The following is a 55,148-nucleotide window of genomic DNA, read 5'->3' as shown; positions in this document are numbered from 1 at the left end:
TAAACTTTTATATTGGCTCCGCGGTGAAGTTGCAGACGCCTTCTCGCCATGGGCTCATACTGAGATAACATCTTCATCCTGCTCTTTGCACTCTACGATTTGCTCACAGCTCCCCATAACTGCCCACAAGGTCTCATCCAATCCAGTTGTTGTTAATGCCATAAAAATTTGGATCCAGTTCAGGAAGCAGTACCGCTTGCAAAGGGCTTCGGTCCCAGTTTTGAATAGCCATGCGTTTCTCCCTTCCTGCACCGACCCTGCATTCCACATATGGTCAGATAAAAACTCTTAAGGACCTGTATGACGAAGGGGTTTTACAGCCTGCCACTTTTTTCGGTACCTTCAAATGAGACATTTTATCCAAAAACAATTCCCACATTTTCCAAACCGCCCCCTGAAGCTGAGATGGACCATTTCCTGTCTCTCAACGTACAACACAAACGACTGATATCTGTCATTTATAATAAGATTGCTCTTCTGAGCCCAGTCCCCACTGCCTCACCTAAAAAATGCATGGGAAAAGGATTTGGGTGTAGACATTACTGATGACCAGTGGAGGGACATTCTAAAACTGGTCCACTCATCCAACGCTAAATTGGCTAAGATATACCCTAGTCACAGTGATGCTTGTAACCGCTGTAAGCAGTCCTTAGCCGACCACGCACACATGTTCTGGACGTGCCCAAAGCTTGCTGAATTTTGGTCTGATATATTTCAAACCCTCAAACAGGCTCCCAACACAAATTTGGAAGATATATAAAAATCTGCCCATTACTACACAACGTGCCGAGGCCTTTACCACCCTGCTCACCAGCCGTAACATTCTCCTTAAATGGAAAGATGTTTCTCCACCGACTTATAATAGTTGGATCCGTGAAATTTTGCAATGTCTCCGGTCAAGAGGTTAAGGTTTTCACAGAGGGGATCTTTGACAGCATTCCACAAAACGTGGGACCCTTTGCTGACTTTTATTAGCAATAGTATTACTGTAATTCCTGACGATGCTGATGACACTTCCTAGTGCTGGAAGGAGAGAGACACCCCTTCATTTATTTATTTATTGCTGTCTTTCTCTTTCTTGAATTATGTTACTGTTACTAGTGTGCTTTTACTTTTATTTTCCTTTTTTTTTCTTTTTTACTTTATCTGACTTTATCTACTTATGTTACATGTTATTTGATTACTTGTTTTTTTTTTTTTATTGTGACCGTGTCTGATGTGGGTTGTGGGTTTTCCTGTTTTTGTCTGTGTTTTTTTCTCTTTTTACCTTAAAACAGAGGTACTGTACATGTGCTATACTTGTTTCTGTGTTCTTGTCTGCAAAAGCCAATAAAAGAAATTGAAAACAAAAAAAAAGCTTGCAGTGGGTCCCAAGCTTTGTGGAATGCTTTTAAATATCCCCTCTGTGAAAACCTTAACTTCTCTAACCGTAGACATTGTAAAATTTGTCGTATCCAACTATAATGAGTCGGTGGAAGAAACAGGTTTCCATTGTGGTAAAGGCCACCTCACGTTGTGTAGTTATGGGCAGATTTTTGGACAGAGGGAGCCCAAAAAAAGCAGTCAAAGGATGGGTTCCAAATTTGTGTTAGGAACCTGTTTGAGGGTTTGAAATATATTGGACCAAAATTGAATCCAAAACATGTATGCGTAGTCGGCTGAGGACTGCTTACAGCGGTTACAAGCAGCACTGTTACTAGGGTATATCTAAGCCAATTTAGCGTTGGGGAAATGGACTCTATGAAGCACCTTTCACTGTAATAGGCCGTTTCTGGCACAAATTGAGGATGAGGGGACCAGATTTAAAATGTCCCTGCACTGAACCTCAGTAATGTCCACCCCCAAATCCTTTTCCCATGCATTTTTAAATGATACAGTGGGGACTGGGCTCAGAAGAGCAATCTTATTATAAATGACAGATGTCAGTCAGAGTGCAAAGAGCAGAAGGAAGATGTTATCTCAGCATGAGCCCAGGGTGGGCAGGCGTCTGTGACTCCATCACAGAGCCGATATAAAAGTTTATTAATGTTGCAGGCCCAGAAGTAGTGGCGGAAATTAGTAAGTAATAGTCCCACTTCAGGTTTAGGGAGTTGAAGAATATGCTTTCGATACGGGGTGGTTTATTCTGCCAAATAAAGGTGTTAAGTTGTTGGTCCAGATAAGTAAAATATGATTAGTTCAGACAAATTGGGAGATGTTGAAAAAGATTCAGAAACTTTGACTTTGAGTGAGTTTTTTTGAAAAAGGTCCCTGAAGCAGCTGGTGATAAACACCCCCAAATACTTGAACCCCTTATAGCTGTTTTAAAGGGGAGTATTAATTATGGGCGTGATCTTGCCAAGTTGTTGATAAAAAATAACTTACTCTTATATCCTGATAGGTGCTCAAACTGATCCAGGATACCCCAAACTGGGGGTATTGAGGATGTGGGGTTTGAAATAAATAGAGAAGGTCATCGGCATATGAGGAAAGTTTGTGGACTAGACCAAAACGAGTGATCCCTTTAAACTCATTCTGGTTTCTAAGCCAGATGGCTAAGGATGGGGGCTAATGACATCGAGTGAGCCTTAAAGAACTCGACTGTAAAACCATCGGGACCAGGAGATTTCCTGTCTTGCATAGACTTGATTGCTTCATGCACCTCGAACAGACAGACGGGTCTACCAAGTTCACTAGAGATATTTATTTCAATCCGAGGTTATGTTAAACAGTCGCTGCAGTAATCGGTCCCAACTATATAATTGGGCAGTAATTATATAGTGCGGTGTAAAGATCAGAAAAAGACTTGTTGATACTCACTGGATCAGAAATGTGGCTGCCGTCCGATAGTTGAGTTTTAGAGATCACTCTGGAAGCACTAGCTGGGCCTGCTTTGCTAGGAAAAAAAGGAGAAATCTTTACCCTGGAGATTTTTAAACCTCCATGGATCTGAAATTCCCAACTTTGATACGTATGTTTTTACTGTGTATGCTGATTTGGATAGTGTAATTTTTGTAGGGGAGGATCTGTCGAGGGTCACATCCTGCACCAGATTGAAGTACCCACGGATGATAATGCGGTGACTGTCAGCGTTTGGGATTCTTGCAAATAGTCTTGTAAAAAACAGTTCATTTTCCCAGGTAGGCGCATAAACCGAAACTAAGACCACTGGTGTGTTCTGATGTGTTTTATGAATGATAATAGCTGCCCCTCTATTTTTGTCTGTTATTTTGGAATTTTGGAATGGAATAAGTGACTCATCCACGCCCTCTTAATACGTGAGGTTCTGTAACTGTGTCAGGACCTTAGCGATTTTGATTGCGTTAATCATTCCCCCTATTCCAGGACATCAGATGCACTCAAGTACCTGTCTTTACAGCATTAGTCATATCAACACTGATAAGTTAGAATGGTACTGCATGAGCCAAAGTATTCCATTGTAGTGGAAGAAGGGAGTGGGGAGGAGGGATAAAACAGAACAAACAAACAAAAAAAGGGGGGGGGGCAGACACATAAGACAGAGCAAAACAACATAAAAGGAAACTGAAACGAAAACAATTGTGACCAATCTGAGAGCTACTTCCGGAGCTTCCGGAGTTAAGGGTCTCCTCCCTTAACTAACAATGTTTGACCCCTTGAGTCACATGAGAATAATAGTAAAAAAAAAATTTAATAATAATATTTCCAGAACAGACAATAAATTAAATAATGCAGCAGAGGGTGCCAATATGCCTTAGGGCAGGCAGGCTTGAGGGTATTTTTTCTACATCAGATAAGAAGATTTAAATGCCTGCCTGTATGAAACCCATAGTACACCCTGTGTTAGAATGCACATGCTGTATCGATACAGGTCACATCTGTCAGTCTATGACAGGTGTCAGGCATCAGTAAAGCCCTTTGACCAAACAGTGAACAAGAATACTTCAGATAAACTATCAGTGATAAACATCAAAAAACGAAATAATAATAATCTTTGACAAATTCTAATTCTGAAAAAAAAATTCTTACATACTATAAAGTGAAATGAAAGAGAAGAGGTGGAGAAAATAAATTAAATACAGTAAAATAGGTGTAAATGTCATCTTGTACAACTACCTACATCCTCTTCAAGCATCTTGCCAGATCTTCCGCAGGCTGTACAACCCTAAATAAAAACAGAATGCAATGATTTGCAAATCATTGAAACCCCATATATTATTGGAAATAGCACAAAGACATGTCAAAACAATTTCAATTGTTCATGTACACTGTATGCATTTGGGAACTGAGGAGACCAACTGATGTCATTTTGAAAGTGGAATGATTTCCCATTCTTGCTTGGTGAAGGATTTCTGCTGCCCAACAGTTCAGGGTCTCCTTTTTTTTAACAATATGTGCGCAGGATCTCACAATTATCTGCCTACCTTTGTTTTTGATGCGTAAGGATCCTTAACGCTTGCCACCGCCTATGTAGCCTGTAAACTATGTATATATTTACAGCTGATTTATGACACAAATTAAATGTAGCGATAATTCAATTCAATTCAATTTTATTTATAGTGTCGAATCATAATAAAAGTTATCTCAGGACACTTTACAGAGTAGGTAAAGACCACATTCAATTACTTATTTATGATTTACATAGTGGCAACGAAAACCTTCCCTTTAACAGGCAGGAACGTCAGACAGACCCAGCTCTGTGGAGGACGGCCATCTGTCTTGACTGGTTGGGGAGGAAGAAAAGGAGAGAGAAAGAGAGAAAAGACACACAGATGGACAGAGACAGACAGACAGACACACTTCCAGAGATGCAAGCAAAGCCTAAAAGTAACTACCGGTATAATAATATTTATAGTAATGTGAATATAAGGTATGTGTTAAGACTGTTAATACAACAGAATAGTAGAAACAAGCACAGCTAAGGTGACAGAATATGAAAATGATAATAATTATGGTGGCAAACATGATCAATGATGAGTAGTGGCAATAGCAGCTACGATACAGCTACAAATTTTATAGTTTATTAAACTAGTGATAGTATATATGAGTAACAGTGATAATAGCAGCAGGAAGCGTCATGTAGGACCACAGCAGCAGGCACCACCACGATCAGCAGAGACCTGCGAGACGGCAAAGCACAAACAGCTCCGGGGAAGAAGCTGAATTAGTGACATGCATTGATGAGACATGAATGGTACAGACAGCGAGGAGAGAAGCTCAGAGTATCAGGAAAAGTATTATCCCCCGGCAGACTAGGCCTATAGCAGCATAATTAAGCAGAATAAAGTCTTATCGTAAGCCCTAGCTGTAAGCTTTATCAAAAAGGAAAGTTTTAAGTTTACTCTTAAACTTAGATAAGGTAAGATAAGGTTACTAGTCTAATGTTCAGCTGATCACTTTAAAAATGTTAATTAGATGCTATAGCTGAAGAAACATAGCCTACATTAAGATTGACACGCTCAAAGACATGCATTTGTTTTGTTCTTTTTGTTTTTTTCCCCCACCACCACAACCATCCCATTGGGGGACTTTCTTTCCTTCTTCTTTTTTCCTCTCTTTGTTTTGTCTTTTTAGTTACCTGTTCAAAGCATGGAACAAGTACAGCATAGCCATTAAATCTTTACAAAGGTAATGAAATGGAAAATAAATAAGTAATTAAAATTAAAAAAATAAATATATTTTTTAATTTAAGTTTGTCTCTTTAATTAGACATTCATTTCTTTTATGTTTTGTTTTTTGTTTGTGTTTCCTATCCTTCCACTAACGTTATTTTACTCCATCTTTCTGCATAGCTTGTTTCCTTTGTTTCATGATGTCATATATTCAATTCATTAACTCTCTCAGGTCTAAGGATATTTTCTCGATCTTGCATACTTTTGTAAATTCCAATTTTAAGGGTACCTGCATATATTCTAGAACGGTGCTTGTGTTTTCCACTGTTGTGATCTGCTGCCAGCGTTAGGATGCATCCTAACACTGGCAGCAGATCACAACATATTATGCTGTACTTGTTCCATGCCCACTACCATCAGCAAGTTGGTCTGATCCTTTTACTGCAGTAAACGGATCAGACCAACTTGCTGATGGTAGTGGGTGGGTCTTTAGTGATTATCTGAGTGTCTATTAGTTTCACAGAAAATGATGACGGACACCACAGTCCACCAACCACACACTGAGAAGCAATTGATTCCAGTCACAAGTGGTCTTTCCTGTCTTCTAATTGGCCGTGTGAGTGACCAATGCCTTCTCCGGCAATATATACTGTCGATCACGTTTGTATGCTGTACAATCGCTAAAATGTTGATATAAACAGTGAAAAAACATCGCTAGGACGCGCGGGCGTGGGTGTCGACCTCAGAGGGTAACACCAGTCGTTTTGAAAATTAAGATTTTCCCTAACAAAATAATGATGTTCTGAAGAGCTTGGGTGACTGACAGATCACCCAAAAGCACTGTGAAAATAACCAATCACATTATTACATCATAGATCAACATCCACCTTTTCACTTCAATCCAAAACCAAGCGACTGGTGAGCAGTACCAAAATAAGTGATCTGTTGTCTCTTCCTCCTTACAAAATCAACAACATGGTCTTTTCTCCTTCCCCCATATCCATAACATTGTTTTGTAGCTAAATACTTACAAATTAATTTGTATTGAAATTATCTTGTTCTTGTATCTATTGTAGATTAATACAAAGTTGTGAAGACTTGAGTCCATAGATTTGGTATGTCAAACATTCTTTCCCAGCTGTCGAAAATTCCATAAGGTATTGTGTGGTATATGTGTTTTTTTAGCCATCTGGTCTGTTTTATAGCTGGTCTACATACTAAGTATGAACCTGCAATCGAGTTAACTTTATTTTTCTGTTGTTGTGGTAGAGATCCAATTAGTTGATTGTATTGTTGAGTACATATGCATTTGTGTTATTTGTGGATATGACATAATTCCCCCTTCTTCATTTATAATATCTTTTACAAACATTATACCTTTTCTGAACATTTGTTCCAAGAAGAGTGTGGCTCCTCCACTCAAATGCTTTGAGAGGCTCATCCTGTACCTCACCAAGAACTGTCTCCCCTCAAACCTGGTCCCACATCAGTTTGCCAACGAGCAAACAGATCAATGGAGGACGCCATCACTGCAGCTCTAAACACACCACACCACGCCACCTCAAGCAGCCAGGGAGCTACGTCAGGATGCTGTTCATAGATTACAGCTAGCCATTATTCCTGACATTCTGGTAGACAAGCTGATCACTGCTCTCCCTCCCTCCAACTGTGCCTGGATCAACAACTTCCTGACTGACCGCTCTCAAACGGTAGGCACAACCTGCTCCTCCACCCTGACCCTCAGCACAGGCTCTCCGAAGGGCTGTGTGCTGAGCCCTCTCCTGTATTCCCTATGCACGCATGACTGCACATTAATACACCCCTCCAATACTATCCTTAAATTTGCGAATGATACGGCGGTCATGGGCCTCATCAGCAGAGGAGAACCAGCCCCACTGAGCATCAACAGGGAATGTATTCAGCGGGTGTCCTCCTTCAAATTCCTTGGGACACATATAGCCGAGGACCTCTCCTGGACTGCCAACACATCATCGGTGGTAAAAAAGGCCTGACAGTGATTCCACCTACTTAGAAGGAACTGTCTGGAGGAGAAACTGTTAGTGGCTTTTTAACGCAGCACCATCGAGAGCGTCCTGACATACTGTATTACGGCTTGGTATGCCAACTGCCCTGTGACAGAAAGAAAGAACCTGCGGAGGGTCATAAAGACACCACAACACATCACTGGCAGTCCCCTACTCTAGCTAGAAGACATTGCCAGCATGCGGTGTCTCAGGACACCTAGGGCAGTCACTGCAGTTCCCCCACACCCAGGACAGCACCTCAACCTTAGAAAGTACAGGTGCCTCAGGGGCAGGACTAAAAGACTCGGAAACAGTTTCTTTCCCTGGGCCATCAGGTCCCTGAACTCATAGTTAGTGTGTGTGCTATGATGTGTAAATGTGAATTCTTTGTAATGTATGCTGGCGTACACAGGTCTGGTCTTAGTTCTCGGTAAGAAGAACTGCAGCTACTCCAGTGTATTGTTATCTATCTTTATTCCACACATGAACATACAGGAAGTGTTGGTTGTGGTTACTCTGCATCCACACACAAAGCGACGATACTGATAATCCTGACTGGGCTCCAAACGACACCGTCACAACTGCCAAAGATGTGTGCAGCACTCGACTGGTGACGTAGCTGCCGCTGCGCCGTTCAGTTGTACCCTTGGAACTGTTCGGGTCCTTTCGGTGACGTACAGTGATATGGCGGTGACATCCCGAACATGACAGAGCAGGGAAGTTTGCACAGCCACCCCAAATTCACCTGGGGCCTCATGTACTGACTGTAAGACTTGCGTGGATTTCTTACTAAAACATGGCGTACGCTAGAATCCAGAAACTGGCGTACGTACAAAAAAATTCAGATGTATCAAAGTGTGCGTACGCATGGATCCAAGCACTTTTCCTTTGTACATCCCAATCAACGTGGAATTGAGCGCACATGTAGAAGTGCTAAACTCCTCCCTGTCCACGCCCCCATTAAAATATTCAAATCAATTCAAATAGGGCCTGCACCTGGGATTCCCTCTCTGCACCATCAGATTTAAACAATGAGTAGAGGTAAGAAGCGCAACTTCAACGAGTCTGAGCTTGAGGTTTTATTAAATGAAGTGGAGACCCGAAGAGCAGTGTTATTTGGTAGCCTCTCTTCGGGGATAAACTCGAAGAAAAAGAAATTTGAGTGGGAGTGTGTGTGTGAGGCAGTGAACGCCATGGGGTCGGAGCAGCGCACAACCACTGAAATTTAAAAAAAAATGGTCCGACTTGAAGGTGGAGGTGAAGCGGAGGATTTCGGCCCAACGCCGAAGTATCACCGCAACAGGCGGGGGGACAGGAGGGGAGGAACTGACCCCCTTTGACGGCTAGAGTGGCGGCTATTGTGGGGGACACAGCTCTACGCGAAGTTGTGGGGGCCCATGAAGGCGACACAGATCATCCTCAAGGTAAAAATGTTAAAATCAGAAATGTCCTTATACTGGTCGTACAATAGGCTGCTCACTCATGTGTTAAGTTGCCAGGATATAAACACATTGACTCATGTTTAATTACTTTTTTTATTATTATTTCTGAAATAGACGATGAACCAGGGGAGGGCTCCTCCCTCTGCACCGTGCGCCCTGGCGTCTCCACTGGCTCCTCCAGCACCACGCGCCCCGGGGACTCCACCGACACCTCCAGCACCACGCGCCCCGGCGACTCCACGGCAGCTGCTGACGTCCGCCCGACTGGCCGTGTCCTTTGGCAAGCTGTGCTGGAATCACAGGAGGAAATAGTGCGAGCAATCCGTGGCGTCAGTGATCGTCTTGATCAAATTGTAAATGCACTGGGGGATATTTGTCAAGCAATAAATGGACTTAAAAAGTAAATTGTGTCCTTGCCTCGCGGGGTGGGTCGAGGTTAACTGGTCCGGCATCCAGTTCTTCTGGTGGGGGGATGTGGTCTGGCAGTGGTATGGCATGGTGTTGTGCCAAGTTGTGCAGGACACCACATGCCAGCACGATGCGGCACACCTTATCAGGTGTGTACAGCAGCACCCCGCCCGACCTGTCTAAACAGCGCCAGCGCCCCTTCAATAGGCCAATTGCCCTCTCCACCACTGCCCGAGTTCGGGAATGGCGGTCGTTGTACCTCCCCTCTTGGTCGGTGCCGGGGTTAGTGAGAGGGGTCAACAGTCACGTTCTCAGGGGGTAACCTCTGTCCCCTGGAGTCAAATGAAGGAAGAATACAACATGTGAAATAGATTTAATTTCCTTTGTTCATGCACCACTTGATTAAGTTACTTTTCTAAAGAGATATTTATATAATATAAATAATCACACTACTGTACGTGGGAAAACAACTTCATTACAAGGATTGACAAGACTGATCACACTAATATTACTGACTGCAGAGGTGCGCCGTGGCTACTGCAGTGACATATACAACGTTACACACGCGTTTGAGACAAATACTGAACACACTAGAACACTTACTAGATAGCGCTGCTACTTTTTTTTCACCATGGAAAAAAAACAACACATATTTGAATGCACGTGCCTAAACGGGCATTGTGCTGGTTTAAATTCGGGGCGCAATTAAAAGGATAAATGATTTACTCACCGAGAAGCCACCCATCGTGCACCGTGCCAGCCTCCAACCTGTTACCAACCATGCTATTGGTAAGAATGAACAAGTCATGCGTTGAACCATGCCACCTTGCCACGATGTTGGTGAGCTACGCACAGCTCCAGTAACACTGGCCTCGGCAACCTGAAACATCTCATGAGCCAGTTGTCATTATTTGCCAACAGATCTTCCCGTTCTCTAAACACCCTCTCACGTCTAATATTACCATTTGCAATGTCTTCTAACAAGGCCAAGGCTGCCATTGTTAATGCCATTTTTTCATCACTTTGCGCATGCTTTTATATCCATCCATATGATTGCAAACGCGTGTGTTAATTGTCCATTAATGTGTTTCTGATGCGCACATTACACTGAGGATGAATTGTTTTCACATGATTAACAGTTTCCCAGCAGCACCTCTAAGTATCGGCAACAAAACAATAGCTGTAGAAACGTGTGTACAACAGCCATGAAGTTTGCGTGGCGCACCGCACATTTCCACGGACATTTCACTTTTGATACATCTGAACGTTGGCGTGGAAAATGGCGTACGCCACGTTTTTGTGCGTACGCAACATTGATACATGAGGCCCTTGGTGAATTTGCAGTACTTCAGAGGTCCCTGCTGGGCAGTAACATTAGTCTCAGTCCTCAGTCCTGTATGTAGACTCTTTAATGTTTACCTCAGCTGTGTGTATCCGACCATCATCGCTGGGGATCACTTTGGTGACTCGTCCAACCGGCCACAGTGCCCTGGGCAGCTGTGGGTTGATGATCATAGTTCTTGGTGAACTGGAGCCAGAAGTGATCTGCCAGCACCTGGCTGTGTTTCCAGCAGAGACGTCCAAGCAGGTCACTGTTGTGGTACACAGCTTGTGGTAGCGATGAATCCCGCCGCCCCCATGAGTAGGAGATAAGGTGTTACAGGGTCGAGATCTGCGATGTCTGATGTAGCATAGCAAAGAGGCTTAGAGTTGAGGATTCCCTCAACTTCTATCAGGACCATCATGAGGACTTCCTCTGGGAGTACTTGGTCTTTCAGCATGACTGCAGGGAAGCTTTGACGGATTTGATCTCTTTCTCCCAAACACCGCCAAAATGAGGTGCATGGGGTGGATTAAATCTGAAGCTGATGCTCTGCTCAGCGAGCTGGTCCTTTAATGCTGGCTCAAGTGCAGCAAAGGCTTCTTGCAGCTCTCTGTCACCTCCCCGGAAAGTAGTGCCTCGGTCACAGAGAATCTCGAACGGCTTCGCTCTTCTTGCCACAAAGCGCTTTAAGGCAAGCAGAAAGGAGTCAGTGTACATGCTGCACAAAAAAAATCCAGATGCACACACCGAGTGGTGAGGCATTTGAAGATATTACCCCAACTTTTCTCGTGTCTACGGCCTATTTTGATGGTGTACGGGCCAAAGCAATCTACTCCAGTAGACCAGTATGTTGATTGGTTGATGCGCAGCCGTGCGGCTGGCAGATTGGCCATCTGAGGAATGGAACAGGCTTGCTGCACCATTTGCTGCCTCTGTGCAGCTATGCTGATGTTTCTTGACAGCTTGACGTCCACGAATGATCCAGTATGTCCTTCTTATTTCTGCAAGTACACGATCAGGACCTGCATGGAGCAACCGGTTGTCATAGTCCTGTATAAGCAACTTGGCGACATGGTGTGCCAGGATAATAGGATGGATGATTTCCTCTTCTAGATGTTCTGCCTTTCTAAGTCGATCTCGGACCTTTATTAGCTCCACATATTCGTCGTAGACAGGGGATAGAGACACTAAACTGCTATTGGAACTGAGAGGTTTACCTGCCTGCAGTGCAGTAAACTCTGCTGGAAACTCTCCTGTTGTGCTCTCTTCAGGATGGCAACTTCTGTCTGGACTTTGTCTGCTGCAGTCATAGGAGGACAGCCGCCCAGTGTAGGGACTGAAATGTGGCGGAAACCAGTTCTGACCATGATTTGACCTAGGTTACATCTGGGACTGAAAGGCTGTTTACTATGAAGACCGGGTGTTGACTCTTGTGAGGCGGTCTTATCTGTGGTCAGCCATGACTCACATCCTGCTGATATGGCTTCGAGAGGTAGATGAGCGATAACCTCAGGCATGTTGCCGGACCACTGTCTCATATCAAAGACTCCGCGGGCAAGGAGAGCTCTCATCTTGTCGATGAGCTATCTGGCTCGTTCCTGAGACTGCAGGGACTGGAGACAGTTGTCTACATAAAATGCTTGAATCACAGATTGAATGACATCTTCATTGCTCTCAAGGTCTTCTTGCACATGGCGCTGTAAAGCATAAGATGCACAGCATGGGCTGATGGTAGTCCCAAATGGCAAAACGAGCCACTCGTAGACCTCTGGGCTGTGGTCTTTCACTCCATCATGCCACAGAAAGCGGATAAGTGGCTGGTCTTAAGCCACATAGCCACCTGATGAAACAAGCCGCGTATATTTCCACTGATGGCCACAGCGTGTTCTCTGAACCTCAGTAGCACACCAAGTATTGGTGCACTTAAAGTAGGACCAGGAAGCAGGTTGTTATTGAGCCAGGCTTGTTGATAGTTGAATGAGCAGTTGAAGATAACTCAGGCTTTACCATTATGGTAAACAAGATGGTGAGGGAGAAACCATGACTCCTCTGACCTGTTCACCTCATCAGCATTGATCTTGACAACATATCTGGCTTTCTCCAATTTGTGTATCTCTGCATTATACACCACAGCCTATTCAGGGTTTCTAGCAAGGGGGCACTTTATTGCTCTGAGGAGAGCCATGACGGCCATGGGTGGAGCATGGAGCGTGGGTGCTTTAGGTTTACGTAACAATGGAGTAGCACAGCGGGACACACCGTCAACTGTGACTCTGGTGGTCTTCTACTCCAGTTGTTCCAGAGCTACTTTATCCCCGCTGGAGCGGATCACCTCCTTACTGTTTCTGAACGATAATGTGTCTAGCTTCCAGAGCCTTTCAACATTTTGATGTAGCTCTTCCGACGGGGAGAGGAATGAAGAATGCAGGCAGCTGTTCTCACCTGATGAATGCTGCAGGAACGTGGCAGGTCCCTGCGCAGCCCATCCCAGAGCCGTGCACACAGCTAAAAGTCCACCAATCAGGACTGGGGATACTGGTGTTATCAGGTGAGCGTGGTCGGAACCAATGAGTAGCATAGGTTGGACTCCACTATAAGAATGCAGGGGAATGTCTCTCAAGTGTTGGTAGCTTCATTTCAGATTTTCAACTGCACATGATTGTTCAGCCAGATTCAGGTCTGCTGCTGTGAAAGCATGTTGAATGTCAGATTTCATCCCTTTCTTCATCATGGGTGATACTTTGAGAGAGACTGGAGCTCCATTTAATTGCACCTTGTCCTGTCTAATCATCCTCAGGGGCAGGATTTCTTCCTTACCCTTGAGACCCAGGAGACACACAGGAGTTGGTAGTATGATTGTTCTTTCAGATCCGTCATCCAGAACAGAATATGTGCTGAGTGTTTTCTTACCATTGTGCAGGCGTACTGGGACAACCTTCAGCATTACTTGACCTGAATGACAACTTTGGTCCATGTAAATCATGCTGGGGGATGTACTCATGGTCAGGACAGTCTCTGTTTGAGCCACATCATGGAGCACAGTGAGGTGTTGTTCTCCACAAGTTGAACATGGCTTCTCTAAAGTGCAGTTGTCAGGTGTGTGTCCTCTCCCACACCTCCAGCATCTTTTCTTTTCCTTTATCCAGTCAGCCTTAGCCTTGTTTGTGAGCTTAGCAAGGTCATCACAGGAGCTGAGGTAGTGTTCTTTGTTATTGCAGTAAGGGCAATATGGCTTAAACCTGTCACACTTCTTAGACTGTAGTGGGATGCTAGATACAGGAGCTGGATTAAGTTGCTGTGCTCCCTGATGGTTACCCGGTAGAATAGTTGCAGACTTCACTCTTGGCTGATTCACTGATCTGCACTCCCGGCTGTCAGCATGTGTGGGTTCTGGTGGACATGTGCTTATCCGACAGGATACCAGCAGAGTCTGGACCTTCCTCTCAAGCCAGTCTGCCAGATCTGGAAGAGTAATGTCCTGTCACTTCCACTATGGATAATACCCCTGGAAAAGCAGTATTCAGCAAAGGCATCTCTGAAGTTATCAGGCAGCTTAGTGAGAAGTGTGTCAACAGGGGAACCACACATCAGCTCTGAAGATGAGGGACCTTGCAGTCTGCTTAACATGCCCACTAGTGTTCCAACTGATGCTGCAAAATCTTCAAAACCTTGATAGTCTCCGGCCTTCACTGATGGAGTATTCAGGATGGCATGGAGCTGTCCTTGCGCAAGCTGTCTCGGCTGACCATATCCTCGCATGAGGACTTGCATGGTAATAATGTGGACCCTCTCTGGTTGGGGATGGCTACCCTATTGTGACATATCTGCAGCATATTGATGTGAGTGATATGTGGGGTGAGTGTAGCCAACCTGAGGGTTAGGAGTCTGTCTAACATTGTCAATTTCGGCTTCCAACTCTCTCATGTGGTGTCTCGCTGTCTGCAAACATGCCTCTAGGCGCTGAAGTCTATCATCAGGGCTCTCATACGCTGGAAATGTGGGCGCTGGATAGGAATGAAATCCTTCTGTTTTGGGTGGTGCTGTATATGTAGATGTCCTCGGTGACACTGACCTTGTTATGATACCTCGTAATCCTCCGGATGTCCGGGAATGCGTTGCACTCTGCTGGGACGGGGAGTCTGTGGCAGCTGCCCATCATAATATCCTCTGCTTGTAGCCATGTGTATATCCGGCTCGAAGGACCACTTGTGAATTCTTTGTTATGTATGCTGGCGTACACAGGTTTGGTTTTAGTTCTCGGTAAAAAGAACTGCAGCTACTCCAGTATATTGTTAGCCATATTTATTCCACACATGAACATACAGGAAGTGTCGGTTGTGGTTGCTCTGCATCCACGCACAAAGCGACGACACTGATAGTCCTGACCTGGCTCCAAACGGCACCGTCACAACTACCAAAGATGTGTGCAGCACTCGACCGGTGACGTAGCTGCCGCTGCGCCGTTCAGTTGTCCCGAACACGGCAGAGCAGGGAAGTTTGCACAGTAAATTATGTATATACAGTGTAGCTATTTTTCTACCTTTATTCTTTGCTATTTAATTAATTAATTTATTCCTGTTTTACTATTTTCTTTTAACATTTATTATGCACTGGCCGAAGGAGCACTGCAGTTCCACTGTATACAGTACCTGATATGCAATGACAATAAAAAAAATCGATTCTATTCTCACTACTAAGGAAGGCTTTGCGTACCTAGGAGCATAATATTTAGCAAATTGTTTCTTTAAAGTATGACACCTAGGAGAGCAGATGGTTGATTTAAGATGTGGTTTAACAAAGATGTTCAGAAAATTTCAGAGTTGTATGTGGAAGGTAACTTAATGTGGGAAGTATGACATTCCAAAAAACCTGTTTTATAAATGCTTACAGCTGAAGCATTTAATTGTTTCTTACCATGAGCAATTGTTTGCTGCTGTCTACCTCCATTGTCTAAGATTGAAGATTTAACTTTATCCCACTTAAATGGTAGATGTCAATTTTCTTTGTTTTATGAGTTATTAACATATTAAAAAAATCCATCTCTCAGGGAACCATCATCTTATCGTGGTGGAGAGGTTTGTGTGTCCCTGTGAACCTAAGGGCTGTGTTGTCTGGAGCCTAGTGCTCCTGGTAGGGTCTCCCATGGCAGACTGTTCTCAGGCGAGGGGCCGGACTAAGAATGGTTCACAAAGACTCTATGCACAAACGAGGAAGAGAGACCCTGCCCGGAGGAAGCCCGGGGCCCACGTCTGGAGCCAGGCCCAGACGGAGGGCTCGCTGGCGAGCAACTGGTGGCCCGAAAAAGTGACGTGGCACCTCCCTCCTCTCCATCCTGTGGGCCCACCACTCGCAGAAGGAACCGCTGGAGTCGGATGCGCTGCTGCACGGGTAGCAGTGAAGGTGAGGGGCCTTGAGGGACCAGACAGGGGCAGCAGAGGCTGGCTCTGGGGACGTGGAATGTCACCTCTCTGTCGGGGAAGGAGCCGGAGCTTGTGCGGGAGGTGGAGCGCTACCAGTTAGATCTGGTGGGGCTTACCTCCACACACAGTCTCGGTTCTGGAACCGTACTCCTGGACAGGGGTTGGACCCTATTCTTCTCCGGAGTTGCCCCGGGTGTGAGGCGCCGGGCGGGTGTGGGGATACTCACAAACCACGGGCTGAGCACCGCGGTGTTGGAGTTTACCCCGGTGGACGAGAGGGTCGCCTCCTTACGCCTGCGGGTGGTAGAGGAGAAAACTCTGACTGTTGTTTGTGCATATGCACCGAACAGCAGTTCAGAGTATTTCGGCCTTCTTGGAGACCCTGCATGGAGTCCTGCATGGGGCTCCAGTAGGGGACTCCATAATTCTGCTGGGAGACTTCAACGCCCACGTGGGCAATGATGGAGACACCCGGAGAGTCGTGTTTGGAAGGAACGGCCTCCCTGATCTAAATCCGAGCGGTCGTCTGTTATTAGACTTCTGTGCTAGTCAAGGATTGTCTATAACTAACATCATGTTCGAAACATAAGGATGCTCATAAGTGTACGTGGTACCAGAGCACCCAAGGCCAAAGGTCAATGATCAATTTTGTGATCGTATCATCTGATCCGAGGCCATATGTTTTGGACACTCGAGTGGAGAGAGGGGCAGAGCTGTCAACTGAATACCATCTGGTGATGAGTTGGGTCAGAGGATGGGGGGAGATTCTGGACAGACCAGGTAAGCCCAAACGAGTAGTGCGGGTGAGCTGGGAACGTCTGGAGGAGGCCCCTGTCCGAGAGATTTTCAACTCACACCTCCAGCGGAGCTTTTCTGGCATCCCTGTGGAGGTTGTTGGCATTGAACTGGAGTGGGCAATGTTCAAAGCTTCCATTGCTAAAGCTGCAGCGGTGAGCTGTGGCCTCAAGGTCTTAGGTGCCTCAAGGGGCCGTAACCCTCAAACGCCTGGGTGGACACCTGTGGTCAGGGAAGCTGTCCAACTGACGAAGGAGGCCTTCCGGGATATGTTATCCCAGAAGACTCCGGAAGCAGTTGCAAGGTACCAACGGACCAGAAGGGCTGCAGCCTCTGCTGTATCAGAGGCAAAGCAGCGGGTGTGGGAGGAGTTTTAGGAAGTCATGGAGAAGGACTTTCGGGGGGCACCAAGGTGCTTCTTGAAAACCATTTGAAATCTGAGGAGGGGGAAACGGGGAACCGTCCAAGCTGTTTACAGTAAGGACGGGACGCTAATAACCTCAGCTGATGAGGTAATCGGGCGGTGGAAGCAGCACTTTGAGGAACTCCTTAATCCGACCAACACACCCTCTTTTGTAGAGGCAGAGCTGGAGGCTGATGGGGAATCATTGTCAATATATCTGGCAGAAGTCACTGAGGTAGTCAAAAAACTCCACAGTGGCAAAGCCCCAGGGATTGATGAGATTCGTCCAGAAATGCTGAAAGCTTTGGGTTTGGAGGGGCTGTCTTGGTTGACACGTCTCTTCAACTTTGCGTGGAAGTCTGGGACAGAGCCAAGGGAGTGGCAGACGGGGTTGGAGGTTCCCCTATTTAAAAAGGGGGACCAGAGGGTGTGTGCCAATTACAGGGGTATCACACTACTCAGTCTCCCTGGTAAAGTCTACTCCAAGGTGCTGTAAAGGAAAGTTCGTCCTATAGTCGAACCTCAGATTGAAGAGGAACAATGCGGATTCCGTCCTGGACGTGGAACAATGGACCAGCTCTTCACTCTCGCAAGGATCCTGGAGGGGGCCTGGGAGTATGCCCATCCAGTCTAAATGTGCTTTGTAGATCTGGAGAAGGCATATGACCGGGTCCCTCGGGAGGTACTGTGGGAGGTGCTACGGGAGTATGGGGTGAGGGGGTCACTTCTGTGGGCCATCCAATCTCTGTACACCCAAAGTGAGAGCTGTGTCCGGATCCTCGGCAGTAAGTCGGATTCGTTCCCAGTTGAGGTTGGCTTCCGCCAGGGGTGGGCTTTTTCACCAATCCTGTTTGTGATTTTCATGGACAGGATATCGAGGCGTAGTCGTGGTGGGGAGGGGTTGCAGATCAGTGGGCTGTGGGCAGATGATGTGGTCCTAATGGCATCGTAGATCAGTGACCTTCAGCACTCACTGGATCGGTTCGCAGCCGAGTGTGAAACGGCTGGGATGAGGATCAGCACCTCTTAATCCGAGGCCATGGCTCTCAGCAGGAAACCGGTGGATTGCTTTCTCCAGGTAGGGAATGAGTCCTTACCCCAAGTGAAGGAGTTCAAGTATCTCAGGATCATGTTCACGAGTGAGGGGACGATGGAGCGTGAGTTTGGCCGGAGAATCGGAGCAGGGGGGGGCAGTATTGCAGTCGCTCTACCGCACCGTTGTGACGAAAAGAGAGCTGAGCCGGATGGCAAAGCTCTCGATCTACTGGTCAATCTTCATTCCTGCCCTCACCTATGGTCATGAAAGCTGGGTCATGACCGAAAGAACGAGGTCGCAGGTACAAGTGGCCGAAATGGGTTTTCTTAGGAGGGTGGCCCGGAGACTCCCTTAGCGATAGGGTGAGAAGTTCAGCCATCCGTGAGGAACTCGGAGTAGAGCCGCTGTTGTGGTGGTTCGGGCATCTAGTAAGGATGCCCCGTGGTGAGGTGTTCCAGGCACGTCCAGCTGGGAGGAGGCCTCGGAGAAGACCCAAGACTGGGAGAGAGATTATATCTCCACACTGGCCCCGGGATCCCCCAGTTAGAGCTGGGTGTGGCCCGGGAAAGGGAATTTTTGGGTCCCTTGCTAAAGCTGCTGCCCCCCGCGACCCGACCCGGGATAAGCGGTTGAAGAAGAGATGAGAGATGAGATGAGATCTCTCAAAAAACTAGAGGCATGGAGAATTGATATAAAGGAGGATATTCTTGAAGCGGAGAGGGAAAAGGAATTACCACACGTGAGAAGAAGAGATGCAGTATACAAACACTAAATCTTTTACATATCTTAAAAATCTATTTCTTCACTTCAACCTCAACTAAAGCCGCGCAGATAGCTTCACTTCTTTGGTTCTTACCTTTCACAATAAAAGCTCTAGAGACACACTACGAAGTTCAGTGTTTAAGAGAGGGAACTCAAATTAATGCAGAGCATTCCATTAGAATGAAAGTTCAGTAAAATATCTTACAGTAGCTCAGCGTTAGTTATTCCTGATCAGAAATCCCTGGAGGAGACACTTTTATTTTGTCTCCTGGCCGGAGTCTCTGAAGCTAACCACCGTCACTTCACTCATCAGCCGAAACAACACACAGGACTCCGGGGGTCTTAATTTGTTCTAAAACTGAAAACTGTAGCTGCTGCACATTCACTTGGTATCTTCACACATCTTGATGAACTTTATTTCTTTTCTGCACTGATCGCTCACTCTCATTCATTCAGAACACATCTCCTTTCCCATTTTAATGTCATTTCTTGACCACACCCCAGAGAAGAAAGCTGCATTGCTTTATCTTTTGATTGGCACACCTACGGATGAACCGGTTAAGATATTTTCAGGTTCCAGTTCGGAACGAACTTTCTAGGCTCTGAACCCAGTTATTCTTGATCGAAATGTTCCTGTCGGTTCAAACTCTGGTGCGAGAAAAGGGAAGGAGCCAGTTGCCTGTCAGTCAAGGCAGTGTCGCTACGTGAGAGGAGATAGATAAGAGAGACGAGACTTAGCGGCCAGCTACCAAGCTCCTCTCTGTGGAACAAACTCCCAAGTGTTGTTGGGAGGCAGACACTGTCCCCATATTTAAAAGTAAACTTAAAACTTATAAAGCTTATAGTTAGGGCTTACTAGCCCTTAATTATGCTGCTATAGGCCTAGTCTGCTGGGAGATAATCCTGTTCCTAATACTCTGAGCTTCTATCCTCTCTGTCTATATCATGTCTCATCAATGCATGTTACTAATTTAACTTCTTCCCCGGAGTTGTTTGTGCTTTGTCGTCTTTGTCGGTGGTGCCTGTTGCCGTGGTCCTGCATGACGTTGCCTGTTGCTATTATTACAATTATTCATAAATACCATATTAGATTTATAAAGTCTATAATTTATAGCCATAAAAACATTATCAGTCATATTTTACCACCATAATTATTATCAGTATCATATTTTATCACCTTAGCTGTAGTTGTTTCTACTACTGATATCACTCTGGTATGTTAACTGCATTAACGTGTAAGTCATATTGACATTACTTTATTATATTTATTTTTTTATTATAGTTACTGTTACTTTTGTTGTAGCCTGCATCTCTGGGACTGTGTCTGTCTCTTTCTCTCTCCCTTTCTTACTCCACAACCGATGATGGCCGTCCTCAGCTGGGTCTGTTCCTCACTCCTCCCTATTAAAGGGAAGGTTTTCGTTGCCACTGTGTGCTGGATTAATACAGTATAATTATAATTCAATTCAATTCAATTCAATTTTATTTATAGTGTCAAATCATAACCAAAGTTATCTCAGGACACTTTACACTTTACACTTTAACAATAATAATAACTATTATTATTATTAAGAAAGTGTGACTTGTTGCTATGGGGTTATTGTTGGGTCTCTTTAAATCATACATGAGTGTGGTCTTTCTATATGTAAGTGTTTTGAGATAACTTTTGTTATGATTTGGCATTGTAAATAAAATTGAATTGAATAGAATTAGAATGAAATAGATATGATGGTCCACCTCCTAAAACGTGTGAGTGTCACGTTTTATTAGTCCAAGTCATTTTAGCCAACATAACAATGATTTTAGCCAACAGTCCTGGGTTTTAGGAGCTAGGGGTTGGGGGTAATATACAATTCAATTCAATTCAATTCAATTCAATTCAATTTTATTTATGGTACCAAATCATAACAGCAGTTATCTCAAGACACTTTAGTAAGTATAGGCCACACTCTGTGACTTGTTTATGATTTACAGAGACCCAACCATTCCCTTATGCGCAGCAACAAGTTGCACTATCTTTCATAAAAGTAGTAGTAATTACACAGTATTTACTAACACACCCTATTAATCCAGTAATCTTGTGCACCCTTCCCTTTAACAGACAGGAACGTCTAACAGACCCAGCTCTATGGAGGTAGGCCATCTGTCTTGACCGGTTCGGGAGGAAGAAAAGGAGAGAGAGAGAGAGAGAGAGAGAGAGAGAGAGAGAGAGAGAGAGAGAGAGAGAGAGAGAGAGAGAGAGAGAGAGAGAGAGAGAAGAGAGAAAGAGAGAGAGAGAGAGAGAGAGAGAGAGAGAGAGAGAGAGATACTAATTGACTTTTTCTTTACAACTCAAAAAATAAATAAAAAATTGTGGGAAATTGCCCATTGAGCAATCAAAGGGGGCACCTGAGATACTGGATAGTCTGTTCTGAGAATATCCCCTCCTCTACACTCCACAGCCGCCCCCCTGCATTCTTCAATCCCCTACTTGCCACCATGCCCCTACTCTAACTGTCTCTGTATACCTGCTCTGTTTCTCTCTGTACTGTTGTTATTTTTATATTTTTTTTAAATTATAATAATAATAATTATTATTATTAATATCATCATTATTATTTATGCCACATTCATTATTGCTTCTATTTACTGTTGTGCTGTTTTGTCCCGCCCTCACTGTCATTACCCCTTTCTCGGCGGTCATTGTAAGCGTCTTTGGGTAAAAAGCGCTATATAATAAAATGAATTATTATTATTATTATTATTATAATAATTATTATTATTATTATTATTATTATTATTAATAATAATAATACATTGTTGTGCCCCATATCACACACACACAACTTGTGTTCACGTAACTTCTCAGAGCCTTCACTGATACTTGGATGATGTTTCATGGTAAGAAGGAGACAGTCGTTGGGGTTGTTGATGGGAACATACAGGTTTTATGGCGCCAGCTGCCGAGAAGCAGCAGCAGCAGCGGCTCTGTGGAGAACTTATCAGTCGTTCCTGGGCAGGAGCCTGACGCCGCGGAAAGCTGGCCGGATCAATGAGCTGCAATCATTGTCTCAGTCCAAATATTAGCCGTTTGGTGAATTCTTTCATGTCTTCAAGGCTGCTCAAATCCCTGTTTGCACTCTGAGTCCACTTTATCTAAATTACAGCCGTTAGAAAGTTGGCAGTTAGTGGCGCGCGCTGTAAAGACGCATCAAAAGAACGAGCCAGGATTCGATCAGTCCGGAGATTTATCAGTGAGAGCGTAACTTGTGATCATTCATGATGTCAGCAGGTTATACAAAATCAAGATGACCATAGTAAGACGTACACGTTGGTGGTGAAATTATCAGTCGTTGTTTAACACTTAGCTGAAACTTATGTGAGGGGATATTGGTAGTCATTATCATAAGTATATCACTTCAACCGAACTGATAGTATGGTGGATTTCACAGGAAAACTCCAAACATTCAAATCATGAGTTAATCACCCGCTATTCAGCTGCACCGTTAAGGATGTTGATTGCAGTTAACTTGTATCACATTGTTAAAGATAACACTTACCACTGTGTGATAAGTCAGAGCCCATTTAACGTTTGGGCTGGGAATAAACATCGACAACTTAACCGTGTAATAATAAAGGTTGAGAGTAGAATAAGAGCGTGACTTGCTATCTGAGCCTATGGGTGCATGGATAGATAGATACATGGACAGGCCTACAGGGCCCAGGCTCTGACAAAGAGCCCGCATGAAGATCTTTAAATGTGTGTTTATATAAGTGTATTATGTAGCACTTCAGACTAGGATCTGATGTGGCACAAAGCTTAACACAAGTTCAGAATGAACCTGCAACATACCAGCAAAAGGTGCTGTCTGTGTCTCATATTTTGTCCAAGGATTTTAGGTAGCAGAATGACAGCTTCATAACAAACAGACTAATGCATCACTGTTGTTTAGAGGAACACAGTACAAATCACAAATACAATAATAAAAAATGGCCCATAGCCGAAATTCAATTTACATCAGTAAAAGGTTATTGCCAAATAATAACTTAGACATGTATTTACAATACATGCTTGGATTGTGCTCAAGTACTTTTTGAGATAATATGTGATGGTTTAAATGTATTGCTATACCTCTAGTCTACTACATCTATCTAACACCTGATTAACATCTTACATATAAGCATATGATCATTATAAAAAAATAGATGAGATGTTAAATAATAAAGGGCCCAACAAACAGCATTAGTAATGCACATCGAAAGTACTGATACTACTTTAATGCAGGAATTTTACCTGTAAAAAATTTTTAAATGTATTTTACTAGGTAAATGATCTGATTACTTAAATCTCTGATTATTACAGAAACACTATAGCTTCCTAAATGCAGAATGGAAAACACAATCGCAATTTCTCAGTTGCAAGATGTTGCCTAAAGGATCTCAAGATCCAGATCTACCTGAAATCAGTCAAAAGCAACGGAAGTTAACCTGGCAGGAAAATATGGAGATACTATATTATGAGGTCGTTCATTATTTCATATTTCACCTCTTAATGTTTAGGGTTATGGCCTACGTCTCTTATTTTTCATTGATTCATTGCGTTTTGTATTTATTACCGATCCCGGTGTTGTGCCGTATTCAGCACCCCTGCCGTGAAATGCGCCCCTCGCATTATAGATGATATTCTGGAAGGCTGTTGTTTCGACCTATAGGAGTAATTTATATATATACATATATATACAGGTAACCCACAACGGTCAGAACATTGGTTACTTACAGTCCTTAAACTATTTTAAAGAGTTTAAAATCACAAACTTGGATAATAGCGAACACAAAACAACACCTTTTTGTATGTTCTGTGGAAATATACTGCAGCCATAATTACAAAATGATTTAAATCGATCTTTTGAGCAAGTTGAATGTATTTGACTTAGCGTTTCCTAAATATAATCCCAGCTTTTCTTGCAATTCATAGGTTGTGTGCTTTAAATTGGGTTACCTGTATATAAACTACTCCTTATTGGTTGAAATAATTCCGCTCTCTCTGCCTGTCAGGTGTTATACAAAGAGAAATGCGATGAGATTAAATTATCAGATGATGTTCTTATTATTCAACGACTTTTGCCATTCGGCTGTAGTGAACCGATTATCCTGATATACAATTATCTCTTCTCTCCTGTCATCTGATCGCTGTGTGGCTCGATTGGAGCCGCGAGTAAACCAATCAGAAAGGGCGGCTGGCGCCTGCAGGAAGTCGGCTGTACGCTTATCTCCTCCCTTCTCCGCCTGCAGCCAGATAACAACCCCAACAGTTGAACCAAGCCACCAGCTTCACCAACCCCCCAACTTGATGGACACCAAAACACTCTAACGGTCTCTTCCACAGCCCTGAAAGACTCTCTCAGATAGTCGGTGGACTGAAGTTTGCGAAAGGTAAAACTGATATTTAGTAGTTTGTAAATAAGTTCTTCTGAAGTATTGTCGATAAAGAGGAAGGCTGTGGGGAGAGAAAGGAGGGACGCAGCTTTAACCCAGTTCCAGCGCGCAGTGGCGGAAAACGGCACCATGAGCGTCCCGCTTTACGCACCGACTCCCATCCAACCGGCTCATCCGACACCATTCTACATCGATGATATTCTGGGGAGAACTGCCACCAACACCATTACCAACTCCTCATCCTCTTCTTCCTCACCGATCATTCCCACACCGACTCTCCCGTCGCCCAACTCCTCCTTTACAAGTCTCATCTCGCCGTACAGGACGCCGATTTATGAGCCCACGCCGATCCACCCGACACTGTCTCACCAAGCCGCTGCAGCGTTGACTGCGACCTACGCCTCCGCCGGGGCTTTCGCCGGCTCCATCTACCCGTTCCACCACCAGCACCACCGCTCCATGGGGGAGTACGCACAGGCGCTGCTGAGGCACGACCCTCTCGGTGAGTTGGGATATTGTTCGTAAAAAAATTTAGGATAGGATTTGAATATGTTGTGTTCTACATTTTCTTTCTTCTTTACAGTGCATGTAATTTACAGCACCCCTGTGCCAATCTACAATAATGTGTTTGGTTCCTTGTGTGAAAAAGATCTAGACTGGTGGACGCACACTGTCACTGTCTTAAAATATTTTCTATTTCTAAAGTTCCAAATTTTGTATTTGTATTTTCCCTTCTATGATAAATTAAATTAATTCAGTATAAAAATAAATCGGACTTGATTGGTGGCCTTTTTACCCTTTGCATGAAATCTGCCCAAGCTTTGTTTCAGTGCCAACGAAACCCTTTTGCATAAGTATATCACGCTTGGTCATGCATGCATGAGTATTGAACGCAAGTCACAGCCTACACAAACAGATTTCGGGGTAAATGAAGAGTCTTTGGACGTCTTCCTCTCTGAGGTCTCCATCTCATCTCAGTCCAAAAGAACATTTCTGCATAATGCTTGACCACGCACATAAGAGTCACGTTGTTATTGTGACAGACATATTTAGGGCCACAATAGCGGCAGGCTTATCCATTCTGTCTGCAAGCAGTGGTGGTGATAGGGGGTGGGGGGTGGGGTGCAGGTCAACCTTGACTCTTTTTCCTGACTTCCATTGTTCTGAAACATCAGAGGAGTAGATCGGCCGGTGACTAAAAGCACATCTAGGCTCTAAATCACTTCTTATTTTACTGCTTGTGTGTGTGTGTGTGTGTGTGTGTGTGTGTGTGTGTGTGTGTGTGTGTGTGTGTGTGTGTGTGTGTGTGTGTGTGTGTTCGTATTCAGGACCCATACGCACGCATGTAAACCCACGTGAGCTTATTATAAATTATTGCCAGTATCCTTCTGTCTTCAAATATATCATATAAATCGGGTTAAAGGAAATGCAGGCACTAAGACATTTCAGATTGTGAATGCACACAGGAGTCGTTGTTTATGTAAGGTTTGTTAATTGGTTCACATTCAATTGTTTTTGATTGACGGTCTCCTTAAATACGGTGTGCCACGCAGTGACTTTGTGTTGAGTTAAACAAGCCGGGCCTTTTCCGTTCAGAGCGGAAGCCGTGAGCCTGTCGATAGGAGTAAATCTGGTTTCAGAAGCTGTTTAATGTTTTCCTGGCTCACCCCGGCCAGCCGCTTCCTCGGGAGCTCGCTGCACGCTGCTGATTATTTTATCGACATCCTCAATACAGACATATTCAGGAAACACTCGGCCTCTGATAGCCCGGGATCCGTTTTTGACATATTGTTGCACTTCCTCTGCCTGGCCCGCGAGGATGTGGCTGATTTTCTTTATGGTTGGCGGGGAGGAGAAAATAAAGCAAACAGGGCAGCAGATCAAGCCTGATGGAATCCGAGCAGAAAAGATAACTTGTCATTTAGAAGAGGTAAAATCGGGCTTCAATATAAGAGGAAAGGGTTAGTCTTAAATAAAAACTAATTATTACCTCACATTGCCTTATTATCGTACAACTAACACACGCTGAAACGATGCAAATTAAAATACTATACAACGACTGCAATGTTTGTATTTAGGCTCTTTCTTCCTTATTCTTTTAAAGATTATCATAGTAACAGGCAGTTACATTTTTATTTAAGCATGTAAGGCCTAAGTAATAAACACGCAACGGGCTCTACAGCACTATAGAGGGCTCTGCTGTGGCTCAAGAACAGCAGTTCGGAATTATTCGTTTATCCTGTGATGTAATCTGTGGATTTTTATAACTATTTTATGATATTTTTTTCCTTTCACCTAGACCTATATCTACGGAGGGATGGGGATTTTGCTCAGTATTATTAGCCTAGGCTACTAATGTAAAGTGAATTGTTAAAAAAAGGGAAATGCCTTGCGCTAATATTCATCAAATGTCGTCCAAAGCCTGAATATCAACATTATAATTTTGTATTCTTAATGAGATGAGCTTCGCTCAATTTTATAATTATTTCCTTTCATTGGCTCCAGATTGAAACAGCTTCACAAAGCATAATGTGGACGAGAATTGTAGAAATTAAAACATGTGACTCTAAATATCTCTCAAATATCAATCAAAATGACTCGAAAATGTGTCCATGTCTCATCTTATTCATTCAGGTTAGTCAGTTATTCAACAAAGCGTTATAAATCTTGATTTTTAGAGAATCTATGGGACTGGATTAGCTAACTTCCTCTGGAAAAGCAGCAATAAGAGTCCTTTAACAGCACTTTGAACCGCAACACATCTAGATTGTGTCATGGACAGCCGCGGACACGAGCGTCTGTTGGTGGATGCCATCGTCTATCACACCACAAAGCAGGAAGCACATGAAGCGGATATTTGCCCATAGTTTTCACTCTGTCACGACCTTCCCCAAAAGAGCCGGCCACAGCTCTTGTTTTTTCCACACCATTAACTGCAGAGGAAACCAGAGCAGAGCTGTTCCACTGCTGCTGCTCATCTCACAATGGTGTGTTCCAACACCACCGACCACTGTAGGCTAACACACTATCACACTGCTGTTTATCTGTCTTGCTGCTTCAATAGCACCTGGAATCCATCAGTTTTCACTCAACTCTTTCAGCTTGCATCAGTTATTGGACAGTGAAATGGGCTAATAATAATAATAATGAACTTCACAGCTTCTTATGAAAGTAATTCACATAGGTATACTGTAGCTGTTTGAAAGTGGCATTACGTATGTGGATATATTATTTACAAAGGCAGGACTGGAATAAATCTTCAAGTTAGTTTCCTCTGTATTTCCTCTCATTGTTCTTCTACTTTCCCATGTATTGCTGTTTGGTGTACTTGTTACTTTTGATTTAGGCCGGTCTGCTCAATAAATATGTGCCATTCATAATGGATTTTACTACCCTTACAATACTATAACGAATGGTGTACAATTTTGTGGGAATGTTGTGAAAAAAACTCCTACTTCGTTGTTCAGAAAATGCGAATTTTTAAGTATCTTCCTCTGTCTTCCTTCTCTAAAGGGAAACCTCTGCTGTGGACTCCCTTCATACAGAGGCCCTTACATAAAAGAAAGGGCGGTCAGGTCCGGTTCTCTAACGACCAGACGATCGAGTTGGAGAAGAAGTTTGAGACGCAAAAATACCTCTCTCCTCCGGAAAGGAAGCGACTGGCCAAGATGCTGCAGCTGAGCGAGAGACAGGTGAGCAGGAAGAGTCTACAAGTGACATTCCGCACAGTGCACACGATCAGTGGAGATTTTAGGCTGTACATCCCATTCTCCTGTTAAGTCTGTTGGTCAATTGTTTTCTACCTCTGGTGGCGGAAGGGGAAGAGGACACTGCAGTGGTGGTCCTTGGCGCATGAAGGCACACAGCGCATTTAGAGTGAGGGACGTAATGCATGTTCACGTGTTTTTCTCCACCATGACAGCAAAGCGATGTTAACAGCTACAGTGTTGAAAAACTTCAGCAGGGGTTATCAGCGCATGCGTCATTTTGATTCTAAACTCACAGGCATCTGCTGCACTTAACACCTTTATTTAATACGAATAATCATTTAATTGCATTAATGTTTGACAGAAAGCTTTAATAATCCCTCCAGAATGATCATCATTTGTTTATTTTTCATTTTGTCCTTCAGGTTAAAACCTGGTTCCAAAATCGACGAGCGAAGTGGCGGAGACTAAAACAGGTGAGAGGTGTTGACAGTCATATCATATTCCTTCTGTATTTAGAGCCTCTTCTTTCAAAAACCATCTTCTTCCATTCATATCAGGAAAACCCTCAGGGAGGTAAGAGAGAGGTGAAGGAGGACGGCTCTACTGGGAGGAGTAATAAAGGAGACGAGACGACCGAGCAGAGATACTCAGCCCCGGCCTCAGAGCTGGCGCAGGCGGTCCGCTGCGCGCACTCCGTGTCCCCTCGGCAGCATCACACCGAGCTGGACTCTGACATGTCAGAGGATACAGACCAGGAGCTGGACATAGAGGACGACGAGTTCACACTGAAGCCACAGTTGTGAAGAGCAGGCTCCACACTGACTCTAGATTGGCTCGGAAAGTCAGAGCTGATTGAGGTCAGCGGACTCCTCTGACCCTGAGCCCGTCCATTCACCTTCACTGGAGTCTGTGGACAGACACAGAACCCTCACTGGTGTATTTAGGTCAAATCAGTCCCACAAATATAACATTTCTATCTTCCAACGCCTTCCACACCGGGTTGCCACCTCTGTTGGGAACTTCTCAATGCACAGCACTCTGCTGTGTTTCTGTTGATTGTGTCTGTGTTCTGTCATTCACTGTAATCTATTACTTTCTCTGTACTGTGTCCTCTGGATGATAAACCCTCATGCTTTGGGCTGTTGCCTTAAAATGTGTTTTCAATTAAATAATCCATGTAGCGAAAATTATTTTTGGCTGGGTGATATACAATAAACTATTTTTGTGGTAAGAATACATTTTGGAATTTGGAACAGCTGAAATTTCATTGCGATTAATTATAAGGTCTATGAAGCCTATGTATTGAAATTGCACAGGAAAAAATGAAAAACAATAAATGACGCAAGTCTAATGTTTTAATTATATAGGTCATCTATAACTTGGCAAAATTAAAATGACAGACTGAAAACAAATATATTGAAGTGAAATAAGTATAATACTTAAAAATAGACTAGTAGTTAGATATGTTCACCTAATCCATCAATCTTTAATCGTTAAATTAGTTGTCTAAAACAAAGGGAAACGAATTAAATATATTATTATCATAGTTAAATAATGAATATAAGTTGTAAAACTGTGATGCATATAAACACTAAATTAAAGCAGGCTGTGGTTGTGATCTGCTACTACTGTAATATGTGTTAAACCTGCAGTATTCTGTGACTTCGTTTAATTATAGGAATCCAAAATTATTAGAAGGTTTGCATGAATAGAGCAAAAATAATCCTCACATGTTGAGTATGTTCCTTTTTTTCTGTCCATTAGTTTAATCTGGCCTGGTTGGCTTTTGAGGTTTTATTCTAATAATTCAATCCTTTTCTAGTGTCAAGTGTCAATACAACATTCAATTACTCATTCAATAAAAGTTGTATTATCAGAACATAAAATAGAAGCAAAGTTACTGATAATACAAATTAGTCCCTTTAAGAGTATTATATTATTATATATATATATTTTGATGGATTGATATTACTGACGCATTAATCAACATTTTAACTAATATACTATTTTGTAGTTAACTATAAAAAACACATTAACGTTTATCAGTTATATCTACATTTTAAAACTGCAAATCAATAATCAATACCACTGATATGGAACTTCCTTGAGAAAATCTATAACAGTGAGCATTATGTCTACTTTCATTTATTTAACATGGATTAGTACCTAATCCCTGCCACGATAATCTCTAACCTGAACAGAATCATTGGAGTTTGGACAGGAAGAATGTATGTGAAGAAGATTTTCTTCAAAATGACAATATTTTGATTTACAGGTGTCAATATGCATCCTAATGAAATGTTTTATAATCAAATATGTTTCATTTGTTGTACTAATTTGTTTAATATTTTGATTAATGGATGACATTATCACTCCTGCTTATTTCATTGCAACCACCTCACCTCATATAGACAGGGATTTTCTCATGCAGTTTTCTTACATCTAACAACGAAACGTAATGTACAGTAATTTGAGTTGTCTCTGGGTTCTCCGGCTTCCTCCCACAGTCCAAAGACATGCTAGGTTAATTGATGACTCTAAACTCTAAATTGCCTGTATAGGTGCGAATGTGAGTGTGAATGGTTGTCTTTCTATGTTTGTGTCTATGTGCCCTGTGATAGACTGGCGTCCTGTCCAGGGTGTACCCCGCCTCATGCCCGAGGTCAGCTTGGATCGGCTCCAGCACCCCTGTGACCCCAATAGGGACAAGCGGTTCAAGATGGATGGACTTATTTATTGTGTGTGTATGCAATGTATTTATAGCATGTGATGTAGTCCAAAACAGCGAGTTGCCGCAAAGTAGGTTGGAAGTAGGTTGGGGTGGTGGATGGGTCCTTAAACACAGAACTTTCACCTGGACTTTCACCTGGGAAGGCAGGGTTCAGTTCCCCTGTTGTGGCTGTTAATGTTTCATGCCGTTCATGCCTTTTTCTAATCCTAACCAAGTGGTTTTCATGCCTAACCCTAACCATCGTCTTTTGTTGTCTAAAATCAGTAACATAACGTTACCTTTAACCATAACTTTTAAAGTTGGGTTTGGGCCACAGTGGAACTGATTTGCGAACATAGGTGAGCAAAACAATATAAAACTTGTTGTTGTTTGGGGGATAGATGGTGCATACATTAAGGTTCATCTTAAAATCCCACTCCAGTCATGTTTAAGTGTGTAAAAACTACTCGATATGATAAATTCTTTGTTTAACATGCATGGTTTTAAGTATTTGAAGTTAAAAAAAACTCAGGAGAAGGTTCTGAAAGCACATCTACTCTTTCTCCCTCATTGAGAAGTTCTGGTTCTGGCCTTGCTCTGCCTTCCGCTGCTCATCTTGCTAGCTTTTCCCTGAGGTTGGATGACTAAACATCAGCAAGATTTAGTCAAAGGCCTTTGTGCCAGCTTCAGCAGCAGAACCTTGTGGGGGGATGGCTGACTCACAGAGCCCTGCTGATGGATGGATGGACAAGGAGCCTGGCCGCCCGCCGTCCACTGCTGATCTGTAGCCATAGTCAGTCAGACCCAAAATCAGATGAGCAGCCTGGGCCCTTGTTAACTTCCTGTCAGCTGATGTCATTCACATTCACTGCAACAGGAATCAACCTTGGACACATTTAGAATGTTTATGTTTACAACTTTAAAAAAAGTCTATAGTCAATGTCAAGAAAAACACATTTGTGAGTGGAGGGGTACTTTAAAGATGCAAATCCAATCGTTACTCTTCATTCTGCTGTTTCACTGCCTCCTCATTTCCTGAGGAATCAAAGGAAGCAGAGATTAGCAAACAGTTTAGTCCATGTCAAATTGTCTTCCCATCAACACATTCAACATCAAATAGCTTATCATTGAGTTCTCATGCAAACACTGTGGGAGTTTTTCAGTAAGTAGATAAGGTTAATGATTAAGTGAACCCTCAGAACAGCAGGGACAGCAGAAAGATACTAGGGGGAGTCATGATTGATAGTCATACAATATGTTCACAGTAGTTTTTAAAATAAGTGATGGTCACAGTTGTTGAGACTAGAGTTAGACTGGCAGTGATTTGGAAATATTACAAAATAAATATTATTGTGATATTTTTAAGGATTCAAGCTCATTGCTTATAATCTTGTTTGTGTTTGTGTGCATTACTGAGGTTCAATTGCCGCACACATACAAGACTATTCCAAAACCAACAGTATGCACATTGATCTCAGCCTCTGGATTGTGTAATGCTTCACAAATTGTGCAGGGTAAAGTCAACATTTGGAGAAAGAAACACACAGTTGGTGGGTGAAATGTTCAGCAGATAGCCGGTTGATTCCAAAGTGCCTGTCTGATCTGGTCAATTCACTCACACACACACACACACACACACACACACACACACACACACACACACACACACACAACCACACACACACACACACACACACACACACACACACACACCGTCTTTCTTACTGCAACATGGCTGCTTTTAATTAATTAATGTGAAGCGGACAAGATTTCATCAATGATGAGTGTATTCTTAGTATGTAATGATTTAGTATTCTTAAATCATAGGTCATCTTAGGCAATACATGTGATCAATATGTCATGCATGAATTCAAGGGCATTTTTAATAGGCTATGTAAAATAAATTAGGACAACATTGAATCGTAAACAGCCAGGTGATGTTTAAAAAGTACCTGCACTTCTGTTACTGTCATTTTCATTTAATATTATTGCCACCAGGCAGCTTTGTTTCCTAGAAATTATGATTATGTCTCTATTAAAGCAAGGACTGCCTTTCTGTCCGTCCGTCTTCCCCCTTGTGCTTCCACATAGCACAAAGGTGTTTACCTCAATTTAGGTTGCACCAAAAATGCCAAAGATATCGTAATTATATCATTAAAGAATGCCACATTGGCCTCGCATTCATAGTGCGCATGCGCAAAAGTTGCATGCTGCCTGTTACTGCTCAGGTCTTTGAGTTCGCTTTTTAAAAAAACGTTCTTAACTTTTATTCTCCTTTGTTCGTTTTGTTTCTTCACCCTAACTTCTGTGAAGTTCTGACCTCTACAAAGAGGTTACCTTTCCTAGTTTTCATGTTTCTTTTCGTGTTGTTTTTATCAATGCCGCTTCCACTGGGACACGATTCCTTTGTTTATTCCGGAGAACAGCTGATCACACAAATGCTGGATGGCATAGTGGCCAGACCAGCTGATATTCCACCCCAACTCTGGAGAAAAACACAACGGGAATGCAGAGGTGGGAAGAAACGTCGGGGCAATAGAGGAGGGTCGAGACGGGACGGGTTTATGGAGAGTTGAAGATTTAAGCTGTGTCTCCCCTCTGTTGTTATGGGAAATGTACTATGTACTGTCTCTCTACAACAAAATGGATGGAGTTATTGCGCTAACATGGAGCCACCCGGAGTACCGTGAGGGCAGTCTCTGTGACATGGCTGCACAGACACATTACGGACTCCAAACTCAACACCTCAGTGCCCTCATCATCATCAAGGACATTAAGGCCATCCTGAATGGAAAGAAGAGAGCATTCAGAGATGGCAACCGTGATGAGGTGAGGAGAGAGCAATGGGTTCTCAGAATTAAAATCAGGGAGGCTAAAGACAATTATAGGAGAAAGCTGAAGAACAAACTCCAGCAAAACAACATGAGGGATGTGTGGAGTGGCATGAGAACCATCACCAGATTCCAGAAGACTGGTAGCACGGGGTTGGAGGACCATGTGGACAAGGCCAACGAACTGAACCTATTTTTCAATAGGTTTGATACGGCAGACTCTGCTGCTGCCTGCCCCTCAACTAATGCCAATTTACCTCTCCCTAATCCTCCTCCTTACAGACCCTTTGTCTGCCCCTCACCACCTTACTTCATACCTACCTATGCCACCCCTCCCCCCTGCTCAACATCATGTCCTCCACAACCTGACGACCTCAGCTCTCTCCCGACGGACACCTCTACAGTGTCCTTCACGCCTGACTGGGTGAGAAGACAGCTGACGAAACTCAACTCTGGCAAAGCTGCAGGCCCTGATGGTGTATATCCCAGGGTGCTTAAAGCCTGTGCCCCACAGCTGTTTGGAGTACAGAGTCAAGTCTTCAGCCTGAGCCTGCACCTCCAGAGGGTCATTGTGCTGTGGAAAGCATCCTGCCTCGTGCCAGTGCCAAAGACGTCGCCTCCCAGTGGCCCTCACGACTATTTGAGCGGCTGGCCCTGACGTCCCACATCATGAAGACCATGGAGAGACTTGTCCTGGAGCAGCTAAGGCCTATGGTTAGGCAGTTTACTGATCCGCTAAAGTTCGCTTAACAGTCCCGCCTGGGAGTTGAGGACTGCATCACCTACCTGCTGAACAGAGTCTACATTCATCTGAACAAGCCTGTGAGCACTGCAAGAGTCATGTTCTTTGACTTCTCCAGTGCATTCAATACCATCCGTCCGGCTCTACTGGTTGAGAAAGATGGCTGTGATGTACGTGGAGGCCCCCATCGTCTCTTGGAATGTGGATTACCAGATGGGCAGACCATAGAATGTATGCCTACAGAACTGTGTGTCTGACAGGGTTGTCAGCAACACTGGGGCCCAACAGGGGACTGTCCTCTCTCCCTTTCTCTTCACCCTCTTCACCTCAGCCTTCAACTATTGCACTATTGGAAGAAAGTGAATACAGGACTGGCGACTTTGTCACTTGGAGTGAGCTGAATCATCTGCAGCTCAACGTAACTAAAACAAAGGAGCTCGTAGTGGATCTGAAGAGGGTAAAAACACCTGTGACCCCTGTCTCCATCCAGGGGGTCCCTGTGGACACCGCAGAGGAGTATAAGTTCTTGGGGGTGTACTTGGGGCGGCTGTGGCTTGGTGGCAGAGTGGGTCATCCTCTGTTCGAGAGATTGGTGGTTCGATCCCCATCTCCCCCCCGGTCCACATGTCGAAGTGTCCTTGGGCAAGACACTGAACCCCGAATTGCTCCCCGTGCTGCGCATGGGTGTGTAAATGTGGTGTGAATGGTTAGATCAGATTAGATGGTATGTAGATGTCCACTGCCATCAGTGTGAATGTCTGTGTGAATGGGTGAATGTGACAGACACTGTGAAGCGCCTTGAGTAGTCAGATGACTAGAAAGGCGCTATATAAGTCCATTTACCATTTACTTCAATAATAAGTTCAATTGGACTAGAAACACTGAGGCTGTCTACAAAAAGCGCCAAAGATGACTCTCTTTTCCTCTCTTCCTGAGGAGGCTGAGGGCCTTTAACATCTTCTGAACGATGCTGAGGATGTTTTATGAGTCTGTTGTGGCCAGTGCGATCTTGCTGTCACATGCTGGGCAGTGGACTGAAGGTCGGAGACACCAACAGACTGAACAAACTGATCAGGAGGGCTGGTGATGTCATGGGGAAGGAGCTGGACACCCTGATGACCGTGGCAGAGAGGAGGATGCTGTCCAGGCTCCGGTCTATCCTGGACAATGTCTCCCACCCTCTCTGCGACACACTGGCCTAGCAGAGGAGCACCTTCAGCAGAAGACTCCTCGCACCCAGATACACCACAGAGCGCCACGGGAAATCTTTCCTGCCTGTGGTCATTAAACTATACAATGCATCCCTTGGAGAGCCTGTCACCTCCTCGCGGTAATTCAGACTCAACCACCGACAATCTTTAATCTTGTATATATTTCACTACTGTAAATATTAATTTCTGTAAATTCAAATTTGAGTCTTTTCTCATATATGGTTGTCTGTATACTATTTGTTGTTTGAATATCTGGAGTTTTGTAACAAAAATTATTAAAGCATTTCTGATTCTGATGCTCCAGCATTCTCCACCATAGCCACACCTCCTGCATTCAGGCACATGATTCATGCACATTGCAGTTGTTGAAAGTTAGCCCGTGTTTATGATGCCTATCAAACCTGAATGTCCTTGATTCAAAAAAGCATCAAGGTCTGTATGTTTATGTATTGCATATAGTCTTAATGTGTATATTCCAGTCCTGCCGGCCTAGTTCACGTATTTAGACAGATTGTGGCCTGATTTATCCCCCAATGTGCCAGCTTGCACCCTACACATACTGGCAGCTTGATTTACATGTAAATGGAGTTTTGCAGCTTGCCGACACATTGAGTGGAGGTGTCGATGACGTGAACTGTTGTGCGACCCACAGTCGTGAGTTTTATAACCAAGAAACAGCTGATAACTTCAACTTAATATCAACTGTCAAGATGAGCGATTGGAAAGCTTATGAAATCTGTGAGATTCTTTACTAAAAGGAGGACGATGAACTTTGCCAATGTGGTTTCCCTCAGGAGAAGAATCAAGTGATCAGCAAATTAAAGAACTTAAAGAAAGTTCAGCGAGGTCAGTGACAACAATAGCAGGGGCGCAACTTTGTGCTTCATGAAAGCTGGGAAAAGAGAACTATTACGTCTTGGTTTCACATAGACAGGTCGGCAAATTGCAGCCTTTGCCTGGCCACCAATGTGACTGCTTTTCTGTATAAAAAGACCTTGAGTTTGGTAATGTGTGTTTGTCTCTTTCTCAGATTAACTGTGTTTGTGTGTCTCTGTGTGTATCAATTTGTGTCCATGTCTGTCACAGTGTCTGTCAGTGTATGTCTTTCAGTGACTATGTGACACTGCCTACATGTAAGGCCCTTAGTGTGTCCCACTTTTAAAGACAGGCTATATGTGGGCATGTTCAGGCTCATTGGGCCACCACTTTTTTCCATAGGAATACTTGCTTTCTACGGCAATGCACTAGTTATAGCAAAGCAAATGTGTTTTCAATGATAGACATTGCACAAGCACAAGACAAGTGTTTATTTACTAAACTTGACACCAACCTTAACCGTAAGCAAACAGACACAGAACACACTCTCAGTGAATGTCCTGTGTTCTTTATTACACTTCATGGACTGGGGTCCTCTAGAATGACAACCAGTAGGCTATATAAGTGTCGTTAAGTTGACTGAGTCAAGTGACTTGTATGTTTATATTTTAAATATATATATGATTACATGCCCTCTGTGGCCTGAGGAAATGTGTGAACCTCTAAGAATCAGAAGCCAGTGTGTGTTGTCAAAATGCAAGGTCACCTTTGTGTCACTGTATTAGAAAGCTTAATTTCTTGAGTCTGTTGTTATTCTATATTTCTTTTTAATTAGATACCAAGTCAATAAATCCCATGTTAAGATCAAACCCAACAAAGAGTTAGTCTGTGATACTCAGCTGCAGATATTTTCAATTGCTTCACACATATAAAGTTAAAAAGCTCAATAATGTGAATAAACTTATCACTCTAGTTTTTAACATGTTAAAACAGAAGGAAATAGTGCATACTCAGCCTAGGCTTAATCCACATTTGGTGCTCCAGTGAGTATTTATGCCAGCAGGACAGTGTGTGTGGGATTGGGTAAAAAAAAAACTGTGTGTGTGCGTGTGTGTGTGTGTGTGTGTGTGTGTGTGTGTGTGTGTGTGTGTGTGTGTGTGTGTGTGTGTGTGTGTGTGTGTGTGTGTGTGTGTGTGTGTGTGTGTGTGTGTGTGTGGTTTTGGTGGAAGCAAGTTAATGTGTGGTTATATGTGAACGACTGAGGAATGTGTTGACTGTTGACCTTGGCCAAATGGAAGCCATTATCTCCCCATGCTGAGCCCTCCCTCCTCCACTGAACTGATAAATTAATGAGAGAAAACACTGCTTACATCGATACTAGTGTCGCCAGCAGCCATAGAGACACAGAGAAGATGGGGGGGGGGGGGGGGGGGTAAAGGTGAGGAGACATTTTTAAAACACATTATTCCTTTCAGCATGATGTTATCATTTCAAATTATAAAAGAAACAGAACATGACAATTTCCACAGGTGCAACAATGTCTTGAGTGATAATGATAATAGCAGCTCTGGCAAGCAGATGTGATTGGTGGTGTAAGGGCAGTACTCACACTATCCATTCGTCCTGTGCCCAAGCAAGAATCACTAAAGTCTAGTTTGTTTGATCAGTGTGAGTACAAGGCATAGCCGCAGCCTAGTTGAGAGAGGTGGGCTTTAGTAAAGGATGGATGCACATGTATGAGCACGAGCATGCTCACATGTACGAGCACGAGCATTGATGGCGGTCCTGACGTCTGTTTATATACGACTGTTCCGTGCAGTGGACATTTTAAAAAGATGAAAAAAGTCATGAAAGAGATGGATAATAGATTATTGGTTATACACAATATACAGTAGAGCATAGTGATGTCCCGAAGGCAGCAATGAGAAATCACTATGTTCAAATATACTCTTTCATTTTGCTATGATCTGTTAGTTACAAATACAACTCACGGCCTGTTTGACTCTAATAATGCTACCTTGGACAGATAAACACAACTGTTCAGAATGAGCCATCAGACTGTGTAACCTGCAAATAAAAGAAAAAAAGGGCATAGCTTCATCGTTAAACACTTCATACTGAAGAGGGGTACAACCTCTGCAGGCCTTCAGCATTGTATCCAATTATATCTTGCAGTAACCGACAAAAGTGTGAGTCATGTGACTTAAGTCGTGATTTTTTTTTAATTTACAGTGTCGTTATCAGACAGCTGCAGTTAATTCAGAACACTTACGTTGTTGTTGAATTGTGCTACATACAATAAACTTGCCTTGCCTTGGCTTGCCATACTACTGGTTTTTGACTGTAACACAAATCAGTGGGGGGAATCTTAGGCATAAACAATAGCCACTAGGCTGCACACCAAACTCATCCTCCTAAAGCTGAAAAATGAATAGATTACAGGTTAGTACCTATCCCCTTCACTTTAAAGGCCAGTCAACCACTGTCTTCCTGCACACTCAGGAACAGTTTTCTTAATATTTTACCTTGTGGGCACCATGTCTTTGTCTACAAAAGGGAGGCAAGTCCCAATAATGACACACACACACACACACACACACACACACACACACACACACACACACACACACACACACACACACACACACACACATGCAAATACACTTGCAAACACACAGAAAGACCCACAGCCTGGGACCATTTAGTCATATCTACACCTCTCAGTGCAGAGGAACTAGGAGTTAATTGACCATGTACTGATGTGTGTTGAAAGAGAACAAACAGTGGCTCATGTGCCCTGCTGAGTGTTACACAGAACCAAACAGTCATATTAATCATATCTAGTATAGGAGGGCTAGCTAAAGGCAACGCTTCTTTAAGTAACCTAGTTGGAATAGAGTCTAGGAGACAAGTAGAAGGCTTTGATGACGAAATATTAGAGGTTATTTTGTGAAGGTCAATTGTAGAAAAGCAGTCCGAGTATACATCAGGTCGTACAGTTGTTTCTAAGGTTCCTGGGTTTGAAGAAAAATTTGTGCCAAGTGAGTTGATTTTGTCGCTTATAGTTATAATTTTATCATTAAAGAAGGTCATGAAGTCGTTACTACTGAGGGTTATAGGAATACATGGCTCAATAGAGCTGTGGCTCTGTGTCAGCCTTGCCACAGTGCTGAAAAGAAATATAGGATTGTTCTTATTCTCCTCTATTAAAGATGAATAATAGGCTGCTGTGTTGTTCATAGTGAGCCTGCAACACTGTCAACAAGGTGATCAATTTCAGAGAAACTGACGTTAGTACAGGAATCTTGAATATTAGGATATGGCTTTAAATTAAATTAGATGCTGAATCGCTTCCTTAAATTTAGTTACAGCACTATCAGATAAACATCTAGTGTAGAAACCCTTGGTTATAGGTGAGTAGTCCTGTAATATGTATTCAAAGGTTATTAAATAATGGTCGGATAAAATAGGATTCTGTGGAAAGACTATTAAGTCTTTAATTTACACATCATAAGACAAAACAATCGAGGGTGTGATTAAAACGGCGAGTAGGTTTATGTACCCTCTGACTAAAACCAATCGAATTTAATAGAGATAAACGCTGTAATAAGGCTGTCATTATCGACATCAACATGAATATTAAAATCTCCTACAATGATTATTTTATCAGATTTAAGTACTAAATTTGACAGAAACTCTGAGAATTCAGATAGAAATTCAGAGTATGGACCAGGAGCATGGTACACTATAACAAGATAATTGGCTGCACTGTTTTCCAGGTTGAATGCAAAAGACTAAGAACAAGACTTTCAAATGAATTATAGTTTAGTTTAGGTTTAGGGTTGATTAATAGGCCTGAGTAAAAAATAGCTGCAACACCTCCTCCTCGGCCACTGCCTTGAGGAATATGAGTGTTAATATGACTAGGAAGATTTGATTCATTTAGGCTAACATATTCTTCATGACAGCCAGGTTTCAGGATAAATCAATATGATTATCTGATATCAAATAATTTACTAGTACAGCTTTCAATGACAGAGACCTGATGTTTAAAGTCCACATTTTATTCTCCATGCATCACTGTAGTTATGCTACAAATGCACTTATTATAACCCCAGTCATAACCTTTCCCTAACTCTAACCAAGTGATTTTGTTTAAAGGTTTGTTGTTGTCTAAACCTATCCACGTAGTTCAATGTGAGTTCATAATATAATCAATGTATTCCCTTTGTTTTAAAAAAAATGGTCCAGTTAAAGATCTGGCAGAAGTGCTCTGAATGAGCTTTAACTTACTTTTTCATCATCACTTTAAGTTATCACATTATGTCTAAAATAACATATGATGCTCATATTTACTCTTTAAAGTCCGTTATCCTATAGTGATTGTTCAATTTCAACTTTATCTCAAGAAAACAATCATTGTTTTCTTAAGATCAATGTGTGTGATAAAGACACATGAAACAGTCATGTTTCTTTATCTCAGGATAACAGGCTTCTGTACTTAATGGTGTAACCACAGTCAATCCGGAGCAGAGAGCTCTATGACTGCAAGGGATGCTCAGTTCCCCTAAAATGTCAGTGGTGAATATCTACTGCTGTGTGTACATTTCATTGACTAAATATGCACTAGAAAGCCTTCATCTTTTATTCAGAATCAGCTACTTATCACAGGTAACCAGCACAACCTTTCTCTCATTCATCCCCACAGCACCACAGCACTTTACATAGTCGGATGTTCAGCTTCTAATGACTTCAATGGGGAAGTGTAGAGAGGGTTGTTCCACTGCAGCGAAACTAGATGGTCATTGGATAAATCCTGGGCTTTGTCCCGCCCATCGGATGCTCAGTGTCTCTGGGGTTCTATCGGACAGTGGACTGGCCCGGATGCTTGGATTCTGCATGATGATTGGAAGAGCTGTCTAAGGCGGAATCCTTTTTTGATTGACAGCTAAATGAGCGAATCAGCGATCTTGAAAAATTAACATCCACCGGAGCATTTTCCAAGTTTTTCATTCCGTTGTTCTGAACTGGTCCGGAGACTTTACTGATCCCCAGCGACTTTGTCTTTGTTAAAAACGACTAGCGTTGTGTTTGGCTACTCTGTTCTGTCATTCTGCAGTTTCTTTCCCCAACGAGCAGCGGCAGCTGTGGAGCTTCTCCCCCAGTCACTCACACTCATACTCACAGGTGGTCACACTTCATAATAGCCTGGCGCAGCAGCCCCAGCTGCTAGCATTAGAAATCTGCACATCATAGCAGATAATATGAATGTTGTTGACCGGATTTTGGCGAAGCCATTTGATAGTCTTCCTTACAAAGAGAAAATTAGAGCAAAACAGCAGGGCAGGTCAACTCCTAAGATTGATTAAGTGCAAAAGGTGGGGAAAAGTAACGGGTCATTTCAGGATTCCTGGTATGACTAGGTGAGCTGGCTGACTGGAAGTGCTGTCACAAAAAAAATGTACTGTTTGCCATGCCTCTTGATGAAACCATCTCAGGGATGTGTTGTCTGGTCAAAAGTGGGTTTTGGGGATCTATCTAACTTTGACAGGGCATACAAAAGGCATGAACATGTGAGAGCATGTGCAAGGTTAAGTTGCCTAGGCAGAGTCAGGGTTGAAGATGCAATAAATGAAGGTGTTCACATTCAAGTAGCAAAACATAATGAAACAGTCAAACAAAACAGGGCTTTCCTAATCCGCCTTATTGATGTGACTTCCTTGATTGGCCGTCAGGAGCTGTCATTTAGGGGGCATGATGAGAGTGGTTAATCATCCAACAAGGGGAATTACAGGGAGTTTACAAAAACATTAGTAAAATATGACTCTGTCCTGGCTACACAATTCCAGTAATCTGGGATGTCCCATTCAATCCCAAATGACTTGATCACTGCTTTTTCAGCCACTGTTTCTGATGAGATCATAGATGAAATTCAGGCTGCTCCCTTTTTTGCATGGCAGGTGGATGAGACAACTGATATAGCTTGCTGTGCCCAACTCTCTTACTCTTTACTTTACTTTAAACAATGTCCACACAATGAAATTGTTATCAACAATGTCCACATCCTGGACAGAGACAACAGATGGTTTTAAAGTGGAGTATCTATGTAAAAGTAGAGAAACCATTGCTAAACAGAGGAGGAGGTCTGAGATACCACTTATCTCCAATTTACAATACTGCCCTTTCATCCCTTCCCAGGAGATTCAACAATCTAACCTCAAAGAACTGTTCACAAATGGCCTCCTGTGACTCCAACGGCTGTCGTTAAGACCTAATAGAGCACTAACGAAGCCAAAAGCAACTTCCCAACTAGACTTGGTTATTTTTCTAGGAAGACGTTTCACCTCACGTCGTTGGCACGTGGAGCAGTGACATCATCGGCCTTGTGAAAGGTTTAATACCTGGATCTCCACACCAGATAGTTGGACCAGTCCCAGCCTGGTCAGATGCTTACATGAACTGATGAAGCCTCTTGAATGAGAGGTGAAACGTACTCCTGGACAAATAACCAAGTCCAGTTGCTTTTGACTGAAATTGGTTCATGAAAAAGGTTCATGTCATGGTGCGAAAACAGCCAAACATTTTCTTTAAAAATACTTCAAAAAGTACTTTCATACAATAGACTACATGGACCCAGCCTATCAAAGTCCCCAAATAATCAAAGTGTTATTTTATTAAATACTTTCCTCATTAATGTTGGAGAAAAATATAACATGCTATGATATCTTAATTATGGGGGTTTGCATACATGAATGAAGTATTGGATGTCTGCTCTGAAATGCATGTACAAGGAATTGTTTTATTATCATGACCGCATTACAGATCAAAGGGACCTTGGTCCTTGAGATTGTTGCACTCTTAAATATGTCATATACTTATGGGACTCAAGTTTCTGGTGACTACAGATAGCTTCTCTGATCAGATCTTTGTAATAAACCATATAGTCTTGTAAGACTACTGAGGCTCTTCAGGTTATTTTCTATATTCATCATCTGGAAGGATCATTGATTAGTACAAGTTTTCTTCATCAATCATCCTCATACCTCTTTTACAAATTAATTTCTAATTTTGGAAAATCCTCTTCATATTCACCTCAAACGTTGAGTGTATCAGCCCATCTTTGTTCAGCGTCCCATCTGGTGAGTCAACAGTGAGGCCTAGTGTTGTCCCAGAAACCACTTACTGTGTGTGTGAAAAGGATCCACATCGAGACATTAATCTCCAAAACAATAATCCAATAGATAATGCACGAGGGAGGCCATTTGAAGCAATGGGAAATAGGAGAGGGGGCCCAGCAGTAGAGATTCATACCTCTGGCAGCTAAGGAGATATCACTCACCGATTCATGGGCGCACTCAAGTGTACTATTTGCTTTTCAATTAGGCCATATCCAAATGGAAGATAGGGAGGTTTTAAAAGTATTAAAATGCTAGTTAAAAGAGTACAGGATTTTCTGCCTCACTATCCAATTTAGATAGAGTCCATCTGAACGATTAGCTGCTCAAACACGCTGCCCCGGCAGAGCACTCACACTGATAATAAATAGTTATGGCCAAATGTTGCAAACATCCAACTGAACTTAGGTGCTATTAGGGCAACAACTGAGGCTGTTCGGGATTAATATACATATATATATATATATATATATATATATATATTAATCCCTTCATATTCCTATAAAAATAATCCCTAATTACATACTTTATGATCCCCAAAGCAATTTCAGTCAAAAGCAACTGGACTTGGTTATTTGTCTAGGAAGACGTTTCACGTCTCATCCAAGAGGCTTCATCAGTTCATGTATACGAGAGGTGAAACGTCTTCCTAGACAAATGACCAAGTCTAGTTGCTTTTGACCAAAATTGCTATGGGGATAACGATGACCTGGACAAATGAGAACATTCACAGGCATACTATATGATGTTAATATATAGTCTTATCATTTCCCCCTTCCTGTATGTCTTGAAGTGTGAAAAGCAGCCAGTAAAAATGAATAATTATTACCTTGAACCAACACAGAGTTGCTTTAACCTTATTTAAAGCAACTCAAGGATGTCTCATTTAGTAAGCCTTACTACCATAGGCATTATATTTAAAGTAATATGCGTGGTAAGTATCAAATAACTTGTGAAAATGCAGTGGCTCATGAATCAATCTGTTATTAAAATGAATTTTATTTGAAGACATGCTCATACTTTCATGTTATGTTTCATTAATCATTCATCTCAGATATTCAAATAGGAATTCACACACGTGGAAAATGAACCAGAAATGTCTTAATCTTATGATATCTAATTAAGGGAAATTTCAGAAATCAAACCTAGTTTATCACTGGACATAAATGCCTGATGCAAAAATGTGGTCCTATTGAGGCCCCTATTGACCACCCTGCCCACCCCCACTTATAACTTCTGTGCATTTTGGTGTCTCCGTTAAGCACAGTGAGCACAGCAGACTACATAGCCATTTTCTCATCCTACGCATCAGGTGCAGACATTGTCTGAAGTGTTTATTTCCCATACAGCACACAACAGGAAACGACGTGTCTCTGACACTGTAGGATGCCGCACATAGGGCAGCACGCCATCCATCATAACTGTTGCAGTGCTTCTGGCATCCACTGTGTGGTGCTAAAGGGCGTGTTCTAAACACACTTTGTGTTGCTCTGTATCAAGTGTAGAACGCACATCTCATCTCATCTCTTCTTCAACCGCTTATCCGGGGTCGGGTTGTGGGGGCAGCAGCTTTAGCAGGGGCCCCCAAACTTCCCTTTCCCGGGCCACATTAACCAGCTCTAACTGGGGGATCCCGGGGCGTTCCCAGGCCAGTTTGGAGATATAATCTCTCCACCTAGTCCTGGGTCTTCCCCGAGGCCTCCTCCCAGCTGGACGTGCGTGGAACACCTCCCTAGGGAGGCGCCCAGGGGGTATCCTTACTAGATGCCCAAACCACATCAACTGGCTCTTTTCAACGCAAAGGAACAGCGGATCTACTCCGAGTTCCTCATGGATGGCTGAACTTCTCACCCTATCTCTAAGGGAGACTCCAGCCACCCTCCTGAGAAAACCAATTGCGGCTGCTTGTACCCGCAACCTTGTTCTTTGGTCATGAACCAGCTTTCATGACCAAAGGTGAGGGTAGGAACAAAGATTGACCGGTAGATCGAGAGCTTTGCCTTCCGGCTCAGCTCTCTTTTCGTCACAACGGTGCGGTAGAGCGACTGCAACACCGCCCCCGCTGCTCCGATTCTCTGGCCAAACTCACACTCCATCGTCCCCTCACTCGTGAACATGATCCCGAGGTACTTGAACTTCTTCACTTGGGGTAAGGACTCATTCCCTACCTGGAGTAAGCAATCCACCGGTTTCCTGCTGAGAGCCATGGCCTCAGATCTAGAGGTGCTGATCCTCATCCCAGCCGTTTCACACTCGGCTGTGAACCGATCCAGTGAGTCTTGAAGGTCACTGACCGACGATGCCATGAAGACCACATTATCTGCAAAAAGCAGAGACAAGATCCTCAGCCCAACAAACTGCAACCCCTCCCCACCACGACTACGCCTTGATAACCTGTCCATGAAAATCACGGACAGGATTGGTGACAAAGCGCACTCCTGGCGGAGGCCAAACCCCACCGGGAAGGATCCGGACACAGCTCTCGCTTTGGGTGTACAGAGATTGGATGGCCCACAGAAGTGACCCCCTCCCTCCATACTACCTCAGCACCTTCCACAGTATCTACCGAGGAGCCCGGTTATATGCCTTCTTGGGATCCACAAAGCACATGTAGACTGGATGGGCATACTCCCAGGCCCCCTCCAGGATCCTTGCGAGAGTGAAGAGCTGGTCCGTAGTTCCACATCCAGGACGGAATCCGCATTGTTCCTCTTAAATCTGAGGTCAGGATCGGTGAACTCGGGCGCAAAAGGAGCAGCCGCCGGCACCGTAGCGGGGGTAGCAGCCGCTGCCTGGGCCTGAGTGACCGCACAGACCAGTGGGTTGAGATGGGAGGGAAAAGACTCAGCGTTGAATTGCCATTGCGAGCCGTTTACAGCAGCCTGAGAAGGGGTCAAGGAAAGAGGCCCCCTCACCTGTGCCCAGGGTTCCAAATGCTTGTAATTAAGCAGTGGCTCAAAGCGGTTAAGGAGGTCCTGACCGATTAGAAGAGGGATGGGCCCTAGATGAGACACGTACACTGGATGGATGAGGCTCATAGGCCCGATGGTGAAGTGGATTGCCGCTTTTGCGGTCACAGTTTCGCCTGTGGATGAGTTCGGTTGAATCTCCAGAGAGCAGGGTTGTAGGGTCAAGTTCCTGTTGGATTGACGCACCTTTCCCTGTAGTTTGATGAAAAGCGTAGAGGACATTAGGGTGACATCTGCCCCTGTGTCCAGAAGTGCTTCGTGTTCAAGCTCATCTTCAAGTGTGGTTGACAGGTAAAGCTTTTTTGCAACTCCCTTTCTTTTCAGGTCACCTAAGAACTGTCGAAAAGGTGGGTCACCCTGAATGACAGAGTGACCTCGGTTTGGGGTGTCGTTTGGTCTTAACTGGACCAGTAGGACTGCGGGTGGGACTGGGTCCTCACCCTTCTTTTCTGGTGATTTAGTTGTAGCAACCTGGGCTACTTGGGCCTGACTTGGCGGAGTCATGTTTTGAGGTTCCTCAGAACCTTGATACAACTTTTCCTCTACCACCCCATCAGGCTGGTAAGGTGGAGTGTTCGGAGAGGGGGCAGGGTTTGCAGGCGCAGCGGCCATCACTGTAAACAGTCCCACCTTTTCCCTCTCCTCTGCACTCAGTTCCTGTATTAGGCGTCTAATGCTTTCAATGTCTCTTTCACCTGACTGTGGTAGGTTAGACTTATCTTTGGTTTTGTCTGCCTTGTTTTTGCCTATTTGCTTGTTCTTTTCGTCTGGATTTTCATCGACAGATGGACTGCGGCTGCATCCTTCTGAGTGTTGTCTACCCCGCTCGGGGTAGTCTCAGGACCCATTTCTGTTTTAATCCCTATAATCTCGGTTTTTCCAGGTTTTCCACCGGTTAGGGGGAGGCCTACCTTGACGAAAATCTGAGGGGTACTGGTTTGAGTCAAATCGTTGTGAGTAAGAGTTTCTACCTGACCACGGTGCTTGTGCGTGCTCATGTCCGGAGTCAGATCTTTGATAGGGGTAACCTTTCTGTCTGCTTTCTGACTGGTAAGACTGTCAGGAGTTTGGGGCCGGCCTTGGCTTAGCCCCTGCTGCTCCTTCCAGCTCCAGGTCTAAGGACGGAGTGTTGATGTTCAAGACACCGGTAGGTTCCATGGGTTTCACCCTTTTTTTGTTGTTGTTTGGCAAAACCCTTCATAGCTAGATCACGTAGCTGTTGACTGTTGAGGGTTTCCGGGCATGCCATGATCCCAAGGTGATGACTGGCTGTTGGGTGAAGATTCCTAACGAAAAGTTGCTTAAAGTGGAATTCTTCTTCCATCTCAATGTCATTTCTAGCCCCAAAGTACGCCGTATGGAGACGCTCATAGTACTCCTGAGGGGTTTCTTGCCTACCTTGTTTGACTGTCAAGGCGTTGGTCAAGCCCGGCCTGGGTGTATAGCCTTTGAACTCATCCTTCAAAGCTTTACAAAGTTTACCATAATCACCTTTGATGTGAGAAGGTTGTCTTTGTATGAACTTGCTGACGCGTTGGTCGGAAGTCACCCTAATCAGATAGATATTGTCCTCTACTGAAGCATTGGGGAATTTCCGCAGAAAAAATTCTATCTCTTCAAGATAAGAATTGATGTCATGTACGCCACCTGGTTTAGGCTCAAATCGGCTTACATTGCGGGCCATCTTGTCCAGGTCTCGGTCAGAGGGTCCACGCATGGGGTAGCCGGTTGAAGGTGGGGAAGGCTGAGATGGAGGAATCCCCCACACATGATCAGACAACCCTATGCCAATCCGTGAAGGAGGGGCTAGAGCTTAGAACGGTAAGGGATGTGGGACGGTTGCGTCATACGAGTTGTATGAGGAGACTTTACCTTTAACCAAACACAAAGGGAATGACACATGCAAGGAGAAACAGACAGAGGGAGACAACTCACAAAAGGAAGAGTGAAGAGACTGACAGGACCGGAATCCTGACAGTACCCCGCTCTCCACCGGGCCTCCCAGGATGAGCCCGGTAGAAGTCTCAGCCCAGACCCAGCTCCTCTCCTCAGGTCCATAACTCTACCAGTCCACCAGGTACTGGAACCCTCCTCCTCTGCATCGGATATCTAAAATAGAGCTGACCGTAAAGGCCTAATGGCCGTCCATGGTACGGGGCGGGTGGACACAGGCTTCAGCTGAGAGACATGGAACTTTGGGTGAATCCTGAGTGAAGCAGGAAGCTTTAACAGCACTGGGGTTATTGATCGCCTCGATCTGAAAGGGGACAATGAACCGTGGAGCGAGCTTCCTGGAGGTGACATTCAGGGGAATGTCAAGTGAGTGACCTGGTCTGTACTTGGGTGCGGGGATGCGACAGCGATCCGCCATCCTACGATTCTGCTCAGCCGTGTGGAGTTGTACCCCTCGAACCTCTTTCCAGATCCGACACACCCTCCAGAGGTGGTGCTGATCTGAGGGAACAGCGATCTCTGCCTCCTGGGCAGGAAAAAGAGGATGTAAGTATCCTAATGATGCCTCAAAAGGGGACTTACCTGTGGCGGAACAGGTGAGGTGAGGTGAGGGAGTACTCCACCCAAGACAGCTGCGACGACCACGAAGAGGGATTGCAAGCACAGAAGCAACGAAGAGCAGTCTCCAAATCCTGGTTGGCCCTCTCTGTCTGCCCATTTGACTGCGGGTGGTAACACGAGGACAGGCTGACACTGGCTCCCAAAGCCTGGCAGGAGGCCCTGCAGACCCGGGACGTGAACTGAGGACCCATGAGACGATGTCCAGAGGAATACCATGGAGACGGAAGACATGTTTCACCAGGAGGGATGCCGTCCCCACTGGAGCACCTGGGAGCGAACACAGGCGGACCATCACCGGGGATCAGGGTCAGTGCGTAGTGCTTGTCTCACCGTTGTTTTTATCTCCCATGTGAGGGGGGCCACCAAGCAGGAGGGAGGTAGGATGTGGTCCGAAGCAGTCTCCTCCTCTTTGGCTGGTCCAAACTGTCGGGACAGGGCATCTGGTTTGATGTTCTTGCTGCCTGGAACATATGTCAGGGACAAGTTAAACCGCCCGAAGAACAAAGCCCACCGGGCTTGATGAGAATTCAGTCTCTTGGCTGGAAGAAGACGTCAGTCACTCAGTCACCGCTTGTACCTTGGCTGGATCCTCCTTCATCTGCCCACTCTCAATGGTGTAGCCCAGAAAAGACACTGTTGAAACGTGGAAATCGCATTTCTCGGCCTTGACGAATAAGCCGGTTCTCCTGTAGATGTTGAAGAACCTGGCGGACATGCTCGACGTGTTCCGACAAGTCTTTAGAAATAATCAGGATGTCGTCCAGGTAAACGAACACAGAAGGGTTCAATAGGTCATGGAGGACGTCGTTCACAAGGGCCTGGAATAAAGCTGGGGCATTGGTAATATTAGAATATGCCCCTGAATCAATTAAGGCTTGAAGAGGGTAATCTCTATCCTCGCAGCTCAAAATAATATCCAGGTTAATACGTTTACGAGGTAGTGCAGGGACAACAGGACGACTCACAAGAACCCTGAGGGTTATGCCAGAAAGCTGCTCCCCAGGAACGGGCCCTACCAGTAAGCAAGCCTAACACATAGGCTATCTTAGCGCCGTTGTTAGCGTAAGTAAAGGGCTGTTGGCCGACCACTAGAGAACACTGAAACAAAAAATCTCTGCATTCACCTAACTTCCCATCATAATGCTCAGGTGTGGGTGCATAAGGGTCGCGGGGCAGGGGATTATTCACTGGGGTAGCGGGAGCGTTAGCAGAGTAAGCTAGAACAGGCCTAACCTGGCTACTCTCAAGGCGGGAAACACAAGTGGACAACTTACTCAGGCTTTCCACGATACCTTGTAGTGTCTGCGAGTTCTGACCGAGTAAGATTCCCTGAGCGGAGACCGCCTGGTAAACGGAAAATCCCGAAGGAACAGTCACTTTGTCTGCGGGGTCCATGTTCTAGCCAGACCGATCTGTCATGAACGGTGCGGGGAATAACTCCGAGAAGCAGGACCCAAATGCAGACAAGGACACCGAGTAAGATTTCAACAGATATTTAATAAACAAAAACGAGAAACAAACAAAAACCAGAGAACGGGAAAACAGGTACAGGGTTCAGGTGGAGACGAGGGGAAAACCAAACGCGGGCACCAGGAGACGAAACACGAACGGGTGGAGGAAAACAGGAACTCGGGTAACTATAACAAAAGAAACAAAGAAACGATTAACAACACAAAACGCATTAACACAGATTACTGATGTGGCAGCCAATATATAGTAATTTTTTTTAGCTTGAATAGATCTTTTCTATGTGGAATTTGCACCAAGATGACTTTGTAAAGGTACTCAGAATGCCGCTTTCTTAATCAAATAGCTTTTATTAAAGCATCCATTATACATACAGTTTATTATATTGTCAACAAATTCTAGAAATTCACACTGAAAAAATAAAGAATAAATAGATAAATAAATGTTTATATCAGTTGAATGTTGATCATAAAAAATAAAGAATAAATAAATAAAAGTATAAAATAAATATCAACATATATCATCAGAAACACATACTGTGATACTGATAGATACTGACATGTCAAAATATATAGAAAAATAATAGTGGCAGATGTGTCATTAAACATATTGCAAACATAGACTGCATAAAAAAATGTACGTAGTGTCTCCGCCTCCGGGAGTCTCCATCTTGTCAGACTTTGACTCCGCTTCATTTCTCTTACCATAAAAGGGCATGTATGTGATGTCAGCGGGAGGGAGATACTTCCACCTGGCTGATGTCACGCCTCTAATTATTCATAAACTCATGTTGTCGTGGAGATATGACCTAAACATACAGACTAGAATGTTTTTTTGTACCAGGACTTAAATAGGTTTAATTATGCTGTGAAAACGGCCTGTTTATCATGGGCGTCAATAAGAAACACTTCTATTATGAAACCTGCCCCTATTGGCCACTTGAGAACTGCAGTTTTTGGCACTTTCTTATTGGATCAACCAGGAAGTCGCTGTGGTGGGGGCTTGATTACAAGTTGATGTACCATCGCAAGGGTCTTGGAAATATATTATGAAGGATTAAAAACTAAATGGTGTTGCTTTAAAGCACATTATTATTTTATATCTGAGTAATTTATCTGTATTCAATAACAGCTTCAGTATGGACATATCTGTAGCTGTATGTGTGAATAGGACGAACACAGCTTGTATCTAGTTTTACAGTGTTGAATAGTAGCTCTTATCACCCCCTGATAAAGACAAACCTAAATGATCCAGTTATAAGCTTTCATCGATCGGCTGCTGGTCATTTTATAACATGCTTGTACTGTTGTTCCCATCCCACACAATTGATTTTTACTACCTGAGTAAACAGCAGGCCCCCTTGTAAAAGTGCTTCAGTCCACAGCAATGTGTTGGGTGTGTGTGTGTGTGTATGTGTGTGTATGTGTGTGTGTGTGTGTGTGTGTGTGTGTGTGTGTGTGTGTGTGTGTGTGTGTGTGTGTGTGTGTGTGTGTTTGGGTTCAATGATATGGTATTAACCCCAGATCAATGAGAGATAATGTTTAAGGATGCTACTCTTTCTACTAACATATGGGAACCTTGACACGCAGCTGTAAAATGTTTTACACAGTTTATTTTACCTTTAACCTAACCTAACATGACCATTTAACTGCTTATGTTAGAGGGTTCCTCTGCTCCTAAATTGGTCAAGAGATCTGGATGTCATGGACATACGAATCCGACGTGTGAGAGACATGCCGGATGTCAGCTGTCGTCTTCCATTCGAGAGATCAGCGGTTCGATCTCCAGCTCCTCCGGTCTGCATATCGAAGTGTCCTTGGGTAAGAAACTGAACCCTGAATTGCTCTCTGTGCTGCGCATGGGTGTGTGTGAATGTGGTGTGAATGGTCAGATAAGATTAGATGGTATGTAGATCCACTGCCATCAGTGTGAAAGTCTGTGTAAATGAGTGAATGTGACAAGTAGTGTGAAAGCGCCTTCAGTAGTCAGAAGACTAGAAAGGCGCAGTACAGGTCCATTTACCATTTATCCCAGCAATGTACATCCAGTAAGCCAGACTGATCTATCTATCATCTATGTCACAGAACTGCTGGTTCTTTATCTACACAGTCCTCTGCATCAGATCAATCACCTTTGGAGGCTACTGTGGATTCATTTTGGTTCACTTCACTGATGCTAAACTCATAATCAGAATGTTGTCCTTGTTTTGTCTTGGGTTTTTTGTCCTGTAAAATTCATGTTTTATTTTGAAAAGTAATCTTCCTCTCGTTTTAGGTCACTTGCCCTTCCTCCTCTGTCTGCTGTGTTCCCTGATTACCTGATTGTGTCCACCTATGTCATCCTCCCTCATGTGTATATAGTCCTCGTCTTCCCCTGTCTTGTTGCCAGAGTATATCGTCTCGTACTGCAAGCCATTACCACAGCCTTGTCTTGAGTCTCAGTATCACCTAACTTATATTTCTGTTTCCTTGTTCAGCTCTGAAGAAGAGAGATTTTTTATTTCTAAAAATGTTTAGGTCAGCTTGAGTAGATAGTTTATTTTCATCGTGCCCTTGTTTTTCCTCCTCTTGGAGTGTTTTTGATTTGTAGTTTCTTTAGCTCTGTGCATCATAGGTTTTTGTTTATTGCCTTTTGTTTTCTCCTCATTGTGAGCGATATTCTTTTGTATAACTTTTCATAGATAGTAATTCAGATCAGTGTAGTTATCGCCTGTTGTCTTTTCCTCCCTCAGGAGTGATTTTCAGTTTGTTTGTGTGGTGTTTCTTGCCACATTTGTTTTCTGTCATTATTCCCTCGTCCGAACTGACGAGTTTGTTTATCGCTCTGTCTTAAGGTGAAACAGTGTGTCAGAAATAAAGCCTGCATTTACAGTTCCCTGACTGCATTTGAGTCCTCCTTTTTCCCAGGCTTAACAGTTCCTCCCCAACTGCCCACAAGGTCTCACCCAATCCGGTCGTCGTCAATACCATTTAAATTTGGATCCAGTTTAGGAAGCAGTACGGCTTGCAAAGGGCTTCGATCCTTGCCCCAGTTTTGGATAATGTGGTGTTTCCTCCTGAATGCTAGAGGCGCTATGAGTAGAGTAGACAGAGCAGGAGTAGAGAAGAGAGGGAGTAAAGAAGAATGCCTAAAACTACAAGCAATGCTACCGATGAATGCTACATACAACGTCCTCCCGGTTTATCATGTTTTACTGATAAAAGAGAGTAAAATAAAGGCAAGTCTGCTTCTCATTACGATACCACATATTGGCGACAAGGATGGTGGCCGTGAACCTGAGCCAGCCTACGCCCTTTCTGCAAAACATTGGGGAACCGCCGGTCCCGTTCAAGGCATGGATCCGGACTTTTGAAAACTACCTGCTAGCGATGTCCGATCATTGTCTCAAGTGCAACAGCTGAGGAGCACGAAAGCGAGCGCTGCTCATTCATTGCTTGGATGCAGAAGGTCAAGGACTTTTGACAAGTACGCCAGGGCGCTGCAGGCTCTTACAGACTTTTTCACGCCGATGGTTGTGAAAACGTTACCATTTCAGGCAACGGAGCCAACGCCCAGGTGAGACGACAGACCAGTGTGTTGCTGCTGTGACAACATGTCAGTTCGGGATTATGGAAGAGGTGATAAGGGACCAAGTCGTTGAAAACACAAATTCAGCACGCATCAGTGAACGTTTACTGCTAGAGATACCCCTCATACTCTCCAAAGTGTTGGTTATAGCGTGCCATATTGAGACTGCTGTGTCGGAGGCAAAAGCTATCAGCAAGGGAGCGACAGATAGTGCTGTGCAAGCTGTTCACCAGGCACCCCAACAATACAGGAAGTACAAGAAAGACAAAGATAAAACATACCCACCTCCACAGGCGGTACAAAGGAAAACGTTACAGATGTGGTTCGACTCAGCATACTGCTAACTTCCAAGGGTGTCCTGTAAAAAAGGCGCACTGCAACGCCTGCAAGAAAAAGGTACATTTTGCAAAGGTCTGTAGAGGGAGTAAAACCATAAGTGAGGTGGAAGCTGTCCCAGAAGTGACTATTTTGAATGTGAACACTTTGGTAGTATGATGTGTACAGTGAAAGTCAATAGTCCAGGGTCAGTGATTCAGGATATTGAGCTAATGCTAGACACAGGTTCAGCAGTGTCCATCTTGCCAGGGCAAATAATCACTGAGTTTTTCCCCTGATACTTACCTTATGGAACCAAAACTCAAGCTGATGGATTATGGTGGGAATCCTATAGCTGTGAAGGGTTGCTTACAAGCTAATTTAGCTTTTGGGGACCTCAGTACTACTGCAATGTTTTACATTGTAAAAAAACGGTTCAATAATCCTAGGTAGGGACTTATT

At 43.8% G+C, this 55,148-nt stretch overlaps 1 protein-coding gene across 1 annotated transcript; it reads left to right on the top strand.

Annotated features, from left to right (window-relative positions):
* The first annotated feature begins 24,542 nt into the window (after positions 1–24,542).
* hhex (hematopoietically expressed homeobox) lies at positions 24,543–29,295 on the top strand. Its single transcript, XM_083932691.1, has 4 exons — positions 24,543–25,101; positions 28,113–28,291; positions 28,732–28,782; positions 28,867–29,295. The coding sequence occupies exons 1-4, from the start codon at positions 24,729–24,731 to the stop codon at positions 29,110–29,112; spliced, it is 849 nt and encodes a 282-aa protein (XP_083788817.1). The 5' UTR covers positions 24,543–24,728; the 3' UTR covers positions 29,113–29,295.
* The last annotated feature ends 25,853 nt before the right edge of the window (positions 29,296–55,148 follow it).

Source organism: Echiichthys vipera (genome assembly GCF_963691815.1).
Source record: "Echiichthys vipera genome assembly, chromosome: 18".
In the NCBI taxonomy this organism is placed as follows: Eukaryota; Metazoa; Chordata; class Actinopteri; order Perciformes; family Trachinidae; genus Echiichthys; species Echiichthys vipera.
This window is presented reverse-complemented; position numbering and strand designations above follow the sequence as displayed.

What these genes read in the sequence shown, in the direction of transcription:
- hhex (XM_083932691.1), top strand. Translation starts at nt 24,729, where the DNA reads ATGAGCGTCCCGCTTTACGCACCGACTCCCATCCAACCGGCTCATCCG. An exon ending in GCTGAGGCACGACCCTCTCG is followed by an intron (nt 25,102 to 28,112) that starts GTGAGTTGGGAT and finishes CCTTCTCTAAAG; the next exon opens with GGAAACCTCTGCTGTGGACT. An exon ending in AGTGGCGGAGACTAAAACAG is followed by an intron (nt 28,783 to 28,866) that starts GTGAGAGGTGTT and finishes CATTCATATCAG; the next exon opens with GAAAACCCTCAGGGAGGTAA.